At 37.0% G+C, this 61,265-nt stretch overlaps 2 protein-coding genes across 2 annotated transcripts; both read right to left on the bottom strand.

Moving 5' to 3' along the window:
- Positions 1-12,212: 12,212 nt before the first annotated feature.
- LOC125830068 (nudix hydrolase 16, mitochondrial-like) lies at positions 12,213-30,155 on the bottom strand. The gene is made up of 4 exons (XM_049509291.1): positions 30,005-30,155; positions 25,028-25,142; positions 18,852-18,935; positions 12,213-12,763 (listed from the first exon to the last, which is right to left on the bottom strand). The coding sequence occupies exons 1-4, from the start codon at positions 30,073-30,075 to the stop codon at positions 12,497-12,499; spliced, it is 537 nt and encodes a 178-aa protein (XP_049365248.1). The 5' UTR covers positions 30,076-30,155; the 3' UTR covers positions 12,213-12,496.
- A 25,351-nt stretch (positions 30,156-55,506) lies between these two features.
- LOC125830108 (uncharacterized) lies at positions 55,507-57,132 on the bottom strand. The gene is made up of 3 exons (XM_049509318.1): positions 57,073-57,132; positions 55,784-56,406; positions 55,507-55,675 (listed from the first exon to the last, which is right to left on the bottom strand). Exons 1-3 carry the CDS (start codon positions 57,130-57,132, stop codon positions 55,507-55,509), a joined length of 852 nt encoding a protein of 283 aa, XP_049365275.1.
- Positions 57,133-61,265: the final 4,133 nt, after the last annotated feature.

Genomic DNA, 61,265 nt, shown 5'->3' on the forward strand with positions numbered 1-61,265 from the left:
CAACTTGTCCAACACCACCTCTAAACATGAGTACTTAGCGGGGGCCAAGACAAACTACCGGGCTCACCCTCATAGTCAAAACATAACTAAAAAGAAAAGTCTTATACATAGCAAAAGATCATGAGCAACGTCCCCGGAATGGAGGACTCACCAATAACCTTGATAGGAAATCGTATTAGCCACGCGGAGGAGGATGGTCAAGCGGTGCTCCGGTCCCTACATGGTGACATCATGTAGGCATAGAGTATGCATTAGTACGTTTGAATGTACTAAGTATGTGGGATGCAATGCAATGCTACAATAGATAGACATCATAGGAAAAATGCATAATCATACCCGATAGATAGCACATAAATGAAATGATGTATATAATGACGCTTACATAAAAGTCATATTTAGTGGGACGTAGTACATGTGTGGTGAGTGACCATCAATATAGTATTTCCAAGGCCTACCACCCCCTTGGAGAGGCGAAAGAGGTACAAACCCCTCAATGTGGTTACCCGGGCCTACCACCCCCCGAGCTAGGGACCAAGGTACCAACCCCTCGATATGGTTATACGGGCCTACTACCCCCCGTACTAGGCAACCAAGGTACAAACCCCTCGATACGGTTATACGGGCCTACTACCCCCCGTACTAGGCAACCAAGGTACCAACCCCTTGATACGGTTACCCGGGCCTACAACCCCCCGAGCTAGGCTTGGTCGACTCACACACTATATAGAGAAAATCATGTACATGTATCCATTTCATCATCATTTCAATACTTATATAATCATCCGACTCATAGGACGTACATTGGACCTTCCATTTCATAAGAATTCTATAAATGACATTTTATCAAACATATGGTGGGCTACTTGTTCATGTAAATAAAATCATGTGTTTCAAGAGTACTAAGTCCAACCAATTTCAAAATCCATATAAAACAGCCCACCAACAACATACATATATATATACATATATAACAACCTTCATAATTTGATCATGGAGGCATGAAAACCATAAACATCATATAATCATTCCATTTCATGATAATATACAAAAATAGACCATAATAGGATGTGTAGTAATAATTCCATAATTCAAGAGTTCATAAATGATCATAAGGACCCATAAACTTGAAGTAAAATAGAGGATAAATGGTTGGACTTGTGGAAAGGAAGGTTTCCACAATCAACCCACATACCTCAACTTTGGAGAATTCTTGATGAAGATTGGAATGGAGAATTGCTTGAGATTGAATCTTGAATCCGGAATTAAAGCTTGGGATCCTTGAATTTGGTTGATGATCTTGGTGGAATTTTTGGAGAGGGTTTAGAGAGAGTTTTTGGATGTTTTGAAGTTAAATGACTAAGTATGGATATGTCCCCTTTTTATAAAAAAAGGTCCCAACACTTAGAAAAAAATTGAGGCGGGTGAACAGTGTTTTCGGCTACTGGAATTTGCATTTTCTGCCGGACAGGTTTTACGAAAATGGTCATAACTCCTTCATCCTAACTCAGAATGAGGTGAAACAAATTGCGTTGGAAAGCTAACTCACAGAGCTTTAATTTTGATAGTTTGAGCTCCTTCCAGTTCCTTGTGTGCTGAGAGATATGCCCCTTTAAAGTTGACCCTCAAAATCGCATTTTTTTGCGATTTTCGAAATTTGATACGGTTGTTCTAAAATTCGGGTTAGACCCATTTCCCACTCAATTTGACCCCCTGAATAAGAATATGAAGTCGAATTTCCGAAATCATGCACGGATTTTGAGATATATGGAAATTACAATTATAGGTGTTTCCGAAGCACATTTTCGGGCATTTTTGGGGTCGTTTCAACTATTAGGCATCACTCGTGATACGGTGTGCTTGGTGTATGCTTTGATGACCAACACTGAACTCAATATCGGTGCGATATTAAAATATGCTATGAGGAAAGTCCGTGTGCACAGAGGAAAGAGGTATTCCTTTGGAGGCCTTATCACCCATTTTTGTCATTTTACAGGTGTTCCAGAGGAGAGTCTGGATTAATTGGCACCACTCTTTGTTGTGTCAGTGGACGTTACCAAGACGAATGGGCATGATAATGAGTTTGGTCCGACATTCTTTACTGCGGAGCGCCACCAATGCGATGAGATGATTATGGACTATATGTATGGGCTAGAGATGCTGAGGCACATGAATGGATGTTGGGCCTTAACTACAGAGCAGATTAGAGAGGTGGACAATAGGTATCCATTAAATGCACATGCGAAGGCCATACTGGACATCGGGCCAAAATTTTTTGAGCTCATGGATTAGGATGTGCCCACATATGAGGATAGGATTTGCACCGGTTCTAATGTGGACTCTGACTTCGATACAGAGGATGTGGATCCACTTCAATCCATGGAGGAAGCCTAGGGTGTGCGCATAGAGGATTTATCAAGGAGTGCTTCACCTTACCCTTGTACTCAATAATTCTGATGTTTTGTCGCACTGGGGGAAATGCTTGATTTTGAAGTGTGGGGTGGGGTGTCAATTCATATCTAATGTATATAGTATTTTGAACAATAGTAGCTTTGTTCATTTTATTTTTATTTTGGGTTCCTTGGAGTTTGTAATCGGTTCTTTGACCAAGATAGTCCATTTGAACCATACAAAATACAAAAAGATTTTTCTTCTTAGGATCGAGTGAGTCATTGTAGTTAAGTCTCATTGCTCTATAATAGATGGATGACAACCGTCTTAAGGGTAATTTTTGTCATTGAGTCTTAGGTTTGGTGTTTGTGTTGAAGCTTACATTCTGAAAGGATAATCTTGTATGAAAGCATGTGGATAAATATATGTGGATTCCTTTGAATTCTTGTATTTGATTCTAAATATTGCAACTTAAGCTTAATTTGAACTTTTACATGACCTGAGTGTTGTGCTTGATGATAAAGCTGACTTGATTTGAACTTGTGCTATGTGTGGTGAGACATTGTGTATTCCATGTAGTGCATCTTAGTCTAGAACTTGTCTGGCATGTTATTGAAGCAAAATTGAAAGTGTGCTTTGTTTAGGAAATGATAATAGGCCTCATCATATATACTCTTACTAGTAGACCCTTTGAGCCTACAACCTTTTTGTTGGTAGCCGCATCTTTACCTGAACAATTTTACTGAATCCTTAGTTTTTTGCACCCTTCTTTCCTAAGCATTGTAGCATAGATTGATTGGAATTAGTATAATTGAAAGTCAAGAGATGGGTTAAGTGTAAAAAGGTGACCAATATAGCCGCAAGGTGATGAAAAACCCCACATTGAAAGAAAGAGCCCCCTATAAAAAATGAAAAAGAAATCGCTATATGTAATAAATATCTAGGGGAAATTCATGAAATGATGTGAGTTACGTGTGATAGGATTCTAAAGGAAGGGCCAAAAAATGAAGAAAAAGGAAATAAAGAGGTGATGACGTCTAAAACGTACACAGTGCTTAGGAAAATGTAAGTCACTACTATATCGCTTTCCTACCCATCCCCTAGCCTACATTACAACCCTTGAAAGCCCAACTTGATTCTTTGAAAAGCATACTTAATTAGTAGAGATATACATAATGGGCAAAGCATATGGTACTCTGTGCATATATGTGAATGTTCCTTGTAAGTGTGAGGTTTGAATCTTGACGATAAGTCCATACGTTATACTAAATCTTGTGAGTAAGTTTGTGGACTACTTTTTTTGCGTGAGGGGCACTTGTTTGATGAAAGACAGGCGATATCAAATGGCTAGCATTAAGTTGCTATAATTTGTTGAGTCAATACTTTAAGTCATGTGGTGCCTATATGATGGCCAAGGTCAAGTGTAAAGGAACACATTGTTAGTGTGGATTGATCAAAGATTCCTAAAAGTAAGTAGTGAAAGCACAAATTCTATTGTTAGGGAGTCCAGGTCTAGGGAGTAGGATGGTGAATCGTTCGAGGATGAACAAAGCTCTAAGTGTGGGGTGGTAATCTTGGGCGTATTTATATGACTAGTAACCAAATAATAGCCATGCTTTAGCCGAGTTTAAGGATGAATTCGTGAGTTATTGATAGTGTTGAGTCATGATTATTGCATTATGATTAACCAATATGATTAATGCTTGCAGATTGGGAAACAAGGAGGAAATGAACACAAAAGTGGATGTATGGGCAGTGAAGATTGGGTCCTAGTGCAAAAGCATAAACAATAAAGTGTCAAAGAAGAATATAAAGGCAAAATGAAAAGAAATCTAGTGCTTTGTATCCTCTCCGCGACGCGGAGAGGGAATTATTTATTTTTACAATGGTGATATCGAGGCAGAGGACTGTGTATCCTTTCCGTGTCATGAAGAGGAGGAGTTCACTCAAAGTTGAAATTACTAGGTGTGTGCGCGTCACGGACGTAAGTGCAGATTTTCGGCAGACTCTCCTAAATTATAAATAGACTTGAGTTTTGTTATTGTAAATATTCTTTTTCACATTTTTTGAGAATGAATACTTTTGGAGTTATTTCATTTATTCTTACGGTTCATTCCTAAATTTTACTTCATTCGATTTCTCTTCTGCTTATTGAATATTTCAAGATTGAGAATCGTATTATAAGTGGCTAAACTCCCTAGTTCTAGGGTTGTGGCTACGGGATCATTGTATTTTATTGACTTTGATGGATTGATTTTGGTTATCGTATGAATTTTTCTTTTGTTCTTAATATAATATTTTGTGACTGGCCACCATTGAAATAAATGTATTGTCTGAATTGAAATCGGGAGAGGAATAAGAGGAGAGAATTTGGGACAAAAGGAGCATGATCTTCTCTAGATTTAGGGTTGATCTGTATCTAGGATAGGGATATACCTAGAAACCTTAGTTGGTTAATAGACGGGATGAAAACGTAATACTTGGTAATTGGTTCAGTCTATCCCCGCTCAACGATGTAGTTAGGCTGCCAATTATGGTAGGCGATTAGAGGTCGAGAAACCATGATCATACATTTAACCCTGCAATCATTGATTCGATAATCAATTGATATCCATTAAAGAAGATAGTATGCATGAATCCATAGCAAGTTGCAGCCCTGGAATTCCCCAAGTCATTGTTTTAACTCCAAGTTGAAATTGAATCATATTAGTTTACTTCAGTGTTTAGAAGATTGATCATTTAGCATAATACATCACTTTTTCTGAAAACACTTGTGTTACGTTCTAGTTACTTGAAGAAATAAATACAATTTAATCTTAAGTCTCTGTGGGTACGACACCTGGCTCTAAAAAAAGCTACTTTACTACTTGCACTACCACGTACACTTGCTTGTGTGTTTGGGCGCAAAATCATCTTTTCCCTAGGATCGGCAACCATAGTAGGAGCATACTTAGACAATTGTGTAAATTTAAAGGCATACTCCTTCACACTCATATTCCCTTGACGAAGGTTAATGAATTCAAGTACCTTTGTTTCCCTCATCTCTAGGAAAAAGAATCTATCAAGGAAAGCAACCTTAAACTTCTCCCAATCAAGAGGACCCGCATCAACCGTCCTCTCTTTCTTCCATTGGTTGAACCAAACTGAAGCAACACTCTTAAGTTGATAAGTGGTCAATTCCTCCTTTTCAACCGGCGTCACTCCCATGATCATCAAAACCTTATACACCTCATCAATGAACTCTTGAGGGTCTTCCTCAACCTTGGAACCATGGAACACCGAGGGACTTATTATTGTAAAGTTTTTTTCTCTAGTTTCTGCCATACCCACAATTGGGTTCACGGGGACCACAACCTTATTATCATCTTGAGCTGTTATAGCTTGGGCCAACACTTGAAAAGTAGCTCGAAACTCTGCATTAGTCACTTCGGCCAAAGGGTCAGCTGGAACTTGTGGAGATTCTTGGAGATCTTGAGGAGCATCTCATTCCACATTCTCATTCACATTCCTCCTAACATATGCTCTTTGAGGGGCCATATCCTGAAAAGCATTGGAAAAGAATTAGGAGATAGACACACAGAGTTAAACTTTATCGCACGACTTTAGAGTGATGAAAGAAGTAGAATTTCCTAAGCGTATTATAGCTTCCATTTCATAAATGTGGCGAGCTTCACACTCATGAACATGACTCTACTCGACGTGGCTTATGAGACATCCTAGGACAGTTCTAAACTTTGTGATCGCAATGCTAAGTTTGTCACGATTCAAAGTATACCCTAGGTGTAACATGGAGTATAGGACCCCGAGAGGCTCTACACAAGCCACTTAGCATACATCATACAATATAATAGAAATAAGAAATTCAAAATATATCATTTTATACATCAAAGAGCTTTGACAAAGCGGAATTCGATCATAAGTCTCAATAGATATCTAATACATCATAAGAAAAGTGATTGAGACGTAACCCATACTTCACATACAAAGTATGAAAACCAAAATGACATAAATCTATAAAAATGTCTCGATCCTCGGATCATGAGGACTCACCAATCTTCAAAGTAAATGAAACCAACCAACCACGAGTATGGGAGATAAGAGTGTCGGACCCTACATTAGTGAAACAATGTAAGTACAAGTATGCATTAATACATGGAATGTACTAAGTATGGGGCAATATGCATAAAATAGGCATGATATCATGAATGGCTTAAAACATATAGGCATGATCATTCTTTGAACATTTAAGGACTTAAAGAAGAAATGACATGTGAATCATGAAATATGGTCAAATACATTATCATAAACAACATAAGAAAAGTTTTGAAGAAACATAGCCATTTTGTGGGATATTAGTTGCAACCGACAATAAGACCATGAGATTTAAATCATGGAATCCAGTATATCCCTCATATCAAAATAAGGGGAATCTACTAGCCAAGGTAGAATCCGTACATATCATCTTTTGCTAAAGTGGATCCAATAGCTAGGTCATTTATCCTATGAAGGTACATAGTTTGTGACTAGAGGTTGCTACTAGACTATCCTTTTTGAGCCTCCACCTCAAAGCCCTCTTGGTGATAAGTCTAAATCCCAATGGAACAAATAAAAGTCAATATCAATATAGCATAGAAAATTCAATGATCAATACAAATCCACATCTTTCAAGATCAAAACATAGAATAACTCCTTAAACATAATTCAACATAGATGAGAAAACTTTTCACCAATGTGAATTAATAAGTGAGAAATACCTTTCACAATCGTGATCATAATAGCATGTGAGAAAACCTTTCACAATAACATTGATACTTTCCTTTAAAAGCATCCCTAAATCATTTATGATAATTACATAAAAACGTGCATATCTTCATAAATTCATTGTTCATAGGTTCATAGTTGAAAATCATAATATAAGAATGGGTCAACATAATTTCAACTAAATACAATGTATTAACATTGAATCATACACTAGAAGACTTAATTAACAATAATCAATCACAATTGAATGAAACCCTTAAAGATTGAATTGAAACCTTAGCTTAAACAAATGAAATTGAGATTGAGAAATTGGAAACTTTAGGGACCCCAGGGAGGAATGGACTCCACGGGTGACCCCCACACCTTGATGCTTGAAGCCCAAAAATTATGGAGGATTGATGAACTTGAATTAACCCTAACTTCTTCTCCTTCCTTAGTCTTGAGAGAATTTGGGGATGATGAATTTGGTTAGGTTTCGGGGTATTGGGAGAATGGGATTGAAGTGGGTAGTTTTAGGAACTAAAATTTTTATATAGGTCTTAGGGTAGGATAAAAAGGACAGTTTTGATTTAAAACAATTAGAAAGAAGAATCAAAAGCCCCTTAAAATAACTGTCGAAACCTTTTTATGGTTTGGACCATACTGGTCAACAGGAAAAAAGTTCAGAAACCTTAATTTTTTATCAACTTTTGACAGACCCTGTCTACGACTCGTATGTCTTCCTATGGTCAGTAAACTGTATAAACCAACTTGACCCTCAAATTTTTACTAAGTCTGGGACCCACTTACGAGATCTACCTACAACTCGTACTTAGAATGACGGGTCGTCCTGGTTAGCCATAAAAGGGGTACTGAGACTTGATTTTAGAAAAACTATTTTCCCTCTTCCTATGATTTCCATCTACAGCCCGTAGAAGCTTCTATTGTCCGTATATAAGACCCGTAGACACAACCTGCAACCCAAAAACTCATTTTCTTTCTTTCCAAATTCTAAGGTGTTACATTTCTATACCCCAAAGTTCATGACTTTTTAATCTTCTATGTTTTCCAATTCTTGATTCTTGAGTTTTATTATTAGAATTGTGATATTTCATATCATTAATGTTCTTTTATTCATGGTTCATGCTTATTATATCACATGGACCCCTTTTTAGTCAAAGTTATTTAAAAATATTGTTATATTAGTTCATCTGCATTGTTTTCATGAAAGAAGTAAGTCCAAGATTTTCAAGAAGTATTTCAGGAAATATTCTTATTTCAAACTTCAAGTGCATTATTTCAAGAAAGAGTTCAAGAAAGAAATAGATTATGTTTTAGAAATAGATTTCAGCATATGAATTTAGAAAAAATATTTTGAGCTAAGGCTCCCACTTTATTCAAACAGATAGAAAATTTATCTAATTATGAATGTATCAATATTTTTATAGCTAGTCGATTAAGTATATGATTCATAATTAGTATGAGAATCGGATACTCCAATAAAGCTTAAGCAGTATGACATTTAGATATGTCATTAATGCTTAAGCAGTATGACATTTCGATAGGCCATCAATGTTTATGGAGTATGACATTCCAATTTATCATCAATGATCAGATCTTTGTATGTTTCAGATAATTGTGAGCTTAATCTCCCCAATAGTAAAATTTAACAAATTTGAGCAAAGACTCATAATATGTTTTCAGTTATGATTTTCATGATATATTATGATCATATACAGACTATTTTGGGAGTATTATTTAGCACCAAGAGGACGTAGGTTTAGAAAATCTTAGTCCAATCGATTTGAGTATAGTGCTTTGTCGATCAACTCTTTTAGACCTTTGAGGCTCAGTTAATGGGTCCACATTAGATAGATAGGTTTTATACCCTTGCATGGTATAGGGTAGTCTCCCAACTAGGTTAGCTATTGGATATCATGAGCTCATGTGATGTATGTATGTGGTAAGAAACTTTTCAAGAAAAGTAAAGTTCTATTATTTTAGTATTTGCTATGATTGCATATATTCACTTTTAAGGTTTTGTTTTTAAAGAACACGTGCATGTGTTACTATTCATTTGACTTTGTTTTAGTCTATCTTTAGAGTTCTTCATTTAGCTTAATAGATTCAGTTTTAGTCTATTATTTCATTCAGTTTTAGTCTATTCTTTCATTAGTATTTGCTATGATTGCATATATTCACTTTTAAGTGTAACTTCATTTCATGTATTGATGTCATTCGGCATTGCATCATTTTATGATGTAGATTTAGGTATTCAGGATCTTAGTTAGGGAAATCATAACTTCCAGCTAGCAGGTGATGAGTTCTCTTTATTCGAGGACTCAAGTCAGTTTGTAGTTACAATATTTTATTTCTATTCATACGTATTGATTAAGGGATGCATGGGTCATGCCTCGACTACCTATAGTCATATTAGTGGAGGCTTCATAGACAATCAATTAATGTTCTTGTATTTAGTTTACTTAGTCCCAGCTTATTTCATAATTATGCTTTCACTCAATCATTTTAGTTCTTAAACATGTTTATATTTAGTTGATCATGACGTACGCCAGTATCAAGGGTTAGTTTGGGGTCACTTGTGACTCTAAGAACCGTGTTATGACTAGAAAGTAGTCTTGGATCATGACAAAAATAATAAATAACATTTCATGATGGATACAGCAGAAAGGATGAAGTACTGTGACTTTAAGAGGAGTACATTTAAATTAAAAATTGAAGTTGAAAATATTTTATTTAAAAAAAGCTTTAAATTTATTTTTTTTCAACAAAAATTTGATTTTTTTCAAAAAAAATAAATTGTAATTTGAAGTCGGAGGAGAGTTTTGGAAAATGTTTTCCTTAATTTTTTTAAGGGAAGTCATTTTCCTTAAATTTGAGGAAAATGAGTTGATTTGGAAAACATTTTACCCAACCAAACATGAGAAAATTGGAATTCCTTCATACCAAACACACCTTAAAGGTAATTCAATCATATAAATTTTACGATAACTAGTGTATCATAGATAGTGATTCACACTAACTCATCAAAAGAAGATCGAGATAAATGAAACGTATCGTATATGAGACTCACTTAGGAATTCTTGAATTGGAAAGTTTAGCTTTACATACATAAATTACAGTATTTAATGTGCTACAGCCTACAAAGATCAATATACTATTTTACGACTTGGCTTAAGTCATATACATCCCCTTAAAATTGTCCGCATATTTCAGTTAGCCACCTTAACTTAGGCCAGTACCTATTGAACACTTTAATCTTAACAAATTTATATCTATTAAACACAAAATAAAAATTTGTTGAAAGACTGAAGTGCGTGTGTGTCAAACACAAATACATAGCAGATAGACCAATAAAATGATGACACGTGGCAATTAGATAAAAAAGAATTTTAAAAAAAACAACAAATTATTTTCAATCAACCCACGTCCACCCTTACCCCCCCCCCCCCGGCCCCTCTTCTTCTTCGTCAAAATCTGCTGCCATTTCAAAGATTTTCACCCATTTTGGATTTATTTTCTTTAATCACTTACTATCATAATTATCTGAAAAAGAATAAAGACTTTTGCTGAAAAAAATAATCAATTCATATTATTTTTATCAAAAAAATGGAGCTTTGCTAAAATATTTGAGATTTAGATCTATATAATAATAACTTTTAAAAAATGAAGGTAAAAGCAAAAGAAGAATAAAAAAGGGTTAGAGAAAGAGAGGCAGACGTACTTAAAGGATGGTTGCAGTGTAGAAGTGAAGAAGAAGACATGATTTTTCCATTTTATTTTTATTGGTTTTTTTAAAAAAATTAAGTATATAAGATGAAAAACAAAAAAATAATAATATGATTTTTAATTGCTATACGCGCTCAAGGAGTGTGGAACACAATTTTTTTGCCATGTCAACATTTTGTGTCTAATAGGAATGATTTTTGAATAAATAAGGTGTTCAATAGGTACAAGCCGTAGTTGAGGTGTCCAAGTGAAATATGCGGACAACTTTAAGTGGCCGTAGATGACTCAAGCCTTACGACTTTAATTTATAACAATCATAGTGATAGGAGCTCAGGTTAGAAACCAAACACTATTCAAGGTATTTTGACAATTTATCAAATACTTGGTGAGCTGAATGCTTCAAGGTCCTTTCACAATGGTGTTTCACTTGATCCACCTTTACTTTTTATGTCACCTTAATCTTAACCAAAAAGGTCAAGAAAGGTGCTATCATTTATGCATTTATATTAATGAACACTCAATTGATTTACTTATTGTACTTTGAGCAACGCAAATATACACTTTTTGAAACACATCTAGAAAAACACTGTGTACAAAATTTGAATTGATGAACGGTTTGATTAGTTGGAAACTACACTCGACAACATTTTGTTTGATATGTAATTGACCACCAAACAGTTCACATCCGAGGAGATATACTTGTTTAAAAGTTAGACCTTGTGTGAGCTCATTTGAAATAATTGTCAGCTTTCAACTTGACTTTTTGCCAAAGCTCTCTATGTGGCTTGTTTTGAAAATACATGAATCAACTCAAGAACTGTATGTCTGGATACGACCCATATGTGGCTTCCTCATCCTAATTCAGTAGCTAGGTTTTTCATTGATTTAGGGTTCTAACATATAGGTACAACATACAGACCATTTGTCGAACATGTCGAATATATGATATTACATGCAAATTTACATAAGCAAACATTCCACTTCAACTAATATATAAAGATTTGAGGATTCATATAAATTATAACCTAACAAACTGCATCACTTGATAAAAATGCGGTAACAAATAGCACATAAGAATTGATAAACATCTATCATCTTCATCAATTTCTCTTATAACTAATTTAACTCCCTTGATTTGTTCACTTGAGAATTATCTATAGCCTCCTTAACAATCCACATTTTCCTTTAAGATATCTCTTTCAATCTTAACGGCATCCAATGACGTATTGTTTGATCAATTAGATTAGCTCTTTGCACTACATTATTATGAGAATAGCATAGGTGGATTTTGGGATTTATAACATTATTGGTTCGTGATTAATTCCCCATAACATTTGTTTGTGATGAGAAATGACAATGTAATTACAATACTACCAACATTTGTTAAACTGACTAATTGTGGGTATCAAGCCAAATGAGAGATTTCTTGTTTCTTCTTTCTCCAATTCACCATCAAGTCTATTCATCAATGAGAAATCATTAAAATGCACCTTCTCTTACTTCCTAGTCCTAAAATGAAATTGAACCTAATACACACCATCGAGCTCTAAACAATTGCCTTCTTTCGTTCAGACTTCAGAAACAGGAACCTCAATGTTGGTCAGAGGAACAAACAAAAAAACTAGTCCTCGCAATTCATTGTGCTTGTCATACCACTGTCATGCCACTTCAAAAATCCGTCCTCCAGAGCTTGTCGCATCCATGGGTGCCGGCAACATTGAATTGCTTCTGGAACTGTCAACCAACTTCTTCTCCTAAGGCTCTGTTCAGGCCAGCACTCAAGTTCTTCTTTCACCAACAAAGCAAACATGGCAGCTCTACACAAACCTTCTGGACTGAACTCGTCCCGGAGTGTCTTGCTTTTAAAGAGGTAGTGTCCCAGAAAGTGCTTCAAAATAAAATGCACAAAATATTATCAATACAGGAAAAAACAATGAAATAAAACAAATAAGCATTTGCATGAAAAAAGAAAAGGAGGAGAAAACATTTGGTGAAATTGGTGGGTAAACAAACAAGAAGGCTCCTTATTAGGATAGGAGTTATTAACTCAATCTAAAGGAATATTTCCTAATTCTTGGTACTGCAATTATATGCACAAACAGAGATGCATAATATTCATAATCTTAATGAATTTCTTTCTTTTTAAAAACCGATCGTGCAGCCCACCTTTTGCACACCTTGACTAATTCTACTTGCTACCTCTCACCAATGTAGATATTGGATGAACCTAGAAGTAACTTTTATGATTCCACCAATCCCAGGTTTGAGACTTCAAACTTTCTGCTATATTCAAGTCATGAAGGGAAAAGAAGAAGAAAAAAATGAAGAGGAGAGAACATAGCTCCACCTTACATCATATTTAACATGAGACAAAAGAAACGGGATATTTTATCATCAGAGCCTACACAGTCTCAGTTCATGTTATAAAAGATCTCTCATAAAAAAATTAATTAACACAAAATTTCAACTATCAAAGGAAATAGTAACAAACTTAAAAGCAAAAGTCAAGGGTAAAGTAAGACACTTATCTGTAGTAACTAAGAGGATCTCAATGACAGTGTAACAGGACTAATTATTTAATGAAATAACTTCCAAATCTAGTTATTTGGAAAGAATTTCAGTTTCAAAATGTAACTAATATATGGCATTATAAGATGACCTCAATGTCCCAAAATGCTTTTATGGCAAGTAGACAAAAATTGGATGCAACCTTGTTTATGATTGAGGTAGTTCACTCCAGGATAAAAGGGTGGAGACCCAAAATCTACATCCAGGTTAACGCTGAAAAATTAATATGACCATATAACCCGGTACCATATAGTCATAGAAAGGATGTGGTTTAAGAAAATTAAAGATTAAATAAATCCAATAGGAAAGTAATCATTAACAAATATAAAGTTCAAAGGAGAGAATGAAGGACAGACCACATAAAGCAACCATGTTGAGTAGCATTATGGAGGAGCATAATGAAGGGGTGAGAGGATTTCAACAAAAATGTGAAGTTCAATATAAGAAATAGAAACAAAAATAGCTACTGAAACTGAAAGCACAGTTGGTATGGGGATGCTCCCTTATGTATATCATTCCCATCCATCTTAACAACTCAAACTAGAAGATAGTTGTAGTTTCCGAGGTTTACAAAGTCAGGGAGAGGTGATCTTTCTTATAGGGCTAGAGTTCGGGTAAAACTTGCAAGATTAGAAGATGAATGAACTATCTGAAATGATGGATATCCTGTACAAGAAAAAAGATGCACATATAACAAGTTACCAGTTGCAAAAAAAAAAAAAAAAAGGATGCACATATAGGGCCTCTTGAAAAAGGAAAGGTCAGAACCAAGGGATTTTCAAAATCAAGTCCTTCAACATAGGCTATTGTTGAGGGTGAAAAAGGAACTTCCTCACGAGTCAGTCTGGATACCTAGAGACTTAGGGAAGTGTCTTTCTTTGTGAGCAGCATATGAAGTCATTCAAACAGCTGAGAAAAACGAATAGAAAGCCAACTCTCATTTGCTGGTGGTTTACGTGAAGAAAACAAGGGAGTATGTTTATTACTCAATCATATACTTCTTAATCGCCCAATTGCATACAAGTTGTGGTGAATGGAATTCCTTAGGGATTGAATCAATGATGTAACACATTTAGCGACCATTCCGACACTATGGATGTAAAAGAATAGGAGAGCATCTGAAAGAACTGAAAACTCTTTTATAGATACTAGTCTATCGTACGCGTGTTGCGCGTGTATCCCATATCAATATAATCCATATAATTTAATTATTTACATAAATATTATTATCAATATGTTTGGGTTAAAAAAATAAAATTAAAAAATATAAGATCATCAAAATAATGAATGTCAAGCATATTTAATTAATTTAAAAAATAAATATAGAAAATATGTTCCACAAAAGTAGAGCAATTTGTTGATTTGTATTCACACGGGTTGTAGTATTATTTCACCCATTCTATATATGATCTTTATACCTTTTTAATAAATTTGAAAATGCTGGTTAAAATGTCACAGCCTTCACAATTCTAAGAAGATGGACCTATAATTTTAACATGAGGAATATTACAATTACAACAACATCGAATGATAAATGTACACTTTACTGGTTGTAGCTACAATAAAACAACAAGAACATTCCAGAACTATGCTATAAGATGTTATATATCTTACCCAGAGGGTAATAATATAATTGTACAGTAACTAAAGAAACTAGGAAAACATGTAAAAAGTTAACGCTTGGAGTTATTTTCAAGTATCGGAAATTGCATAAAAATTTATATTATTTTTTTGATAAAGTGGGGTATTTCATTAACAAAAGCGCATCAAGAAGATGCATATTTACAACTTACAATGAAAGAAAATTGACAAAAGAAACTGAGATAAAGAAAAAGGAAGTTCCTTTATAGTTAGTCAATATAAGACGAGGGAACCAATAAACTCCAAAAATTGTCCGGTGCTAGATAAATTAGCCAATTTAGTCCAGCAAAAAAGTAAGACTAGGCTTCTGGTTCTGAGAGAGTAATTTGCAGCTAAGGTTGCATCAAAACACCTCCTATTCCCCTCATTCCAAATACTCCAAAAGATAGCAACAGTAATCATTAGTGAGATCCTTTTGATGGTTTCATCAATTCTCCACATGCTCCAGTTCATATGTGCCTCTTTTATGGTATGTGGCATGACCCATTTCAACCCAAAAATGCAAAAGAACGTGTTCCAAAGATTAGTAGCATCCCTGCAGTGCAAAAAATAGATGATTCACAGTTTCCAACTTATCCAAACATAGGTAGCATCTCTTCACTAACTGGAGACCTTTCCCTTTGAGATTGTCTTGTGTCAACCTAGCTTCATGGAGAGCAATCCAGTTAAAGCAAATAATCTTAGGAGGCAACTTTAATTTCCAGGGCTAATTGTCAACTACTTGGTTTTGTGTACCAATCTTCCTGTAGCATTCTTTCACTGTGAAAGTCCCCTTCTTCCCCAACACATATTATCTGCCATGGTCACATCAATATTATATCTTTCCATATCTGCTAGCAATTCCATCAGTTGGTCCATCTCCCAATTTTGAACTGCCCATCTGAATAGAATATCCCAATTGTTTCCATTTCTATTATGAGCTATGGTGGAATTCCTATTCACACCAATCTGATACTTATAAGGGAACTTCTCCATGGGGGTGGTACCACTGAGCCATTTGTCCTTCCAGAATCTAATGTGAGCTCCTTTACCAGGTATATAATAGGTGCACCAGAAGAAATCACTCCCTAACTTGGTAATGGGTTTCCAAGGGCCCACTCCATAAGGAGCATTAGAGATTTTTGTGCTCCAGTGATCACTTTCACCATGCTTGTTCTTACCCACCTCCTTCCATAGGCTTGGTTCACCAGTGTCATACCTCCAAAGCCATTTCATTAAAAGACTCTTGTTGTGTGACGCCAAATCTCTAATCTCCCAGACCTCCTTTGCATTTAGGTGGTGTGACTCTATCCCATTCAATCAAGTGAAATATCTGAGTGTTGCTGTTCCCCTCCTAGAGAAAGTCCCTCCTGATTTTGTCTAGTTTCTTTAGAACCTTTCTAGGAATAGGAAGCAAAGACATGTAATAAGTAGGCAGGCTATCAAGAACGATATTGATAAGAGTAGGTCTTCCACCCATAGATAGATACTGCAATTGTCAGGAAGCTAGCCTCTTCAAATTTCTCAATAATACCATTCCACACCTTACAATTCTTGTACTCTGCACCCAAAGGTAGGCCTAGGTAAGAGGTAGGAAGAACCCCAATGCTACAACCCAAAATACTTGCAAGTTCCTCTATGTTTAGTACATTATTGACAGGCTAAATAATACTTTTCAGCACATTGACATGTAGTCCTGCTAGAGGCTCAAACAGAGAGAGTATTAGGTTTAGGTAGTTTAGGTACCTAACTTGCGACTCTTCTGCCTCACAATCAGTGAGTCATCAGCATACAATAGTTGTGAAATGATGACTGAGTTTCTCAGTAACTGACCCTACTATGAATTCCTGAATCCATTGTAAATCCCTGGCCTTCTCCATCATCTTGCTTAAACCCTCTGTCGCTAATATGAACAAGAAAGGGGATAGAGGGTCCCCTTGCCTGATCCCTCTCTGAGGAGAGAAGAATCCAAGTGGTTCCCTGTTCACCAACTCTGAGTATTTGACAGTTGTAATGCTGAATCTTATCCATCTGATCCAGTTTTCACCAAACCCCATCTTCCTCCAATTAGAGATGAGAAAGACCAATTTAGCAAAAACTTTTTCTATATCAAGCTTGCACAATAGGGGTCCCAGATTTAATCCTCCAAACTAGAGCTTCATTAGCTATGAGTACTACATCAGTGATCTATCTTTGCCTAATGAAAGCATTCTGAAACTTGGAGACTAGCTTGCCAATAACTTTCTTCAATCTTTCTGCTAGTAGCTTGGTACAATCTTATAAACACTCCCAGTAAGACTGATTGGCCTCTAGTCTCTAAGTTATATTGCACCTTTCTTTTTTGGAATCAACGCAATGAAAGTGCTATTGCATTATCTCACAATTTGACATTCCTGATGGAAATGATTGAGAGTCCCCATTACCTATGCCTTTATGAAATCCCAGTATCTCTGAAAAAATGCCATGGTGATTTCATCTGGATAGAAGCCATGTCTGTAGCACAAGACAATAACACAGTTTGGACTTCCTCTTCCTCAAAGGCTCTCTCAAGTGACAGCTTGTCTTCCTCTGATAGTCTAGATAATCCTTCAAAGTTGGATGTGGATCTCCACTCCTCATCCTCAGAGTAAAGGTTTTGATAGAAGAGTAAATCTCTTCTTTTATCTTGGCTTTGTCCTCTATGTATCCACCATCCTCCCTAAGCTTATCAATGTTGTTGAATGTTCTATAGGAATTGGATATAGATAGAAAGTATTTTGTGTTCGTATCCACATCTTTTAACCATTTGCATCTCGATTTTTGTTTCCAGGAAATTTCTTCAAAATTTCTTCAGCTTTAGCAAGTGCCTCTAATTCAACTTTCAGATTCAATAATCTTTGTTTCTCTTCCACAGTAAGGACTCTCCCTTCACTGGAGTGATCTAGAGCTGCCAGATCCTCTAGTGCTTTGGTTCTTTGTGTATCCAGCTTGCCAAAAACTTCTTTATTCCACTTAGATATTTATAAGCACTGAAAAAATAACAACCACATCTAACACCTTTCTAAGAATATATGCATCCCTTAAAAATGTATGACACCTTTTACTAATAATAGCTTTTAGTTTTTTATTTATTATTATTATTAATAATATTATTGTTAAATGTAAAAATAGGTTAATTAGAAGGGAATTTTTAGTAATTCAACTTTAACTTTTGAGGTTCCCACTTTTATAAAAATAATATAGATAGATAGATAGATAGATAGATATCAGATGGATAGATTAGTGAATGTTCTTTTACTTGTATACTTTTGGGTTTTGGGACACTTCAAATCCAACAACTTTAGATGACCGGATGTCGTAGAAAATCACATTTTGTATAGAATTATCTACTTTCTTTTATACACCTGATATGTGGTGTAGGTTCCCATTATATCAATAAAAAATACATTTTATGTAGAAAGATAGCGTACAGCCTCTCTATCTCCAAGATAGGAGTAAGGTCTGCATACACTCTACTCTCCCCAGACCCCACTTTGTGGGCACTGACTATGTTGTTGTAAAAAGAAGACATGAAGACCATTTTGATATAAATGGATTTATAAGAACTAAATTCCAGAAAAGGCTTTAAAACTTCTGCATTGTAAGTAGTCACTGAATTCAACGTTTGGTCCTTGCTCGAGTGGTACAAAATTAAACAAGCACTAAGCAATCACATAAGCCACAGAAACATACACTAAGTTCCAATACGAAAGTCTAACTTGTGTATCAAATATAGAAGTAAAACAAAGCAGATACTTAAAGAGACTTACCACTATATCCCCTCGAACTCCAGCTTCCTCTATGGCTTCACGGATAGCTGCCTCCTTGACTGTTTCATCATTTTCCCAACCACCCTATTTATACAAATATGCCAGAGATATCAATATGCAGCACCCATTAGGTACTCATCCTTGTGATCAAATGAACCAAAAGAGTTAAGTCAAACTTATTCAGCAATATCACCTGGCATCAGAAAGCCCAAAAGTAGACACCAGGAAGACGGGTTAAAATAAAAGAACAAGTACAACAACCAACATGTCATGTGTGACACACGCTTAAAAACAATAATTAAGAAAAACAGAAGTATGCACTCAATGTTGATCTTTGATCGAATGAAGTGCTAATATGCTAAGTAGCTTGAACTCTTCACTTCCAGTGTCGCACCCATGTAGAACACAACATGAGTGTGGGATCCATAACCGATTTGGTCAACCAATTTTTGGGTACTTTGACCAAAATCGACAAAATAATTCTGGACAGATTCAATGATTTATGTAATGAAAACAAAATTAAAGGTGAAATTAAACATGATAGAATACCTTGTATATAGAAATTTTTATGTCACTCCTTTTCCTTTAGTCTCCTGAGTCTCCTTGAGATTCTCCTCTTGATTAATATTTTCTCCTCAAGTTTCCACATAATATCTCATAATTTGCGTTTAATAACTCTATTTTTAGATATTTGAATTGTTTTTAGCCGAATCCCCACATCCGTATCCATAACTGAATCTGAATCCCTGAATCTTAAAGTTTATGGGGGTGTTCAAATTGGCTATTTTAAGTAGCTTATAAGTTGAAAGCTAAAGTACATAAATTGGGAACACCCAACTTTTGGTTTTTCGCTTCTTTTTTTTTTGGTACTTTTTCAGCCTAAAAAAGTGTTTTTAAGCACTTTTTGTGTTTCCCAAACGCTTCCAAAAATAAAAAATAGCTTAAAAGTCAAAAGCTACTTAAAATAAGCCAATCAAAACATCAACTATATCATGAAGGATCCAAAAGCTAGAATCAGTACTCGTACCAAACACCAGCACCGAGTCTGAGCAACTTAGCTAATATGTCATAAAATTTCATATTTAGACATATGAAACATAAGGGAAATACAACTTTTAGTGAGAGATGCTCTACCCTCTCTCATACTTCTTCCAGTTGCCAGAATTCGATTTCCTCTTCTCTCTCCCTCTCTCTTCTCTCTTCTAGAATCTAGACATTAGCATTTTTTTATTCCTCTCTTCAGTTTTCTCTCTCATAGTTCTCTGGTGATCACTTATTTGGTGGGCTCATTATCTAAAACTTGTATCTTTCTCTCCTCTATTTTAATGGATCATAGGTCTTTGCTTGTGATTGTCCTTGAAAATGTTACGAAGAAAGACTCTTGGTACGCACAAGCAGTAAAACGGAGGAAAATATAGAACATAAGTAGAAAGGAACAAGGTCTTATGGCATGATCACTATATCTTTGATTTTTCTTTATCTCTCCTCGGCTTGAGCCAACTGGATGATACGTGGCGTGGTATAACTGATTATTTAGTTAACAAGACGTACATAAATGGACATAGCTAAATGGATTAAAAAAAGACCAGGACTTGTTAGTAGAAATTTTATTAGCAAATCCCTCCTTTGGGTATTTCAAGTCTTGTGTATTGCTTCCAATAGACGAGGCAACAACCAGGGGCGGAGCTACAACCATCCAAGGGTGGTCAGCTGAACACCCTTCGCCGGAAAATTACATCATATAGAGAGGTCAAAATCTGGATTTAAGGGATAAATAATTAATGCTGAACAACCTTGACATAAACTCTTCCGTGGCGCAGTGGTTAAGCCTGTTCATTTCCACCCCAGTTGCGCGGGTTCGAATCTCATAGAACACAACATTTTTGTTTTATTTTGAGAGCAGAACACAACCTATTTTAATTTTGAATATTTAAATATCATGTATTTCTAATTTTTATCTAGGATATAATGCACTTTCGAATGGTGAAAACAAAAAAGCCAACATTTTACTTTAAAAAATTGTGTTTATATATGTTAACAACTTTAAACCTGTGGGAAAAATAATATTGAATTGTGTATCTAAATTGTTACATTGAGACCCTATTTATAGACAATACATACACATTGAAATCCTTTTCTAACTAGGATTCCTATTCCTATTCTTCTTCCTATTCTAAGTAGGAATATATACATATTTCTATTCTAACACTCCCCCTCAAGCTGGTGCATACAAATCACATGTACCTAGCTTGTTACAGATGTAATTAATACGAGGACTTGTGAGGGACTTGGTGAAGATATTTGCAAGCTGATCATTTGACTTCACAAATTTCGTAACAATATCTCCTGAGAGTATCTTTTCTCTGACAAAGTGACAGTCAATCTCAATGTGCTTAGTCCTTTCATGAAACACTGGATTTGATGCGATATGAAGAGTTGCTTGATTGTCACACACAAGTTCCATCTGATCAATTTCGCCAAATTTTAGTTCTCCCAGCAACTGTTTGATCCAAACTAGCTCACAAGTTGCTGCCGCCATTGCTCGATATTCTGATTCTGCACTAGATCGAGCAACCACACTTTGTTTCTTACTCTTCCACGACACCAAATTACCTCCTACTAAAACACAATATCCGGATGTCGAACGTCTATCAGAGGGTGATCCTGCCCAATCAACGTCTATATATTCAGTGATATGCTCATGGCCTTGATCCTCATAGAGAAGTCCTTTACCAGGAGCTGACTTTATATATCGCAGGATACGAACAACTGCTTCCCAATGACTATTACAAGGGGAAGTCATAAACTCTTACAACACTCACAGGAAAAGAGATGTCAGGTCTAGTTACTGTGAGATAATTCAATTTTCCAACGAGTCGTCTATACCTTTCAGGATTACTAAGTGGCTCCCCCTGTCATGGAAGGAGTTTAACATTCGGATCCATAGGAGTGTCAATAGGTCTACATCCCATCATTCCCGTCTCCTCAAGAATGTCTAAGGCATACTTGCGTTGAAAAATAACAATACCTGATCTAGACTGAGCAACCTCAATACCTAGAAAATACTTCAATCTACCAAGGTCTTTAGTCTGGAAGTGCTTAAAGAGATGTTGCTTCAATTTGGTGATACCATCTTGATCATTACCAGTGATAACAATATCATCAACGTACACAACCAAATAGATACACTGATTTGGTGCAGAATGCCGATAAAACACAGAGTGATCAGCTCCACTACGAGTCATGCCAAATTGTTGAATAACTGTGTTGAACTTCCCATTAATGGTTCTGAAGTGATTGTAAGGCTTGAACTTCCAATCCCTGTATTTTTGGAGCCAAAAACATCACACCCGAAAGACATTTTTTCAAAATTTGACTTGAAAAGAGTAAGAAACTTGCTGGAAACTGTCGGAATCTACCCACAGTGGCCTAAAAATTGTGATTTCGCCGGGAACTTGCCGGGTTCCCAGAAACTGCCTAAAAATCACCGGAACCCTAATTTCGGTGATCGGATCTAGAGAAAACTGAATGGGTTCTGGTCGAAAATATTGGGCGACCCCAACAGAAGAAAACAACTCAAAAAAAGATGACCTGAGCAGTACTCACGCGCCGGAGCGTGAACAGATCTCGCCGAAAAACTTTCACCTTCGAATGGCGCGTGGGGGCGCGTGGGGGGTTGTTTTTTGGTGGAAATTCTTGGTGTTCAGTCGCCTGAGCTTCCCGAGCCTCGTGATGGTGTTGTCTTTCACACAACACCTTCAGAACGAAAGATGACACAAATCAGTCCCAACCGTCGTCGTCGGAATTTGACACGGTGACTTGAAGTTTCTCACCAATGCTCTGATACCATGTGAGAAATATATGGGAAAAATAATATTGAATTGTGTATCTAAATTGTTAGATTGAGACCCTATTTATAGACAATACATATACATTGAAATCCTTTTCTAACTAGGATTCCTATTCCTATTCTTCTTTCTATTCTAACAAAACCCAAAGCTAAAATCAATACATGCGTTTTATCTTCTTTTTTTAAGAAAAACAAAAATTCTACTGGTGTGATTTATGTTTCGTAAAGCTAGACGCGTTTGTTCTATCAATATTTCACTTTAAAAACAATAATCATATATTTTTATCATATAAAATCAATGCATCACAAAAAAAAACTCGATTGTTTATATATGATATTGACAAATGTTGAGATCGTTCATGCTAGAATCCCTAGGTTAAACAAATAAATAACATTCAACTCACTTATTAAAAAAAATAATCTTGAACACCTTTGATGAAATTTCTGGCTCCGCCACTGGCAACAACTAAAGCAGTAGGGGAAGAAGGGGAAACAGAGTAACATCCAGATTTTCCAGCATTTCAACGTACATTGAGGTACCTATGCATTGTCATGCAGCGTGAAAAGGGAAGAAGGTCAATCAATGTGGTGGAATCCACTCTCAACAATGGATGGACTGATATTTGTTTGCCGGAAAAATAGATATTATGCAATAATAGTTAAATTTGTTAAAATGGGATTAAAGGGAAGTGTACTATATTGACCAAACCTTTCTTTTTTTCGGCTAAATCGATAAAGTAAGAATGAAAGAGAGTAATAATTATACGAAGAACAAGACAAAGAACAGGAGTAAAGATAAGGACAAGAAAGAATAACAAGAAATAAGTAGTTCTTGAACTCTTTCTATTCTCAGATCTTTTCAATGGTCTTAGCTTACAAGTGAAAATGAGATTTCTCTCTCTCCCATGCAAGGGTTTACTTAAGGGGAGAAAAAACTAATGATGCTAGTATGAAAAGGCTACTCTGCCCTCTGAAAAAGGCAATTCTTTTTTGTTTTTGTTTTGATCAAGTAAAAAATTGCATTGATACTAACAAGACCAACTTGGTCGTATACAAGAGATATACCAAAAAAGGAGAAACCTACTAGTATGACTCTCTCCAAAAGACACTCAATCCTCAATACAAAACAAGAACTTCACCGAAAGATAATAAGGGATCGGAGACTACTCTTCAATTTAGCAAAGCTAGGCTCCACCGTTCCACCCCTTCAAAAACTCTACTATTTCTCCTTCCAAATGACCCACATTAAAGCAAAGAGGAGTAACATTCCAAGCCTTGTGTCTTCTTCTTCTAACTCCACTCCTCTAATTAAACACCAACTCCTTCACTGATCTTGGTTTTGCCCAAGAAACGTCAAACCCACTTAAGATATCCCACCATATCCTCATGGCTATCTTGCAATGTAGTAAAATATGATCCACGTCCTCACCTATAGTCTTCAGGAGACCGTGAAGTGGAAAAAAGTGACAAGGCCCTACTTCACTTAAAGCGAAGTGCAACTTTTGACTGGTCATCACTCCTCCTCATACAACAAGGACGGTCTAACCACCACTCTATATAACTTACCTTTAAGTTTAGGTGTTACCTTCTTATCACACAAGACCCCAGAGGCAAACTTCCATTTCATCTATGCCGCCCCAATGCGATGTGTGACATCATCGTCAATGTCACCACTACCGTGGATTACGAACCCAAGATACTTAAAACTTTATCTCTTGGAAATAGTTTGTGTAATAAGCCTTACTTCCACGCCTGCTTCATCTAACACAATACTAAATTTGCTCGCCAAATATTTCGTTTTTGTCCTACTCAACCTAAGCCTTAAGACTCTTGAGTTTGTATCCAAACCTACAACCTAGCATTAACTCTGCCTCGTGTCAAATTCAAATTTGGCCGCCGAGAATGATTAAATAGATTTATGAAGTTTGGATCTTTGACCCAGCTCAACAGCTCCCAATAATTTCAAGAAGCCACGGATAATATGAGTAACCATGTTATTCATCACATCGCCCATTTTTTTATCTGTCTTAAATATGAGGGGATCAGGTATTTTATCTATTTTTGTCTAATCCATTTTCAACCTGCCAATATCTGATCCAATCGACACATTTGTCAGGACTAGGTGGAATAGTCGAGATGTACTTCAGTCTTACCATTTCACACCGTAATAGTTCAAAAAGAAAGCATAAAAGATTAAAAAACAACTAGATCCATTGCAAGATTAAACCACATAGCGTTAGTTAACTATGGCCAAAAAAAAGCACTTCAAACATTACCAATTCAATAGGATAATGTTTAACACCGAAATGCTCTAACAATTTCTCACCTTTGGGAATAGAAGACCAGGCCCACTTGTCGAGTTTATCATCAATACTTCAACTATCTTCTCAGATGTCTCACCACTATTTTCTTCCATATTTCTGAACCTAAATGGAATACACCTGAAAATAAAGAGATTGTGAGATAAATATTTTAAAATGCAAACCCAGGATGTATTAAAGTAGTTGCCCGTAACTTTGTAATCAGTAGAAGACGTAGGTGATAGCAACAAAAAAAATGATGTAAGCTTAGATGCGAAAAGAATTAAGCATATGCCTAATAAGTAACAAGTGAGAAATCAAAACCATCAAATTTACTTTAACCATTGACCTCAAACCAAAACCTACAAGTTTCTTAATCATTGTGATCCCTCTTTGCCTTCCACTAGATTTTTATGTTGTTCAATCTTTTGGCTTTTCAACATTGCCCCAGTTCAACCATTCCTTTTTAAGATTATTTTTTCCAGCTCTTTTTCTCCTTCACTCACCGTCCATAATGATTATTCAACCCGAATCATCTGTTAACGCTCCATCGCTCCTCATAGAGAGGATAGATCCAAATGATTCTCCTTCTTTTCAAGATTTTGTATCCGAAATGAAGTCCTTTGTTGTTCATCAATGTTAAAGAATTGTTCACAAAGAATATTGAATGCACCTCCATCAAAATAAAAATTCCCCATTTTAAAAGGGGTGAGGTAACATAAAACACATAGAAAGAGGTCTTGCAAGACCTGCGACCTAGCAAAAGCCAAAGATACATGTGGGACATACAAATCACAATTAGAATAAAGTTTTAGTCATGTCAGTATGTTTATTCTAGTCCATTACTTTTTAGAAGTCTCGCACTAAGAAAATATGGAGAACTTATAATGTTTTTTCAATTTTATTTTTAATTTATCCTATAAAAGATTGTATAAATAGTACATGGACAGTGAAGTTTAGATCCCAACTTCTCTGGGATTGAGGTTCAGTTATTGTTGTTAAAAAAACAAATTAGATAGAGGCGCATTTTATGTTCCTTGTGAATAACTCATTAACATTGAAGAACAATTTGATTTCAGATAGACCAAGAGACGGTTAAGGCAGAATAATTTACATCATCCTGCAGAGAAGTATTTTATTTCTAATCAAGAGCTGAACATCAAACTATATAAGCATGAGTTTAACGCCAAGTTATACTAACTTCAATTTCCATTGTTGCAGTCTATATTCCATTGAACAGCAATATGTAAACTAAAACAGTTCCACTTTAAACATCTCTATTTTGTACCATGACAGTTCATGCTTGAATTCCTATATCTACAGGGTAAACAATCACTCTCTAAAACATTCCCTCCATTGATGTATTGAGAAAATTAATGGCCTTGGCCATACAGAAATTTAAAGTTGTAATCCCCTTCTACTCCTAAAAGATTTTTGGCTAAATTTGATACTTTCCATGACAGCTTGTAGAGCATCTTCGGTGTTCACTTCCGATAAAAACAACTACAACTTCCACTTTGAACTTACAAAGACTTTTAAAAGCAAAAATGTCATGGATTTTAGCTAGTACTTTTGCTTTAAAGCTAAAAGTCAGAATTTGTTTCTACTAACTTAATACATACTTGTCGGACAATTTTGCTCCATAAAATCCATCAGCTACAATTATTTTAGTAGAGCAGGTTCTTACGGGATTGATACCTTACAAAGAGTGATAGTACCCTTTCCCCAAAAGACCAACTATCCCTTCTTAAGGAAGAACCGGAAAGCCTACTGTTACCAACACGGCGTGAAAAGCTCCACAACTGTTCTCTGAGTCTGATCCTTTAAGCCTACTCATAGTTTACCAAGATAACTTAACAATCCCAGTCGCAGTTAAATGTGAAATGATATAGTTATGTAATAACCCGTATCTTCCAACACGTATACAACTAAGTTAACATCGACGAAAGTAATTAAACTCGAGAAAGTAAGGTGTAGTTGAGCTTAAAAGTTCAAAGTGGCTAAATGTATAAAAGTGCTAAGTTAAAGTAAAGAGATTAAGATTTGAAAAATATAATAACATAAGTGACCTGCTTGATTGACTTAATTAGGCTAGCAAGTGACAAGTATGTGCATCATCTACTTAAGGTATACGGACCAAGCTAAAAGGACCAAGTAGGTGCATCACCTACTTAGGCAAATTGACCAATTTGTGGCCCATATTAAGTGAAAGAAAGGAAAAGGGAAAAGGGAAAAGAGAAGAATGGGCAGCCAAAGCCCACTTAAGTCTTAACTTAACTTAACATATGCACTGAAATCCCACAAATGGGGTCTGGGGAGGTTAGAGTATAGGCAGACCTTATCACTACCTTGTCGAAGTAGAGAGGTTGTTTCCGAAAACCCCTCTCGAGTGCAGCAAATTCAAGTACAAAAAAGCAGAAAACAGTATAGAAAACATAACAACTAAAAAGGGAAGCAGTAAAAAGCCTACACAAGAAAGGAACAAAAACAACAAAATAGTGCGATAATCGAAACATAGTAGACAACAAACGATAATAGATATCAAAAGCAAGAACTACAAAATACGGCTAGTACAAGTCCGAAAGATTTCATGAGATTATATCGTTGTTGAGGTTCACTTGTTCATTTGTCCATTTGAAACTACAGAAGTAAAAGACACCAAAAGGAGAAATGTATCTCTTGATATGATTGTCACAGGTAACAAACAACAATACGATGCCACAAATTTCCCCTTGAGGTTATTTATACATATGTTCACAATAAATGACATAAAACATAGTAGCTTAAGTGTATAATGTATGACTTGACCACATGATAACGAACAATCATAAGACACTTGAAAAATGATTACAAGTGTTAATGTGTGACTTATTGTTTCATAAGATACTTCCCAGCACTTCAATTGAGCACATTATTGATTCTTTCTCATGTGCTATCTATTTGTTACTTCTTCGGTTGTCTGCTTTACATACCAATACATGTTGTATATGTACTAACAATCCTATGGCTGGTGGCGCTGCATTTCTATAAATGCAGGACAGGTACACAGCACAACAGGCATCCTTATTAGGCATCTATTGTATATTCAGCTGGAGCTAGCATGCATCTAGCACTCTTTTGGTTGTACTTATAGTTTTACTTTGGTTATGTAAGGCCTTGTCCCAACCATTTGAGTTGTACAGGACTACAGTCATATGTATTCATAGCTTCATTAGTCATTTGTATCTGTTAGGCCAGTGGCCGGTGTTGTATATACAGTTTCTTGTCAGCTATTCCATTTGCACAGTGATTCATCTGCTCAACATAGGTCATTTGTATAGCATGTGTTCAATGGTACTTGTCCACCTCACCCAGGCTTGGGGGCTGACATGTTATTACTCTGATTGTGCTTCATTCAGCATTATGAATAAGAAAAACTGAAGTACAGCAGTCAAGAAGGTCAATTATTGAGGCCATGCACAACAGGCAAACATCAATATGTCGATGTTGTCGAAAGTATTGACACCCAATTCATTATATTATACCCCACCCCAATCTGCCACTGGCTACTTTCTGTAGGATTCAATTAACATTACCTTTTGATAGAATTAAATTAATATTATCTTCAGTCTAACAATAACAATGACAGAACAATCTTTTGGTGTCACACCTAGTGTTCTCTTGTAAGAGCTGAAAGTTCGATTTGTAAAATATGTTCAAGTCATAAGTGCTGACTTCTCTGAGCTAGCTTATTTTAATACAGTGCAAGAGTTAAAATGTAACACTCTACATAGCTATTCTGGGTGCATTGCTCATTGACAAATAAATGGGCGAGGAGGCAATCTCTCAACTAGACAAATCAATTAGTCCCTCTCCTGCAACATTCACCAGCCCAACTGCCATTGCTGATTTTTTCGGTGGAAAAAACATAATACCAAGCTAATGGTGATTGGACATGTGAAAATTAATTAGTGTTGTCAAAGACTCTTTGACATGGTGATGAAAACAAAAGAAATGATCACCAAATAAGTCCCATACTGAATCTAAATACATGAAGCAGGATGTGAGTTCACCTCAAAAGAGATGTTAAAAGGAATGAGTTTGGAGACTTGGGGATGGGGAGGATAAGGAGTAGGTTTCTTCTAGTTGTCATAGTAAGAAGGGAACTCATGAGAAGACACTATGAATAAAAGGATTATTTGATCCCTCTGAAACTTCTCCAATGACAGACCAACTCCAGTCTTATCTTATTCCCACCATATTGATGTTCAGATGGACTTCTAGTAAAGATAAACTGAGACCAAACTGGCTCCACTACTCCTACTCTACTTTCCATGAGTCATTTTTTTCTTTTAGTCTCCTCAATATTTGCTTGTTTTCACAGTTCGTCATACTATTCAAAACATCATATACAATTTAGTTTACACTTTTTTGGTCGGAAATGGACTACAAAAGGATCTGATAAGATGCTGACATGGGAAGGGCCTAAGCAGGCCAAAAGAGAAAGGCAATACAGTAGGAAAGTAACTAGAGGTTTTGGAGGAAATGTTAACTCCATTTTGGAGATCCAAGTCAATTGTCATCAGCTTCTTACAGGATTAAATGGAAATAAACTTTTGCTTTTGATGTAACATTACAAAAACACCTTAGAACTGTCTCCTTGTTAAAATTTATTTGATCAAAGAAATTACAGATTTTTATACAATTCCTCCTCTCTCTTGTTTTTCACGGTTAGAGATTGCATCTTTCAATCCGTATAACAGCCAAACATCCTAAGAAGGAAAACCAGTTGACAAAGGAGATTTAACCACATTGATCCACACATGATATAACTTAAAAGCACTGGCATTGAAGCAAAAGAAGAAGAGGAAGAAAGAGGAAACTTTGAAGCGAAATTCACAACATTTATCAAACCCAATTAAGGAAACACCAACACAAATCAAACAAGTAGACTAAATTTAAAACCAAACTTGCACATTGAGCAAACTTTGCGTAAACGAAATAAAATCGAATTTAGCAAATACCCGGCAATAAGGCGATAACCATCTTCATATCGCTGCTGATGCCGACCAGTCCGAGCCACCAATTCAGACATTTATGTTCCGCGCTACCCAGAATAAAATCACTACACTAATCTGTGAAATCTAATCACAATCGAATCCTCAGCTAAATCAAATGTACCAAAAAGCGTTTAAACATTCTTCAAGTTGTAAATTCCGTCTTGAACGTTGTGCATTGTTAGTCAATTTAATCTGCCCAATATTGCTCCATTTTTGGAGAGAGAGAAAAGGAAAAAGGAAATGAGAGAGAAGGAGCAAAAGGGTGTTAAGAGCAGCGCATGAAAAGGAGCAACATGGGGTGTGCTATGTAAAGTTACTCAATTTCCGCTTACAGGTCGGTTATAAACTTTGGGTAAAATCACACAACTGCCGATTCTGTAAGCTGATGGCCCCTAAAGTTATCATCAATTTTCACTTGGACACTTTAATTGAACTTTGTTCATTTTAGACACCTTATGGTATATTCCACTGCAAGGTCGTCTTAACTCCTAGGTCACTAAAGTCATCGCTTGGGGCTCCATACAATTATTTATATATGTTATTTAAAAATAATAATAATTATATGTACTATGAGTGTTATGATTTCTATCAAGAAAATTACATATGAGATGAAAATAAACCTGAATTTCGTAAGAAACAATTTGATGAAAATATGGATAGCGAAATCACAAAGTCCCTTGAAGAATCTTTTAGAGTTGATTGTTTTATATATGTAGAGTAGATCAAAATAGTTTTGGACCAATTGAAGCATATGAAAATATTTTTGATTTCTCATTTAATGGTAAAATATTGAGATCACTAGATGATGAGAATTTAAAAAAATATTGTCTTAACCTTGAACTTTCTTTAACACATAATAGTTATTCAGATATTGATGGTTTAGATTTATTTTTTAAATTTAAAGTGTGAAGAGAAATAATACAAGTAGAAGATAATTATCTAATGAAAATACTCAATCAAATAAAAAGAGTTGATTCTTTTCCAAATACACATATTGCTTATAGAATAATGTTAATAGTTCTTGTAACCATTGCCTCAGCCGAAATAAGTTTTTTTGAAATTAAATTTGATTAAATCTTCTTTAAGATCAACAATGTCCCAAGAGAGATTGAATCAGTTAGCTATATTATCATTTGAAAATGAATTATTAACACAAATCAATTATAAAACAGTACCTAATGACTTTGCATCTAAAATAGCTAGAAAATTAGATTTTAAATAAAAGTTATATGATGGAAAACAAAATATTAGGGTAGGGGCCCTAATATTTCGCTTTAGGCCCCCAATGTTGTTGAGTCGATCCTGTCCCACTATATCATTTTGGCATTTTTTTAACAATCAGCAAAAGTTAAAAAATGTATGTTATCTACTCGCGGATGACATGGCATGATGACAAATTAAGAGAAGACTTGTGTCAATTTGGTTTAAAAAGTAAAAATTTAATTATAAGAAGAAGAAAGAAAAATCATTTAAACATATATTTTAAAAATATTTCAATAAGAAAAGACTTCATTTTCTAGGAAGTCATTTCAATGACTCATATCTAAAAAAATTCGCCGAAAATTGGAGTTCCACCAGAAAAATTGAGGATATTTAGATCCAATTTTTTTCCAATGACATCTCATATTTCTTTTATAACTAATAATTCTGATTCTAAATAAAATATGTTTTGGCGGAAGAGAGGGAGAGAGAGAAAAAGATAGTAACAAAAATGGTGGATCTCCATCTTTTCCGGTGAGGTAGTGATGTTATTTTTTAGATCTGATATTTTTAAAAAAAATAGCTTTTGTAAGTTATTTTAAACAGTTTATGATTCTTTTTTAATGTTTTTCAATGAGTATATAATTCTTTTTGTTTTACTCAAAATCAGGACATAATGGTGGTGAAAGGTGAAGGAGAAAGAGGGAAGAAGATGAAGAGAAAAAAAATATTATTTTTCACAAAAAAATGCTTTCTACGCGCTTAAAATCAGTGCAACACACGCACTTTGTCAATTCAGTAAAAAGTGTCAAAATGACACAACGGGAAATGACATGAGGTGTCTAAAATGAACAAAGTTTAGTTAAGGTGTCTAAGTGAAAGTTGGTGCCAACTTTAGGGGGCCACCGATGGGTTCAGCCTTTTCTCTATTAGGGTAAATAGGGATGCACATGACCGGCTTGATTTCGATTTTTCAAATATCAAATTAAATTATTTGTGTGAAATTTATAAATTAAACTAATAAAATTTGGGTTATTAAAATACCAAACCAAACAAATTGTATCGAATTTTTAAATCAAACCAAACTAATAAACCTTGGATTTTTTCAAATTTTTAGATTTTTCTGGTAAAGTATTCATACAAATATATAATTAAGTTGTGCTCCAAATATTTATTTAGTCCAACCAAAAGACAATTATCTAAGGTGTTTCTTAAAAAAATAACACAAAATATGATATTAGTGATGACACTAAAATATTCAATAAAATCATATAAAATAAATATTGCAAATTGATAAGTCATAATGAAAATGATCATAATTTAATAGTACTAAATCCTGCTAAAATAAGTTTAATAAGTATTAATTACATGATTAAACATTAAAGAAAAATTAAAATTAGATTATGCATTTTAAATGTCTAAACCAATGTGATTATACATAATGTGATTATATCATTACGAGCTGAAGCAAACTGTAATGACACCATGTTAATATATATAATGGTATTACAGAGGTCTCACTGAATGACTGAAAGATCGAAACATGCACCAGTGATATGACAGTATGTAGATATATTGTGATGGTATCATCAAGGTTTCATTGAAGGATTGAAACAACGAACAATGATATCATAACAATATATATGAAATTAAATTGTGGTGAAAAATAAAAAAATATTATGATTTGAGAAAAAAAAAATGAATGAAAAGGGAAGAAAAATAATCAAAAAACGAAAAGGAGAAAAGAAAAGAAAAAGGAACAACAAATAAAGAAATTGAAAATAAAAGAAAAAATGCAAAAATAAAAAGAACCAATAGGAGAGAAAAAGGTAGAAAAGGAGAAAAATAAGGAAAATAGAGAAAAATAAAGGAAAAAATAGAGAAAAATAAATGTATAAAGAAATAAATGGAAAATTAAATAAAAAAGAGTATATAAAATATATATTTTATTAATTTTGATTTTAATAAATAAGGCAGTTATTTTAGTTTTTTTTTAATTACTTGTTGTAGTTTAATTATTTAATTTTCCTACATTTTTATTAGTGTAAAATAAGTTAGCTACTATATTTATTTTTTTAATTTATAATATTTTTAAAAAGGAAAATAGAAAAGGAAAAAAAGAAGAGAACGGCCTTTCAAATGAAAAGAAAAGTTGAACATTTCCCAAAATAAAATAAAAAAGACAAAATACAAAAGGCAATGACATCATGCTGACGTCATGCCAAAGTAAAAGAAAAATGTCAGTTGGTAATTATTGAAGGGACATCAAAGTAAGTGGGTAACCACTAGTAAATGGTTTTCTTTTCGGGCTACAAGTATTCTTTTGTCTTAGTTTAATTCATATTTATTGGACTTAAATAATTAATTCGGTTATATTGATCCACAATATTTATTAGACTAATATATCTTTAAATCTAATAGTAATATGAATCAGTTTATAAATTTATATCCAATAAATGTTAAATGATTACAAATACCCCCTACTTCAAATTTTATTAGATATTTTATATTTTAAAGACTAGACTTGAAGTAAATACATCCAAGTGTTATTATGAGATATACATATGAGACAATCCTATAGACTTAATGGATAAAATTATAGCTCATTCACATAAACTTGTCTCCAAAGTTCAACAATTAACTTTTTTTACCTTGTTGAATTTGATAGATTTACTTTTAATTTTCCATGTGTTAGTTCAATTAGAACACATTGTTGCCTTAATTTGACTGTCGAAGGTTCAATAATTTGCTTCTTTTTTTTTTCCTTATTAAAATTTGGTTGATTTTCTTTTAATTGCCTATGTTTTAGTTCAATCAGAACACACCATCACCTCAACAAATTAAGTTTCCTCAGAAGATATGTTATTGCAGTAATCCTACATGGAGAAAACATATTTTTGATGTCTTTTTACCTAATCTATATAAACCCCTCAATATGTTAGTTGGGCATCAATCAACAGGTGTTTTTATGTTGATTCAACTTCGAGCTCTATGATCAGGACACTCTAACAAGCTGAATTCCTCCCCTTTTTATATATTACTTTCTGATGTATCGTGAGTTTGCGATATTTTTAATGCATTACACTTGGAGTTTTGCGTGAGTCTAGGCATTTTTATTATTAGATGTGATGGTATTTTGATCAAATTTTGCAGGAAATAGGTTTGAAGCAGTTACAGTTGAAAGTAGCTGAAGCAGCAGTAATGGCAACAGACGAGCCCACCTACGAGTCATCGTTCAGATTACGAGCCGTAGGTGGAGGCGTGGATAGAGTGTTTAAGGAATTATGACTAAGTGTGGAACCACGGAAGCCACTGACAGGTCGTGGGTCCATTGACGGACCATCGTTGATGGATCATCGATGACTTCAGAGAGATGAGTTCCAGTATTTGAACCACGAGTGTACAGGATGGACCGTGCTTAGACCTATGGGTCGTAGGTCATGCTCGTCGATTTACATCCACATAAATTTTGGCCAACTGCTGACCAACGGTGGAAGACCACGAGCCCTCTTTCCTTCGAACGATCGTAGGTGGCCAGCCGTCGACGAATCTGCCCAAATCTGAATTTTCTAAATTTCCTTTTCCTACTTGGTTTAGGATTTAGTTTCTATAAATATTAGTTGTGTTTTTCCTTTTTGGGTTGTTGGACTTTTTGGGATACTTTATTTTGACTTTGAGAATTTTTTTGCGAACACTTTCGTCATTTAATTCTTAAAGTTGGTTTATGCTATTTGTGTTTGTTCTTCAATTCAAGATTTCAGATTTCATCTATTCTAATTACAAGTTCATGATTTATATTTCAAACCCTAATATGAATTGAGATTATTCAAGCATGAATAGCTAAATTCACAACTAGGGTTGTGGGAACAATGAGCAATTAATAACGTAAAACTAATAATTAAGTAATTCTTGAATAGTGCTTATGCATGTATTGTTAATCCTTTCGTTTTGAATGCTTTTTAACGGTGCGCAACGTTAGAACTCACTTCATTCCTACTTGCCGGACCAAGGAAGTAATGAATGAGAAAGAGATTGAACAACAGAGATTTAGCATGATAATCTGCTATCTAATACCCTGACCCATCTACTGTGAGGGCTAATCTAGGGTTAAGGGTAAGGGTTAGTAAAGAATAAACCCGAAGATAGACCAAGTTGTGTAATGAAATTCCCTATTTGGAGGACCAATCACATAGGAGATACATAACTTACCAACCTTGCATGTTAACACTAGGATAGAGTTACTATTATTAGGAATACTGTGTTAAGAGCTTGTGGGGAACACATATGCCCTATTTCTCACCTCATATTAATATTTCAAACTGCAAATCTTGTTTACTTGTTATTTATTGCTACAAATTAACAAATTGTTACTTTAAGGACAAATCCCTCCTTTTCCCCTTTTTGCGGAAGTAATTTGACGAAAATTATAAATAACCATAAATTAACCTAAGTCTAGACCATATTCCTCGCGGTATCGACCCTAACCTAAAGTTAGGTTCTTTATTTGAATTTGACCGTTTATACTTCTTTAGGAAGGTGTAATTTGGGCGTATCACTCCCTCTGTCCCATTTTATGTGGCACTTCACAGATATCGAGATTCAAACAAGTCTATCTTTGACTGTAAGTTTTTCATAGATCCTTTTAACATTTTGAATTATTAATTATTGTGACTTGTAGTAGTTTTTAGGTAGTTTACAAATATATAAATTTCATTTCAAAAAAATTGAAGATTTCATACGCAAATTTTTCATCAAAGTTAAAATGTTTGACTCTCAAAAATGAAAAGTGCCACGTAAATTAGGGCAGAGAAAGTATACTTTTTTGTTGGCCATTTTTTAACTCAAAATAGTAGTAAAAATTTTCAAAGAAGGAACTGATCATGTTGAAGCCAAATACTTTATATGGTCCGAAGCAAGACTTTACTTCATTTAGGTTGAATACTTTCATTTAGGTCATGATGCTTAGTCTTAGATTACGACTCCTAAAACCAATCATAATCTTTGTTCTCAAAAGTTCAAAGGTCTCTGAACTTTTTTACGGAACAAGTCAAAACAACCTGTTGATGACACCTATTAGTCATACTACCATTCGTACGACAAGATCTTTTATGGAACTCATGAGTATGTATGGTTCCATGACCCAGAGTTTTATACCACGAATTGTAGTATAATTCGTGTTGAGTTGTACAGAAATATTGAAATTTATAAACTTACAAGTACAAGTCCATCTACGAATCGTGGCCTGTAACCATGAGTCGTATGTTGACTCGTACTAAATCGCAACAAATTGTTGATTTACTAGAATAAAGCCAAAATCCCTTTACGAGTCATACAATACGACCAAGACTCATAGTTTGCCTCATGAAAGTTTAGAAATCTTAAATATGAGTCTTACGTGGACTTGTAATAACTAAGCACACATGTAATAGTTACTATATTAACTTCACGATTCATTCTACAGTTCGTACTTCACAACTATGAAATGTAGTCTAACCTACGGGGATACGTAGTTCTGGGACTATGAGGGTGACTGACCCTAGTCCAACTCGGTATTAAGCCTACTCCCAATAAAATGTATAAAATACAATATAAATGAAATAAACTAGATAGCTCGATATTCTGAAATGCTTACTGAAAATGCAACATTTATGTATTGATAATGAAACATTCTTAACTGGAGCATGCATATTTGTATAAACTGACCTAGCAAGTGTAATTCATGAACTAAACGAATCTACACAACTAGGGTTCTAAATTTCATGCAAGGATTTAGCAACATAGTTACGAAAATGTAATATTCTGATTAGAATTAATCTAACAGCTAAATCACATGAATAATCTGAAGTTCTAGAAACCCTAGGTCTAAACATAATTAAGGGAATCAAGAATCTGACTGAAATTCAGGGACCCACTGGGTGAAAGGAACCCACTAGTGAAATTCCACTTACCTAGTGATGAAATTCACGGAGAAATCTTTCGATTTTGGGGCTGGAACTGAAGAAAAACTTGATGCGTGTTCTTGAAGGACTGCTAGACTTTTCTTTCTATTTTGCTCTAAGATTGATGATTTTTTGGTGAATGATCTATTAGGGTAAGTTCTAATTAAGTCACTAGGCTAAAACTGACCAAAAACACGTAGTTTAGGGGTCCAACGTATAGGGAAAAAACCAAACGACCTCTGACTTAAAAGTCTGATTCAACTGACCACGGACCGTCAAAGGGACCATAGACCGTCAAGCTGGTCGTGGTCTTTGGTCCAGTAGCTACTGGTTTCTGGGATGAGCTTCCACGGCCACCACCACGGTCCGTCGTCAGGACCATGACCCGTGAAGGGTCCCGTGGTCTGACTTTTGGGCATAGTAAACTTTGTTTGGCTCCCACGAGCACCAGTAGGGCCCGTGAAGGGCTCTGTGGTCCAACTCTACTGGAAGGGTGTTGAGTTCATGGGCAGGTCGACAGACCGTGGTCCCTCTCACGGTCTATGAACCCTGTCGTGGTTCACTGGTTCTGGAGTTTTTCTGCTACATTTTCTAAGTATGATTTCCAAGGTGTTACAATATCTCCCCCTTGAAAACATCCGTCCTTGAATAAAGTCTAAACTAGATAGATAGGGAGGGAAAGAGTTGCAAACCCAACCACTAAGTACTAGAAACTGATTTCTGACTGAACTAAATTCCAAGAACATGCAAATACGCTGAAAATGCAAGTATAAACTGAAGGAACATGATACTAAGACTGAATATACGCAAGAGTTACTATAAAACTGGAGATGAACTATTACCTCAAGCTGGAATGGAACCGGAAGGAAATAGATGAGGATACTTGGCCTTCATGGCTGCTTCTGCTTCCCAAGTAGCTCCCTCTACTGATTGACTCATCCACAAAACCTTAATTGAAATGACTTCTTTGTTTCTTAACCTTCGAACCTGACGATCAAGAATTTCAACTGGCACCTCCTCATAAGTAAGACTATCCTTCACAGCCATACTTTCCAATGGTACCATGGATGTTGGATCACCCACACACTCCTTCAACGATGAAATGTGAAAGATTGGATGGACGGTTTCTAGTTCCACTGGTAACTCTAACTCATATGCCATTTTACCAACCCTTTTAAAGATCCTATAAGGGCCTACATATCTAGGACCAATCTTCCTTTTCATGCCAAATCTCATCACCCCCTTCATAGGTAACACTTTCAGGAAAACCCAATCATCGATTTGGAACTCCAAGTCCCTTCTTCTTACATCTGCATAGGACTTTTGACGACTCTGGGTTGTCTTAAGTCTATCTCTGATGAGCTGAACTTTATCCATAACATCATGAACCGAATGTGGCCCTATCAAGGCTGTTTCACCTACTTCAGATGAACTAACTGGAAATCTGCATCTAAAACCACACAATGCCTCATAAGGGGCCATCTGAATGCTGGAATGGTAGTTATTATTGTAGGTGAACTCTATAAGAGGAAGGTGATCATCCCAACTATCCTTGAATTCGATCACACAAGCTCTCAACATGTCCTCTAAGGTCTTAATTGTACGCTCTGCCTGACCATCCGTCATGGATGAAATATTGTGCTAAGATTAACCTAAGTACCAAGACCTTTCTGAAATGACTTCTAGAAATGAGAGGTAAACTGAGGACCTCTATCTGAGATGATAGACAAAGGAACCCCATGCAACCTGACCATCCCATTAATGTAAAGCTTGGTGTAGTCCTCCGCCGAATCTGTTGTCTTAACAACCAAGAAATGAGTGGACTTAGTAACTCTGTCTACTATCACCCAAATGGAGTCAGGTTGCCTGCGAGTACGAGGTAAGCCTATAATGAAGTCCATGTTGATCATTTCCCACTTCCATGTAGGAATATTGATCTCTTGAGTCATACCTCTTGGTTTCTGATGTTCTACCTTCACTTGCTGACAATTAGGGCACTTAGCCACAAAATCTGCTATATCCCTCTTCATGCCATTTCACCAAAAGACATCCCATAGGTCACGGTACATCTTGGTGGCACCTGGATGAATAGAATACCTGGAGTTATGGGTTTCTGTAAGAATCTGATGTCTCAACTCACCCACCTTAGGAACACATAAATGACCCTGATAGCGAAGCACACCATCTCCCCCTTGGGAGAAAACCTCAACCCTCTATTGATGAACTGCACCTTTCAGTTGAAGAAATATAGGATCACTGTCTTGTTTTTCCTTAACCTCCGCTACCAATGAAGATTCTGACCCATTCTGAACTGTTACACCATCATCTGCTATGATCGTGAGACAAACTCCTAAGCCAACAAACTGGTGAACATCCTTCACTAATTCCTTTCTTTCTTCCTCAACATGCGCTACACTACCCATAGATAGTCTTCTAAGAGCATCTGCTACTACATTGGCCTTACCAGGATGGTAAAGCACATTCATATCATAGTCCTTGAGGAACTCAAGCCATCTCCTCTGGCAAAGATTCAACTCTTTCTAGGTGAACACCTACTGAAGGCTCTAATGGTATGTGAACACATCTACGTGAACACCATACAAGTAATATTTCCAAATCTTAAGAGAAAATACCATTGCTGCAAGCTCGAGGTCATGAGTTGGATAGTTCTTCTCATGCACCTTAAGTTTTCTAGAGGCATATGTTATAACTTACCTCACTACATCAACACACAACCTAGGCCGACTCTGGATGCATCACAATAGATAACATAACCGTCTGAACCCTCTGGTAGAGTCAAAATAAGAGTTGTAGTCAACCTAGTTTTCAGTTCTGCAAAGCTATTCTCACACTTATCTGACAACTTAAACTTAACCTTTTACTGAGTCAACTTAGCCAATTGAGAAGTTATGGATGAAAATCCTCCAACAAACCTTTTGTAGTAACCTTCCAAACCCAAGAAACTTTAGATATCTATAGGAGAGGTAGGTCTGGGCCATTGTTTCACTGCCTCTATTTTCTAAGAATCCACTCGGATCCATTCGCTAGATACTATATACCCAAGAAAAGTAATTGATTGCAACCAAAACTCACATTTGCTAAACTTAGCAAATAAATGGCGATCTTTGAGAGTTTGTAGGACAACCCTCAAATGAGTCACATGTTCTTCCTCATTCCTAGAGTAAATGAGGATATCAACAATAAAGACGATAACGAACAAGTCCAAATACTGCTTGAACACCATGTTCATCAAACCCATGAAAGCTGCAGGAGCATTGGTTTGTCCAAATGACATAAATACAAATTCATAATGACCATACCAAGTCCTGAAGGTTGTTTTCGGAATGTCACTATCTCTGACTCTGAGCTGATGATAACCGGATCTGAGGTCTATCTTTGAAAAATGACTAGCACCCTGAAGTTTATCGAACAAGTCATCAATCCTGGGGATATGGTACTTATTCTTGATTGTGACTTTGTTCAACTGTCGATAGTCAATGCACATCCTGAGAGAACCATCTTTCTTTTTCACGAACAACACTGGTGCACCCCATGGAGAAATACTGGGTCTGATGAAGCCCTTAACTAGAAGGTTTTTTAACTGCTCTTTCAATTCCTTAAGCTCAGCTGGAGCCATTCAGTAAGGAAGAATAGAAATAGGCTGGGTATCTGGAAGGAGATCAATTCCAAAGTTCATTTCCCTTTCGGGAGGAACTCTGGAAAGATCTTCTGGAAACACTTTTGGAAACTCATTAGCTACTGGAACTGACTCAATAAGTGGGGTTTTAGAGCTTGAATCCTTAACCCAAACTAGATGATAGAGATACCCTTAGAGATTATCTTTCTGGCCTTAAGGTAAGAAATGAATCGACCCATAGGCACTGAGCTACTACCCTTCCATTCTAAGATTGGCTCGTCTGGAAACTGAAAAAACGAACGATCCTAGTTCTACAATCGACTGAGGCATAACAGGAATGTAACTAATCCATGCCTAGAATGATATCAAAGTCTACCATTTCTAACTCTACAAGATCTGCTGAGGTGACTTTCTGAGAGACTATGATAGGGAAATTTCTATATACCCGTCTAACTATAACTAGGTCACCAATTGGAGTAGAGACTAAGAAGGGTTCTGAAAGAGTTTCTGGACTGACGCCGAAGTTTACTGTTATATAGGGAATTACAAAGGAAAGAGTAGCCCCTGGATCTAACAAAGCATAAACATCTAAATGAAAGACTTGTAACGTATGAGTGACCACATCAAGAGAATCTTTCTGATCCTGGCGAGCCTGAAGAACACACGACCTGTTCTGGCGCTGATCGTCACCTGTACCTAATGAAGCACCCTGCTGAGTTGGGCAACCTACTGGTGCTGTAGACTGAGCCCTACTATTATTACCTCCTTGACTCTGTTTAGAAGAAGGACAATCTCTCAACCTGCGACCAGCTTGACCACACCTAAAACATCATTCCTTCCTTGCAAGACACTCGCCCGGATAGTTCTTACCAGACTTAGGACAAGTTGGGTAGGTCTTATTACCTGAAACACTTCCCTGAGACTTAGAGCCTGATGCCCTACCATTCTGATCTTGTCGAAATCTAGAGGATGGTACACTAGCTAATAATGGTGATGGAGTTGAAGATTTCTGTTGGAACTGTGAGCGATTCCCACCACCCGATTTTTGCTGAGAATACTCATAGTTGTCTGTCCTAGCCTTCTTATTGCGCTTAGCTTGTTCCCTAAGTTTGTCTCCCTCAACCTGCTAAGCATGAGTCATAAGCCTAGAGATATTCATATCTTCCGGCAACATAGCGTTTCGACACTCTGTTTTCACTAAGTCGGACACCACATACAAAAGCTTATTCATTTGTGCCCTTGGATCAGCAACCATGTGAGGAGCATACCTGGAGAGTTGGGTGAACTTGAGTCTGTACTCTTGAACTGACATGCTACATTGCCTCAAATTCATGAACTTCTGAGCTTTTGCCTCCCTCAACTCTCTTGGGAAGAACCTGTCCAGAAAAGTCTCACTAAAACACTCTCAAGTGATAGGAACTGCATCCGTACCTCTGTTTTCTTTCCATTGAGTAAACCAGATGTGAGCTACATCCTTAAGCTGGTAGAATGCCAACTCTACCCTATCATTTCCAGTCACTTGCATCAATCCAAAGATCTTCTTGACCTCATCAATAAAGTTCTGGGGATTCTCACCAACTTGCGACCCTAGAAACTCAAGTGGGTTCATCCTAACAAAATCTCGAACTCTAGCTGCAACTGACCCAACATTAGCATTAGTAGGAACTGGGGCTGCTGATTGTTCTGCTTAGTCATACTCTGAGCCAAAAAGTGAATAGCATTCTGAAATTCTGCATTTGAAACCTCTTGGTCTGGAACTGGTGGAACTGCGTTAGCGTTGCAGGCATTCACATTCCTTCCATAAGCTCTACGAGGAGACATGATATGAAAACACGTAACGATGGATTAGAAAGAGAGATCATGCCAACGCATGATAAGAATATCAAGAAAGTGAAGTTTTCCTAAAACACTTCATAGCCTCCCTCTCATTAGATGTGGTGCACTTCACACCCATGAAAAGGACTCCACTCAGTGCGGCTTTTCAGACATCCTAGGACATCTAAACCTAATTCTCTTATACCAAGCTTGTCACGCCCGTGGACACGTGACTTAGGATCACGAGTGACCCTAAGCTAAGCCTACTGGCATATCATAAGCATACTAAAATAAACTAAAACAAGAAATACTGTGTGGAAGCTTAAAACATAAGATAAACTGAAATGATGGGGAATACCCAATACTATATGAATATATATAAACTAACAAGAGTTTAAGATACTGAAATAAAACTCAAATACTAAAGTTGAATTTGTCTATGTCTGAAATAAGCCTCTAACTGACTAGAGATGTTGGGACATGCCCCAACTAACTCCAGTGAAATAGAAACTAAAATGAAAGACTAAAATATAAAAAATCACGTCTATCATCCTCAAAGAATGAGGACTCACCACTGATACTGTTGATCTAGATCGGGAACCGATCTATGCGTAATATGAATGCTGAAGACCTGAACCTACATCATGAGAAAATGTAGCGCATAGTATGCATCAGTACTTGAAAGGTACTGAGCATGCATGATAGAATAAAGCTGAATAAAACATATAACTAAACAAAGGGATAAAGAAATGATATAATCTGAACGTGATAAATATACTAAACATGCTAAATATGAACTAACTGAATGTAGTGACCAAGTTTATAACATACTGAAACTGAATGCTGAATTGTATAACCTAGTCAATACACTAGAATCTGTCTGTGGGAGTCACTAATAACTGACATAAAACCACATGAGCTAAATGTGGATTCTGATGTATACGACCCATCGAGAGGACCCAATATACCTTGCCAAGGGTATAGAGGCACGACTGGCGTGATCACTAAGTATAATGCCCACAGAGGGGACTTAAACTATGAGGGCACGTAGTTCTGGGACTATGAGGGTGACTAACCCTAGTCCAACTCAGTATTAAGCCTACTCCCAATAGAATATATAAAATATAACATTACTGAAATAAACTGGATAGCTCGATATTCTGAAATACTAACTGAAAATGCAACATTTATTTGCCGATAATGAAACATTCTTAACTGGAGCTTGTATATCTGTGTAAAATAACCTAGCAAGTGTAATTCATGAACTAAATGAATCTACATAACTAGGGTTCTAAATTTCATGCAAGGCTTTAGCAACATAGTTACGAAAACGTAATAATCTGATTAGGATTAATCTAACAGCTAAATCACATCAATAATCTGAAGTTCTAGAAACCTTAGGTCTAAACATAATTAAAGGAATCAAAGAATCTGACTAAAAATATAGGGACTCACTGGTGAAAGGAACCCACTAGTGAAATCACACATACCTGCTGAAAAAATTCATAGAGAAATCTTTCGATTTTGGGGTTGGAACTGAAGAAAACCTTGTTGCGTGTTCTTGAAGGACTACTCGACTTTTCTCTTTGTTTTGCTCTAAGATCAATGATTTTTTGGTGAATGATCGATTAGGGTAAGTTCTAATTAAGTCACTAGGCTAAAACTGACCAAAACTACGTAGTTTAGGGGTTAAACGAAGTAGTTTAGGGGTCCAATGCATAGGGTAAAGACCAAACAACCCCTGACTTAAAAGTCTAACGCAGTTGACCACGGCCCCTCTGACGGACCGTCAAAGGGACCACAGACCATCAAACTGGTCGTGGTCATTGGTCCAGTAGTTACTGGTTTCTGGGACAAGCTTCCACGGCCACCACCATCGTCCTTTCTTAGGACCACGGCCTGTGAAGGGTCGCGTGGTCTGACGTCCAGGCCTGGTGAACTCTGTATGGCTCCCACGAGCACCAGTACGGCCTGTGAGATGGTCCACGGCCCGTGAAGGGCTCCGTGGTCCACCTCTGCTAGAAGGGTGCTAACTTCACGGGCAGATCGACGAACCGTGGTCCCTCTCACGGTCCGTGAACCCTGTCGTGGTTCACTGGTTCTGGAGTTTTTCTGCTACATTTTCTAAGATTGATTTCTGAGGTGTTACAAAAGTGTTTCTCACACGTACAATGCCTCCAAAAAAACACAAAAAGAGACACCAGGCTGGAAGGGCAAGGAAATAGAAACACACCTATAGGATGAGAGGAGTAGTACTTCCGACGTCCAACCATTGACTCGGGCAACTAGAAAGCAAACCAAAACATAGGCACAAGAGAAAGCCCTGACCATTACCACTAACCGCTCTGAAGGAGGAGAGGTTTATTTCACCCCAATACTTAGTATTTCGGGGTTCAGTGAATATGACTCTTAAAGTGGTTCACAAGGTGAGATTTCACAAACCCCAATTTTTGTGGAATAGAGGTAGCCTCAGCAAAAGATCTAGACTGAAAAATCTCAAATCTAAAAAGATACGGATGACAGGTCTAGGAATGCATAAATCTATCAGTGTGACATGGCCCTGAATAACAAGGGGAAAATGAAACATAATATCCTAAAGGAACCCTAAATCCACACCGCTGGGTTGATTGAATTTCTTGACATTGAAGAAGTGTTTGAAAAATACTAGCTAGACTAGATGGGCAAGTCATAGGGCGGGAGTTCATTCTCCATACGTAACAATAATGAAAAGTAAAATCTTGAAAAGGGAAAGTGTGAGAACTCAGCGGGTACTATCTACTGCAAAAGTACGAGGTCGGAAGGTCATCATATCCCAGTGAATGATCCAACGTTTTTTATATGGGCCTAATTTTACTGCTCCCAAATGGACCACCGAGTACAAATATAGAGTAGACGTAGTGAATGATGTCAAAGGCTTCCGTATGATGATAAAGTGTGACAATTCAAGAGGATAACTAGAGCAATAGTTGAAAGACACGAGGAGGATGAATTGATAACTAGGAGCAGCCTGATAACTAAAGCATTGTTAAATTTTGCTAAAATTTTTTGGTGGTCAATTATCAAAAAGCTTTGGAATGAGATTGATCACTTTATCGAAGTGAGCCAGGTAAAAGATGTGAGCCTAATTTGCGATGATGTAAACCCAATATCAAGAGTTCGAGGACAACACTCAAAGTTCTAGTTCACTGTTATTGATAGATGTTCTAGAAGGTAGGGAGCGGGTTGATACTCTTATCCTTCTCGGGCTGGAGTCTAAGGATGGACCGATGTCGGGGATAAACTATTGAGTTTCCGACCTCTAATTGGCCAAGGTCAAAGTGACCAAAGAGTATATTATAGGGGCTCGGGCTAGCCAAGTGATTAGCGTACCTAGAGCAACAGTTGGGTTAACTGTTGCAGTAATTAAAGTCGTGGATAAAGTCTCAATTGAGCCATCTAAAACCTTCTTAAGAGCTTCATTTGAGCAATTTGTGAAGGACTTTCATAGCCGGATGGATGGCACAGAGGATTGAATATCTACTAGACAAACATAGTTGAGGGTTCCCCAAAATGACCTAGATTTATGAGACGAGTCTGAGTGTAAGCACATGCGATGTGCTTCAGGTAGTAAGGCTTCTAGAGGGGTCGTAGGTTCTATAAGTGCAAACTTAGATGTTTGGCTTTCTATGTTGGACATTGCCGGTACAAAGACTATTGTGCACAAACGCACACGTAAGTGTACATAGCCATGCAAGTAATAAAGTAGCCTTTATTAAGAGTTGAATGTTGTACCCACATAGAGTTAAGATTAGGTTATCCTTGTTTCTTCCAATGACTATCAATTAACGCAAGTGTTTCCAGAAAGAGTGATGTATTTTATTCTAAATGATCAATTAACTCAATACTGAATTAAACTACTAAGGTTCAATTTCAACTTGAATTTCAAACAATGACTTGGAAATTCCAGGGTTGCATCCTGCTTTAGATTCATGCATATTATATAATGTAATGAGCATATGACAGTGACTGATGAAACATGTTGGAACCATGCTTGGTCTGCTAAACCATAGACTAAGACCCACAAAGTGTGTGTCGAATAGCCTGGTAAGGTGGGTGAATGTTCAAGCCCGTCAACACCATGGGATTAGTGTTATCCATGCCCAAAATATCATAGGAATAGCCGGAGTTAGCGTCACATCGACCCTTCACACTTTCACAAAATGAGACCTTGACTCAGTTGCCCTGTTGGCATAGAACTCAAGAACCACATGCAAGTTGCACTGTGCTGGCTCCACAAAAACAAACTCCATATAGAGCTCTTGGATCCTCATCAGAATCTGGGGAAAGTCCCTGGCCAAACTATCCCTCTCAATACACACGTCAGAGAAATATCTCGCTCTAGTGTGATTCTTCCACCATGTTTTTCCCTCTTTGACCACTTTCTTCAATCTAAATTGGTGAGTTTGTCCACGAGGGACTGTCGATGTGGGAGGGACATCCCCCCCCCCTCCCCCACTCTTAAGTTTCTTTCTCTAGATTGAGGATGCTACCTACTTGTCGGGTATGTGAGTTCCAGACATGATCACCTGCATAGTGAACAAACACCACCCAAAACCAAGTTAGCCCACACAAAAACACCTAAGAACCAAGAAATGTGGGTTGTGAATGGAGAACCCCGCACTTATTCATATGTTCTACCCACGCTAAATAATTCGATACTTAGACTTCCCAACATTAAAATAAACACAAGGTGAGCAACACGATTTTTTCCAATTCCAAACTTGACATTTATACCCACACATCAGCCTCACCATCACTACGCTCAACATAACAATGACACCTTACTAAGCATACAAGAACTTCACAACAATACCCAACACCACATGTTCGATCATACATATAGCCAAGAACATCACACCCAAGTACCCTCACTGCACACATGAAAAACATAACCTAACCCTAACATCCACATGTTCGAACACCCTACAGTGAACTCACAACCCAGGCTAAAGAACATAAATGAGTTGCTTACCTTACGCTTTCATACAAACACAAAACTTTGAATAATCTACACAAAAATCCTCCAAACATCATTCCCTACGTATAGGCCTTCAAAACAAAATTAACAACTAATGGGAATATACTTAACGCGTGAAAGAGGGAGAGAATTGAGCAAAAAATGATGGTGGAATGCCTCCACATTACGGATTTGGAGTTAAGAATTCATGAAGGGAGAAGGAAAGGGTGAAATTGTGGGGTTAAAGGAAAATAATGGGGAATTAAAGAGAGTTTAGGGGTTAAAAGAGGAATTGGGTTGGTTTTCTTAAAGGGTAGATGGGTAAAACTTGTCTATTTAATAAGAATAAAAAAAACTTACCTGCTAGGTGCGATGCGGTCCTATTACAGAGTCCTCTATTTTGGCTTGGAAATTAATTCCTAGTGAAAATAAAAATATTGACTCCCTCTGCGATGTGGATCCGTCACGGAGACCCGTTATTTTTGACAAAAATATCAATTTCCGTCAAAACCAAAATAATACTCCAACTTAGCGACGCGCTCCTGTTACGGAGTCCTCTTTTAACGCGGGAAATTAATTCCATGCACAATAAATCCATTGAACACCTCCACGACGCAGCTCCACTACAGAGTCCACTTTCATGTAACTTTTAAGAACAACATAATTAACACACACATGATGGCTTGCCTCCCATCCAGCGACGTAGTTTTGGTCGTGGCACAACTCATCTTTTTGTGTTTTTTCTATATTTTGTTTTTTTTTTTCATATCCTAATTATTACAATGAAAAATGAAAATTAAATCAATTCCTACTAATGAAAATAATGAAAAGAAAGAAAGAAAACAAAAGCACTATCCAATACATATGATCACGGGTTGCCTCCCATGTAGCGCATGTTTTAACATTGATGAGTTAGAGATTTGGACTTATTTAGGATTTTATTTATAATGATTTAGTGTCCTCAAGTTCTTGTTTTGTGCAAATTACTAATGTAAGTCCCTTGATTTCTAGGTATATGGATTAAGGAACAATGCAAGGACAGTAATTTGCAAAATGGAATGAAGCAAGCTGAAAGAGTGAAGAAAAGGGAGCCTGGTGATCGCCAAGTCCACTTGGCGAGTCACCGAACGACATCTTGACCGCCTAAAGTTCCAGTGTGCCAAGCCCTGAAGGAGAAAATCAAGTTGGCGAGAGAAAGGAGCAGTTGGCGGATCACCGAGTGGTTCCGCGATGTAGTGTTAGATCGCCCAAAGTCACAAACCTAGAGGATGCTGAAGGCCAAGGCAAAATCGTGTTATTCTTGCTGTATTGACACCTCTTCGGACTTTTATTGATGATTTGACGGCGAGAGTCGCGACTTGTGAGCGTCGACAAGGGGAGTCATTTGAGGTTACGACTTTGAAAGCTGAGGTTGAAGACCTGAGGAAGAACGTGGACTAATTAAAGTCCACTGACTTCACTTCATTAGTGGAGGCAGCAGATGATGTGGATTTCCCGGCCAGTTATAAGATTCCTCCAGTCGCTACCAGAGATGTGCCGATGGATGATATGGTAGCCAATGAGTCTGAGGCAGTGACCGACGAGGAGCAGATTAAGGTGCGAGGGAGAGCATCTATCGAGACCTGCCAGATATGGAGGAGACAATTGTACAGTCGGTGATTCAGACATCACTTACAGAGACGTCTTTGGTAGGCCCTAGTGGATCGAGTGCTTCTGATGCTACACTGGGCACTGATGCCCCGACAGATGAAGCGACTGCGTAGACAGGACTTTCTTTACCTCCCTCTTTGTCTCTTTTATTGACTTTTTAGTATTTTATTGCATTTGAGGACAATTTGCTTTTTATTTGTGGTGGGGTGAGGTATTTCAATACCTAACTCTTGTGATTATTACTTTTGTTTATATATTGGGTTTTGTGTTGTAAATTGTGTTTTAGCACTATTTTGTGGATGTTTGAGCTTGTGGCTCCTCGTGTTAATTGCAAATGGTGTTTGGACCTTTTTGAAAATTTTTGCCACCTTTTATGTATTTAATTGTGGTTGTTCTTGTGCAAATTTGAGTATCGGTCATGATCAATACCGATGACTTGAATAGTGCTCTCAATCAAACAAAAAATGAATGTGCGGCTACGATGAGGGTAAATGAAGTTGCATAGGCAATATGTGAACTTTTTGCATCTCGTTGTGACTAGCCGATTATCGAATTGAGTCTCTTGTGATGAACATTGCACACTAGCGAAAGTGTGGAGTCCTGTTTGATATTGGTGCCAATGCCTTGTGTGATGAGCTTACTGTGAACCTTGTGTGATGACACCTAGAATTTGTCCCGTTGGTCCGATTGATTAAGTGATGCAAGCTCTTGAAATGATCTTAGGCAACAATTTTGAAGAGTGACACAATTTGACATTATACCTCTTTTGTGGCCAACCTTGTGAGTGTGTGAACTTTGCTTGAACACCCTTTGAGCCTTACCCTTTTCTTGGAAGCAACTTGATGCAATTGTGACCTTTCTTTATCCCTTCACCCATAATCCTCATGAGATGTAGCTTGTTTGAATAGCCAACTTAGGCCAAAAGCCTAAGTTGGGGGTGTGGTGAAAAGATAAGGTAAATCAAGAAGTGCAAAGAAGTCCCCCTTAACCCATGATTTTGAGAAAGATCAAAACCCTCCATACAAAAAAAAAAAAAGAGAAAGAAAAGAAGAATGAAAAAGAAAAAGAACAAAAAAGTGTTGAAATAAAGATGTGAAAGTGCAAAAGAAAATGGGGTGAACTTTGAGCATGAATGAAAATGATGAAGAAAAGGAAAGAAAGTGTTGTTCATACCACATTTCATGAGGATAAGCAGCCATTGAGCTTAAATAACCATACCTTTACACTCAGCCCCATTACATGCCTTGAAAAGACCTTTTTGATCTTGAGTGAACTGAAACAAGTGTTGATTGGAAAATAAGGGCAAACCTATGGGTGAAGTCATGCACGTGTTCATCTTTGTGAGTGCGAGAGTTGCATATGATTTCGAAACTATAAATTGTTGAACCATTGTGTGTGAATATGGAATCATCTTTGTGTGAGGGCATTTGAGTACCATTGTTGAGCTTGAACTTGCATTTGAAGCAAGTAATTGTGAACTTGAGAATCGTTGGTAATGGTGAGTCACAACTTGAACCATTTAGTGCACAATTGATCCTTGCATGAGTAAGTTGAATCTTGTTGTGTGCATTCATGATTGAGTCTTGTGTAGCACTGTTTGAGACATCCTTTTTGAACCGCTGAACTTGAGTTTTACTTAAGGACAAGCAAAAGTTTAAGTTGGGGGTGTTGATGAGTCAGAGTTTTGGACTCATTTAGGGCTTTATTTATCATGATTTAGTGTCCTCAAATGCTTGTTTTGTGCAAATTACTGATGTAAAACCCTTGATTACCAGGTATATAGATTGAGGAACAATGCAAGGACACTAATTTGCAAAATGGAATGAAGCAAGCTAAAAAAGTGAAGAAAAGGGAACCTGGTGATCTCCTAGTCCACTTGGCAAGTCACCGAACGACCTCTTGACCGCCTAAAGTTCCAGTGTGCCAAACCCTGAAGGAGAAAATCAAGTTGGCGAGAGAAAGGAGTAGTCAGTGGATCACCGAGTGGTTCCGCGATGCAGTGTTAGATCGCCCAAAGTTACAGACCTAAAGGATGCTGAAGGCCAAGGCAAAAAGGCGATAGAATTGACCAAAGGGCGGATCACCGAGTCGATCGGCGAGCCCGACTTATTGCGCCGAATGGACCTTTGCAACATATTTTTGGCGACTATAAATACGTTTTTGAACATTTAATTTAGTATCTAATATAGTTTTTTATCATTTTTAAGTATCATACTTTGAATATATCGAATTCTGAGTATTGAGACAAGTTTTTCCCTTAGCTTTAAAGAATTGAAGTTTTTCACTTTTGAGAAATTGGAAGTGGGTCGTTGAGATTATTCAATTTAAACCTTTGTAAAGACGAAATCAATCTTTCCCAGTTGATGGAAACTCAGTTTGGTAACGATTTTATCTTTTTATGATGTCTAGCTAAAACCCCAATTCTTGGGGTGTGATTATGTGATTATGGGCTGATTTAGTTTATGGGTATTGCTAATTGTTAGTTTAAATGTTGTTTAGAAGTGATTTCAATCAGTAATTGTGGTTTAATTTAAAGAATTGTAGTTGGAAATGCAGTTCTACCTTTGTGATTTTGGCTTGCTCGAGAGAGAGGTTTTAAAACCAAGATTATTGATTGATAGTCTATGGGTATTGGATCCACTCGAGAGAGTGAATCCTAAACCATTTTCCACACATTCAGCTTGAGAGAGTGCATGGACTAAGGCATAGGTTGTTCGTATATTGCATGTTTGTCGATGTTCGAGAAAAATCGACTTGATTCGGGGTAAATTATTCGAGAGAAAGTTTATCCCCTCTATAGTCTAGCTTATTCACTAATATTCAGCTATTTCCTAACAAGTTCAATTACCCATTTGTCTACATTAGCCTATAATCGAATCACATCCCAAGAACCCGTATCATTATTATTATTCTGTATTATTTGCTAATGTGGTAGTTGATAATTGAAACCAAAACCCCCTTATTTGACATTCGTGTCACCTCCTGATTTGAATTATGTTTTTATTCGTCAATGTCTATTCCTATGACTGACTTGATCGTATTCATACTTCCTATTGAATCTTAAACACGTACCACTCCCTGTGGGATTCGACCCCAACTCATTTAGTTGGGTTATATACTGATTAGCGATCTTTGACACTTAAAATTGGATGAAGTGTCCTTGAAACGTTAAAATCAAACATCGCAGCTCGACCCAACTCATGACACACTCGTCATTCAACTCAAGTGTTTATTTCTCACATATACATTATTTTTGAAGTAGTGTTTTACTCATTGTCCATTCACTAGAAAAGTGAAGCTCTTGTCCTTATAGCTTCACAGCCCAGTCATTCACACCACCTCGAATGGCCCACTCCACTTTGACTAAAGTTTTTCAGGGAATAACTTCAACCTTGAACTAAACAGCAACACCATCTAGCCTGGCTCAAAGGTGTGTGGGATGATATGCTTGTCATGCCACTTCTTCGTCTTCTCTTTATATAAATTGGCATTTTCATAGGCGTGGAGTTTGAATTCCCCAAGCACATACAACTAACCTATTCTCTTTTTGCTAGCCGATTCAGGATCGAGATTCAACTTTTTTATGGACTAATAGGCTTGGTGCTCTAATTCCGTCAGAAGATGGCATGTTTTTCAGAATACCATACAACATGGAGAAGTCCCTATTAGTGTCTTATACGCAGTTCTGGATTTCCACAATGCATCATCTAACTTTCCAGCCCAATCCTTTCATTGTGCATTACCTACAAAGTTTACAGCATCCGGGTTTTCCCCACAATAATTTGCAATATAATCATTGTTGAGCCCAAAAGCACACGCAAGTGCACATGGTCACTCAAGTAGTACAACGACTCTTTCGAGCCGGATTATCGAACCCAAAGGACTCCAAATCAACAAATAACAATTCTCTTATGTCTAAACTAAATTTACTCGGGTGACAAGTAATTTTAGAAATTCGTTTATAACTACTAATTAGACACTATCAAAAATTAATTATTTTAATTAAAAGGTTTCAAACAAGAAAATTTCACAATTCGAAAAGGTGCTCCAGGGTTGTAGCATAGATCGATCTCTGGTATAATATTGATTTATACTAGTATTCGACGGGTTAACCTCATTATGGATTCGCAAGGTTCATTTTATAATCATGATCTCCCGACCTCTAATCGCCTACCCCCATTGACAGCCTAACTACATCGTTGAGCGGGGTTAGGCATGAACCAATGACGCAACATTAAGCATTCATCTTGCATATTAACCAAGCATGGTATATAAGTATAAGACTATCCTATATACAAAACATTCTAGACTTTACCCTAGAATGAACACACTTCCCATATGCTTTGGTCTATCCCTCTATTCATCTTCCGAGTTCAAGAGCAGACAATGAGTTTCTTTTAATGTTGATCATGCATTAAAATAGTTAAACAAGAATGCAAGCACAAATCATAAGATAACCCTACTCATACTAGAAACAAATTGTATTTAACCATTAACCGTAGCTACAACCCTAGAATAAGGGACTTTAGCTACTCATAACACAAAATATTCTCAAATAATGTTTGAGGATCATACAAGGGTTTTCCAAAATGAAAGAGTAGAAGAAGAACCCTAGAAGGTATTAGCCAAATCACCCAAAATACTGTGCTCCCATCTTTTTTAAAATTGATAATGATACAAATAACACACTTAAACTATTTAACCCTCGCCTATAGTTGCACACAGATGAAACCTCTCCGCGACGCGCTCCCATCACGCACTCCACTGTTAAGTGGAATTCCTTTTCTACACACACATATTAGCTCTGTGACGCGGAGATACTCCCTCATAGTGTATTCTCTAGCTTCTTAGCCCTTTTTCTCCGCAACTGCATCTTCTATTTTCCGACCTTTGACCAGGTGCCCTATTTTGGCTTGTTCTTCTTTGCTTTTCACCCTGAAACATCTACTCATATTGGTTAGAAGAAGCGATATCAAAAGACTCTCAAAACTTAATTCCGACAATGAAAAATGCTCTCAACTTAGCTATATATATGGGATAAATTGGCTATTAGGCGCATAAATACGCCCAAGATCACCACCCCACTAGTGTTTTGTTTGCATAATATATTGAGTGAAAAACCTTCTCTTTCCTTTCCCCAACACGGCTCCCACTGTCATATCACTTGCATCACATATCAGCTCAAAAAGAAGCACCCAATTTGGGGAAGTTAGGATTGGAGCTTTTATCAGCTTCTTCTTCAAAGCTTCAAAAGCTTGCATGCATTGCTCATCAAATACAAATTTCATCTCCTTCTCTAGGAGACTGCACATGGGTCTTGCAATCTTAGAGAAATCTTTGATGAATCTCCTGTAGAAACCAGCATGATCCAAAAAAACTTTGCACCCCTTTAACATAAATTTGGGGAGGTAGCTTTTCAATTACTTCAACTTTGGCACGATCAACTTCCAGCCCTCTCTTTGACACCTTATGGCCCAACACAATCCTTTCCTTCACTAGGAAATGACATCTTTCCCAGTTTAGGACAATATTAGTTTCCTTGTATCTAGCCAGCACCCTGTCTAAATTCTCCAAGCACCTGTCAAAAGACTCCCCAAATACCGAGAAGTCATCCATGAATATTTCCACAAAATCTTCAACCATATCATGAAAGATAGCCATCATGCATCTTTGAAAGGTGGCTGGAGCATTGCATAGCCCAAACAACATTCTTTTGAAAGCATATGTCCCATACGGGCAAGTGAATGTAGTTTTCTCTTGGTCCTCTGGTGCAATCACAATTTGGTTGTATTCTGAATAGCCATCCAAGAAACAATAATATTTTTGTCCAGCCAACCTGTCCAGCATTTGATCAATAAAAGGAACCGGGTAGTGATCCTTTCTGGTGGCTTCATTCAATTTTCTGTAATTCATGAACATTCGCCATCCTGGCATTGTCCTAGTTGGAATCAACTCATTTTTTCATTGGTAATCACCGTCATGCCTTTTTTTTTAGGCACACACTGAACTAGGCTGACCCACTTGCTGTCCGAAATTGGATAGACAATACTCGCATCTAGCCATTTGATTACCTCCTTGCGCACCACATCTTTCATCACTGGGTTTAGCCTGCGCTGCGGTTGCACATTTGACTTGTGCCCTTCCTCCATGAATATTCTGTGCATGCATAAAGTTGGGTTGATGCCATGTATGTCCGCCATCTGCCAGCCTATCTCCCTTTTTCTCTTCCTCAATATTTCAGAGATGCCTCAACCTGCAATTCAAACAAAGCAGAAGAAAGGATTACAGGTAAAGATTTATTGGCACCTAAGAATGCATAACTGAGATGAGAAAGGAGAGCCTTTAACTCTAACTTTGGTGCTTCTTCAATCGACGACTTGGGAGGTGGTCCCAGGACTCTGTTTAATGGCTCCACAAACTTGCAAAACATACTCACATTTGGGAAACTTAGGACGTTAGCCAACTCCTGGGTTTCAACATCTCCCTAAACGTCTTGCTTAATTAACACTTTCTCTAAAGGGTCTTGGGCTTCAACATATTTAGATGTCATTGCCTCATCAATGACTGCAATTGCAGACAGCTCCTCATATATTGCAGGCAACTTCATTGCCTTGTAAACATCAAATACCTCGACCTTGTCACGAGCCCTCATTGTTAGTCTACCGGCTGCCATATCAATTAATGCAACTCCGGTTGCTAGAAATGGGCGACCCAAAATAAATGGGACCTCTGGGTCAGGTTCAAAATCCAAAATGACAAAGTCCACGGGGAAAATCAGAGTTCCCACTTGAACCAAGACATCTTCAATAACGCCATATGGCCTTGACACTGAACGGTCCGCTAACTGCAACATAATAGTTGTGGACTTTGGTCTTCCTAGTCCTAATTTGAGAAATATGGAAGTAGGCATCAAATTGATACTCGCGCCCAAATCGCACAAACCTCTTGCCTTAACACATTTGCCAATTTTTATCTGAACAGTGAAACTCCCTGGATCTTTCAACTTAGTTGGGATCCTATTCTGGATCCTAGAACTGCACTCCTCCGTGAGTGCTACTGTTGCATACTTAGTTAATCTACTCTTGTTAGCTACCACATCTTTCACATATTTGGCATACTTAGGAATGCCCTGCAACACATCAATCAAAGGAAAGTTAACATGTACCTATTTGAGTAATTCAATAAACTTACCAAAACATTCCTCTTTCTTTTGTTTTTTGAATTTCTGTGGGAATGGGGGAGGTGGTTTTGCTTTTGGTTCCTAATTTACCCTTTGTTCACTTGGTTCTACTTCATCTACATGTTTTCCTTTTTCTTTAGAACCTTTTGCCTTTGCCGTCAACTCCTCCAATGGACGACCACTCAGAGTATTCACAACATTTACCTACTTCGAGTTCGGGTCAGTATTTCCCGTCAAACCCCCTTGTGGTCGGGAATTTTGGGCACTAGCAAACTGCCCAAACTACTTCTCCCAATTTTGAGTCGCCAATTGATTGTTTCGAACATCTGCTACCAATTTAGCTTGATCCGCCATGATTTGTTTTAGCATGTCCTCCATACTCATATCACCTTGCTTGACAGCCTGCTGGTTACCATGGTTTTGTTGATGGTATTGTTGTCCACTACTATGTGGTTTGTATTGGTTTTGTCCTTGATGTTGGTTTTGATTGCCACCCCATGAAAAGTTTAGGTGGTTCCGCCAGCTCGGGTTGTAGGTATTTCCATAACTCTGGTGATTTCCTCCTCGTTGAGCATTACCTACAAAATGAATAGATTATGGGTTTGCTCCACATACCTCAGCACTGTGATCTCCGCTTCCATATACTTCACACCAAGCTTGTGGTTGATGTACCATATTAACTTGGGTTGGTTGTTGTCATAGCGACATGTTACTAAAATGAGTAGTCATCATATTCTGCATTGCTGCGATCTGTGCCGACATAGCTATCACTTTATCCATTTCCAACACTCAAACAATCTTCTGTACAACCAATTTAGCTCCTCCGCCATTCCACTCGGGGTTACCCTGTGAAATTCTATCAAGCAATGTAAACAACTCAGCATATATCTTCTCCAAAGCTTGTCCACCTGCAGCAGAATCAAGTAAAATTTTTGTGTTTGGTTCCAACCCTTCAATAAAGGTATAGACCAACACTTTGTTAGCTTGATGGTGATGTGGACAACTTAACAGCAGGGACTTAAACCTATTCCAAACTTAATACACGTTTTCCCCTCCTTTCCGTCGGAAGCTTAATATGTCGCTTCTCAGCTTGGTTGTTTTACCGGATGGAAAAAACCTTATAAAAAACTTTCGGGAAAGATCACATCCCAAGTTGTTATGGAATTTGCGGGCTCAGAGTTCAGCCATCTCTTTGCTTCCCTAGCAGAGAAAAGGGGAATAATGTGAGACTCACATAATCAGAGTTCACTCCAGTTGGAGTGTATGTGTCACTGATCTCGAGGAAATTCTGATTATGCACTTGTGGGTCCTCATGAGACAGACCAGTGAACTGCCCGTTTGTGTGTAGTAGTTGCACCATGTTCTACTTCAATTCGAACCTCCCACCATGTGCAGGTTTCTGAATACTTGAGGTAACATTGGTGGTCTGTGGGATTGCCGCATCTCTCACTTTCATTTCTACCATCACTGCAGGTGGGTCTTGATCCTCCCTTTCTTCTGAAGTTTCTGGTTCACTAGCCACAAGAGGAACATGATAATTGAGTCTTTTTTGCCTTCTCTGGTAACGAACAAATCTGTCCGGTTCAGCTAGAGGCTCTACCAAGTCCTGGTCGTCTTCCAGTGTGAAAACCTGACACCACCTACGAAATGAAGAGCCAAGATCAAGTTGTCAAAACTTGTACAAATAATTAAGACACTCAAAAATTAGATATAAGCCGATTTTAAAGTCCCCGGCAGTGGCGCCAAAAACTTGTTGCGCCCAAAAGCACACGCGGGTGCATATGGTCACTCAAGTAGTACAACGACTCTTTCGAGCCAGATTATCGAACCCAAAGGACTCCAAATCAACAAATAATAATTCTCTTATGTCTAAACTAAATTTACTCGGGTGACAAATAATTTTAGAAATTCGTTTATAACTACTAATTAGACACTATCAAAAATTAATTACTTTAATTAAAAGGTGTCAAACAAGAAAATCTTACAATTCGAAAAGGTGCTCTAGGGTTGTAGCATAGATCGATCTCTTGTATATTATTGATTTATACTAGTATTCAACAGGTTAACCTCGTTATGGATTCGCAAGGTTCATTTTACGATCATGATCTCCCGACCTCTAATCGCCTACATCTATTGACAGGCTAACTACATGTTGAGCGGGGTTAGGCATGAACCAATGACTAAACACTAAGCATTCATCTTGCATATTAACCAAGCGTGGTATATAAGTATAAGACTATCCTATGTACGAAACATTCTACATTTACCGTAGAATGAACACACTTCCCACATTCTTTGGTCTATCCTCTATTCATCTTCCGCGTTCAAGAGCAGAAAATGAGTTTATTTTAATGTTGATCATGCATTAAAATAGTTAAACAAGAATGCAAGCACAAATCATAAGATAACCCTACTCATACTTGAAACAAATTGTATTAAACCATTAACCATAGCTACAACCCTAGAATAAGCGACTTTAGCTACTCATAACACAATATATTCTCAAATAATGTTCGAGGATCATACAAGGGCTTACTAAAATGAAAGAGTAGAAGAAGAACCCTAGAAGGTATTAGCCAAATCGCCCAAAATACTGTTCTCCCATCTTTTTAAAAATTGATAATGATAAAAATAACACATTTAAACTATTTATAGTCTAAAATAAAACATGTGGCCAGTTTTTGGTGTCCAGGTCCGAGTCGCGGACCTGTTCCCTCGCCTATACTTGTACACAGATGAAACCTCTCCGCGACGTGCTCCCATCGCGCACTCCACTGTTAAGTGGAATTTCTTTTCTGCACACACGTATTAGCTCCGCGACGCGAAGATGTTCCTCTTGTAGTGTATTCTCTAGCTTCTTGGCCCTTTTTATGCGCAACTTCGTCTTCTATTTTCCGACCTCTGACTAGGTGCCCTATTTTGGCTCATTCTTCTTTGCTTTTCACCCTAAAACATCTACTCATATTGGTTAGAAGAAGCGACATCAAAAGACTCTCAAAACTTAATTCTGACAACAATAAATGCTCTCAACTTAGCTATATATATGGGATAAATTGGTTATTAAGTGCATAAATACGCCCAAGATCAATCACCACTTCCACATATTTCGCACCATGTTTGTGGTTGTATTACCAGATTTGTCTGGGCAGGCTATTGTCCCAATGAAAAATTGTTGAATTGGATGTTCATCATATTCTACATTGCAGTAATTTGTGCAGTCAAAATTGTAAATGCATCGACTTCTAATATCCCATCAGTCTTTTTCACCACAAGTTTAGCTCCTCATCCATTTCATTCAGGATTTCCTTTTGAGATTCTATTGAGCATTGTGAACAATTTAGCATAATTCTTCTCCAAATCTTGTCTTCCCGCAATTGAATCAAGAAAAAACACGGTGTTTGGTCCTTGGTCCCAAACCCTCAATGAAGGTGTGGACCAAGACTTTATTTGCTTGATGATGGTGAGGACAACCTTATCGTAGTGATTTGAATATGTCACATGCATTATATGAATTCTCCCATCCTTTCTGCCTAAAACACAGTATCTCGCTACTAAGCTTGGTTGTTTTCCGAGCTGGAAAGAACCTTATCAAAAAAATTCGCACAAGATCATCCCATGAAGTAATAGAGTTTGTTGTTTCAGATTTCAACCATACTCTTGCTTTCCCTAATAGAGGGAAAGGGAACAACGTGACTCTCACATAATCTAGATTTACTCCAGTTAGAGTGTATATGTCACTGATTTTGAGGAAGTTCTGAATGTGCACTTGTGGGTCCTCATGATATTAGTCGGTAAATTTTCTATTAGTGTGCAATAGTTGCACCATACTCTGCTTCAATTCAAACCTACCACCAGCTGGTGGTTTCTGAATACTCAGAGTAATATTAGTTATGCATGGGATTTCAACGTCTCGAACAGTCATCCCTGGCATTGCTACAGGTGCAACTGGTTCAACCTTTACTACTGGTGTTACTAGTTCGCTACCAACTTGAGCAACATGCTAGGTTAGTCGTACTTTATTTCTCGGGTAATGAACAAATTTTTCCAGTTCAACAAGTATCTCTACCATTTCCCGTCCATTTTCCAGCTTGAAGTTTAAACACAACCTGAAATACAATAGCTAAGATCAAGTTATCAACACTTGAAAAATAAATTTAGAAATTAGTTGAATTAAATAATTCCTAATTGTAAAGTCCCCGGCACCAGTGCAAAAAACTTGTTGCACCGAAACGAACACGTGATGTTTGCGTAATCAAGACATAACTTCTGATGCAAGTGTCTATGTTCGTACAAAAGTTTAGTAACCCAACCAAGGGTTGGTATCGTTCCCAAGAGAGTGGTTTTGAGAATTAATAGAAAAATAAAACTTAGTTCTAACTAGTAGTAGCTAAATACATTAACGAGTAAAAATATTGTAAATTAAAGGGGGACACAAGAGTGTCAATTAACAATGGGGAGTTTTGTCACAAGTAAGGTAAAAATATCAAAATAAACAAGGGTTTCTAAGTAATGAGAGGGGATCCTTGGGATGTGATGGGAATACAGATTACGCTAGATTATTGGGTACATGCTTTCGATAGAAGATTCATAGAGTAATTGTGACTAGGCTAGACTTTAATGGAGATAAGCTATCTCTCGAGCAACTTACCCCGTTTCAAATGCGTTCCTCTCGGACACCCACTTGCCGCGTAAAGACTAGCCTACGCCTTAACCCACTCACTCTCTCGAGTTGAGTGTGTGGACATGGGACTAGGGTTCACTCTCTCGAGCTGAACCTCATGTCGACCCACTCACACTGGCCATCAATT

The sequence above is a fragment of the Solanum verrucosum genome, unplaced genomic scaffold, assembly GCF_900185275.1.
Source record: "Solanum verrucosum unplaced genomic scaffold, falcon-dt-bn FXZP01000151.1, whole genome shotgun sequence".
Classification (NCBI taxonomy): Eukaryota; Viridiplantae; Streptophyta; class Magnoliopsida; order Solanales; family Solanaceae; genus Solanum; species Solanum verrucosum.

Bases quoted from the DNA above. Each gene is read 5' to 3' on its own strand.
- LOC125830108 (XM_049509318.1), bottom strand. From the start codon at position 57,132: ATGGTACATCAACCACAAGCTTGGTGTGAAGTATATGGAAGCGGAGAT. The intron at 56,407-57,072 runs GTATGTGGAGCA...GATGTGTTGCAG, and splicing joins GCGGAGATCACAGTGCTGAG to GGCATTCCTAAGTATGCCAA. The intron at 55,676-55,783 runs GTTAATTAAGCA...GCCATTAAACAG, and splicing joins CAAGACCCTTTAGAGAAAGT to AGTCCTGGGACCACCTCCCA.
- LOC125830068 (XM_049509291.1), bottom strand. From the start codon at position 30,075: ATGTCTGAATTGGTGGCTCGGACTGGTCGGCATCAGCAGCGATATGAA. The intron at 18,936-25,027 runs GTGAGAAATTGT...TTGTATAAATAG, and splicing joins CTGGTCTTCTATTCCCAAAG to GGTGGTTGGGAAAATGATGA. The intron at 12,764-18,851 runs GTAAGTCTCTTT...TTTATTTTGAAG, and splicing joins GAGTTCGAGGGGATATAGTG to CACTTTCTGGGACACTACCT.